A 72,089-nucleotide genomic window follows, 5' to 3' on the forward strand; every position below is an offset into this window, starting at 1 on the left:
TGTGTCATTCAAGCACCAGAATCCAATTAACAATTTTCAGTAAAAAAAAAAATCAATTATGAAAATACCTCAAGGCCTTTAAGATGGAATCATCACCCAACTTCTTAGTAACTTTAGGCCGACATAGGATGCAACTAGTCCTCGTCATCTTCCTCAATAACTGTAATCTTCACACTGTCATCAACCTTTTCAACCTAATCCCCAATTAATCCAAAAAAAGATATCAACAAATTGAAAACCATATGTAAAATCGGAACATCTGATAGTGGATAATAGCTGCTTACTACTGAATTCGAAGCCTTCTTCCTCTTCTTGGTCGGAGGAGAAGCAGACGCCTCGTCCTCTGCAATAGAAACATTGAACTCTTCAAAATACTGAACTTGGAGACAATTCAAGCCTTGATTGAATTTGTAAAGATTCCAGTTATCAAAAAGAGCTCACCACCGTCGTCGTTGTTTGGACCCAAAATGAACATTTTGGCCTGACAAGGCACGTTTTGGAGAAATTGAGCCAATGTCAGTGGCTCAAGCTATATATTGTCGACAAGCTCGAAATATATATTTAGAGGCTAAATAAAGCCTACTATGGAAGCATGGAAGCATGAAAAGTCAACTTTAGCACATTTTCCTACTTCGGCTAGGAGAAACCGAGCTAAACAAGGAAGGAGGGGAGGCAGACTAACCAAATGAAATCTAAATGAGCTAAAAATTTCCAGATTAATACTAGACATCACAAGGATCATTTCTTATGAAGAGTGCCAGAGCTATTTTTGAGTGGAAGGCCTTCAAACAATCAGTCCAATTTTCTACAGAAGCAAAACTGGAAAACTGGACCTGTAAGAGGTCCAGCAGCATTTTCGGCCTAACCGCATGGAATAAAGCTCTGAAAATTTGTCAGGATGATCTACACTCATAGTGGAACATTTTTTATGAAGAAGTCGAAGGTTTATTCTGAAGTCTTGTTGGAGAAATAATTGAAGGAATAAAGGGACAGAAACTGACCTAAAACCAGCTCAATATTCACATGTTCATGTTTCCTACCCACATGAAGAAAGCTAGATGCTTTTCTTTTTTTCCTTGGATATATTTTTCTACTACAATCTATTTAATAGATCATCATCACTTCCATGTTTCTGCACCTTCATGCTTTGCTTTCATTTCATTATTTCTCTATCTTTTCCATATTTTACAAATCACTTTCATACTCCACTTTCATTATTTTTCTTCCACTCATCATTTCACTCTTCTTTTTCTTCCCTATATAAACACCTTCTCCTCTCATTCTAAAACACACATTCACATTCAACAACAACATCTCTAAGATGATCTAAGTTCTCTCTAGAGCAACCTCTCTAAGAGCAACTCCTCTCCTTCTCTTTCTCTTACCGGTGATCACACTCCTAGTCCTAGTCTTCTCAGAAGCCGACTTTCAGTGCCACCACACCCTCTGTCAATGTACTTCGGTCCTAGTCTCCTCGAGAGCCGATTGTAGTACCACGACCAAACACCAACACCAACACATTCACAACATCAAAACATCTCTAAGATGATCTTAGTTCTCTCTAGAGCAACTCCTCTCCTTCTCTTTCTCTTACCGGTGATCACACTCCTAGTCCTAGTCTTCCCAGAAGCCGACTTTCAGTGCCACCAAATCCTCTGTCAACATACTTCGGTCCTAGTCTCCTCGGGAGCCGACGGTAGTGCCGCGACCACAACGGTTACAGAACCAGCCAAGCAAGGGTAACACCCTAGCAACCCAGCCAAGCTAAAGTCACGCTTTAGCAAGTTCTCCTCACTTCCCAGTGGTTCTCGCTCTGCTCGATCTACAACATCGAGTATCGATTGTGATTTTCAAGAAGCTCAGCAAAAGTCCTCGCCACGAGGCACAAAGAATCCCACGACGAGATTGGTGCTCTCCTCGTCCACAATTGCTTGAAAGAAGTCAGGTCAAGGGACACCCCCGACGACCGCACCCGAACAGTGCTAGCACGCCCGCGCAGAAAAGAGACTGTTGACCAGCTGCAACAAAATTGGAGCCAAACAGTCGTCGAGGGAGATGACATTGAGAGGCTGTACACGACTTTAATCGAAAAGGGGTTCAAGTTCTTTGGCAAAATCTGCTTGCAAAATCATAGATCAGATACTGTATGAGAATAGCAAGAAAGAGAAACGAAACCCTTAGGTATATGAGGAGAAGAAGAAGAAGACGGTGACCATTGTGAAAATGGGTGAGAGTGTAGTGAACCGCGCCGGAACACGCCTGAAACACACAGATCGAAGCTATAAACGACTAAAATTGAAGTACGGAAACCGCAATCGCAAATTGAAAAGGTTATGGTTTGAATTTGGGGAAAAACCAAACCTCTTTGACTTTGTTTAGATGGAGTTGGAGATGGAGTGGAGTTGATCCAAGCCAAGATCTCATATCTACCGATGAAGTAAGCCCCGTCCTTCATGTCGATATTCATTGCCATTTTCTGAATTGCTGTGGGATAGAACTTGAGATTTGAGCGAGTTAGAGTCAATTGTATGAAACGACTTTACGGCCTCTCTGAGTTGAGAGAGAGAGAGAGAGAGAGAGGATGAGGTTTTGGTTTTGGGTTTGTATCGAGACAGAGGCGCTGTAGAGAGCGAGGAGTGAGGGTTTGTGTCGAGAGTGAGGCTTAGGGTCGATATGTTTTGTTATTTTATTGTTTAAGTGTTAGGGTTTCAAGTCCATTTGGACATTGCCCTATTAATTTGGACAAAGACTCACACAACTGAAATTCATAACAATGTGGTATGAATGCATCAGTTTTAAATTTGTGGTTTGTCTCCTATCAATATGATTTCCCCCTTTGGAGAGTTGGAGAAAAATGGTGGTGGGAAATCTCCCTCCTTTCTGTCACACTTTTCATCAGACCACAGTCATATTTTTTCTCGTCGTATGATCAATACATGTTGGGCAAAATTTGGGATTTCATATGGGGTTTAGCACCACTTACATGGTGGGAAATTCGGCGCTCAATTTTTTTAGAGTCATACAACAGTTTTTATGTTAAACGTCTTCTGAATTAATTCTTAAGTCTCTATCAGACGACTGGTCCTACAAAAATGACGTCTGAAAAAAAAAATCCAATCACATGACAGATAATTGCATAGCGTCGTTTGAAAAGGTGTCGTCTGATTCGATTTTTGTAGTAGTGCGAGCCGTCTATTTATAGGTGCATTTAGGCGTGAGCTGCAAGTAAACTTGCAGTGCAAGTTTGCAGTGACTTAAGCGGCAAGCCACTATTAAGGCAGTATTCACACTTGCAATGACCACCACTTATTGGCGGCAATAATTGGCACACTAAATGTCACATTAACCATCGCATTTATGGCTACATTAACTGTCGCACTTACTGCTGCCGTTACTTTTCTTTAATTGTCTTGATTGCAATTGACCACCCCCACACCCTCTCTCTTTGGCAACAAGGAGAAAATACTTTAGTACTCTACTATCTCTGAACCCAAGACTTCTGTGATGGAGAGTCCAGCGGACGCCATTATTGAAGAAAGAGATGTCATGGTTTCACCAAATGATGGAGACCCATTTCTGAAAAAAGCCTACTTTCTGAAACCCACTGCCCCTATTTCCTCCATTGATCTTGAACCTCCTTTTGAGCTCCCTCAGTGTTTCTCTTCCCTCCCACCAAAAGAATGGCATTTGAAGGTCAGTTTCCGTCAATGGCGTCTTGAACAAAACGACTGGAGAACTTGGGTTGATCACATGGCTTCTCTCCACCAATCTACCTGGAAGAGAGCTGGTATTCATGAAGCCGTCATCAATTCGATTTTTGAAATCAAAAGGAAAACCAACTTGGTATATGGTCTTTCAAAGAAAAGGTGTTGTGAGACCAACACTTTCGTTTTCCCTTGGGGTGAAGCTAGCATCACGTTGGAGGATATCATGATTTTGGGAGGCTTTTCAGTTTTGGGAGACTCTGTTTTCAGTTCACTTGATAGCAGCATTGAACTGAAAGAAATACCAGAGAAGCTTGAGAAAGAGCGTAGTGAACTTTACAAGAGTGCTACTGAATGCTACTGAACGCTTATGGTTGAAGAAGTTCAGGAAGAGTGGGAGTGAATTGGAGCACCAAGCATTCCTTGCCTTTTGGTTGTCCAGGTATGTTTTTCCTGAGGCTTGTAATGTATTACACAAACGTGTATTTCCAATTGCAATTCTTTTAGCTACAGGTACCCGCATTGCGCTTGCACCGGCTGTTCTTGCCTGCATTTATAGAGATTTGAGTGTGCTGAAAAGGCTATTGTAGCTTCAAATGAATTAAAGGGGAGGAATGATGTTTCAAAACTCAAACTCAAGTCACCATTTCATTTAGTACAGGTTTGGGCATGGGAAAGATTTCTGGAATTTAGGCTAGTACCCAATGTTATTAGTTATGCTGAGCCAAGATTGGCCCTATGGAACAGAGTAGATGGTCTAAAAGTTGTAAATGTGAGGGCCGTTTTAGAATCAGCCGGAGAATCTTTCGTGTGGCGTCCTTATGCCATGCCGATTGAGAATTGGAACTTCCCTAAATTCTATACGGAGAAGGAAAAATGGGTTGGCCCGGGTCTGGAGGATGAATTATTGTCATTTGTCATGTGCTTGAGGGCGACTGAGTTAGCTGGATTGGATACTAGAGAGTAATACCTTCCGCATCGTGTGGCAAGGCAATTTGGATATGATCAAGACTTTCCATCTTCTGTTGCTCGGTCTGGTCACAGTTCTGATGAACCATGTGTAGAAGTAAATTCAGATGGATCCCGGAAAGATTGCATTGAGGAAATGAAGAATGTGAAATTGTATATTCCGTCCAGGATGTCAAAGGCAGATATTAGCACAAGATACCTGAAGTGGTGGAAGGAATCCGTGTCAGTTCTCAAAAACAAAAGCGAGGCTACTATGCCAAAATTAAAGAAAGCAAAGTGCATGGAAGGATCACATCCGAGAGCTAAACAAGTCCCCATACATCATAGTTCTGCCCCAAAGAAAGTTGTAGAGGGTTCTAAGAGAGGTAGGAAGACTAATGGTTTCACCATTCCTTCAGTTTCCTATTCGAAGTTTTCAGAAAAAGTAGAGCTGCCTTCAGAACCAAGGAATCAAGGTACTGATTCCCTTGTTCCTCCAGGATTTCCTCCCAGATGTAGGATGGAAGATGGAGGTTCAATGGATGAAGATAGACTAACTTTATCAGATATATTTGAATGTGATATGAATCACAAAAAAGTTGAAACCAGAACATGTGGTGACAGTGAGAAGTTATCAGATCAAGTTCAAAATCTGGCATCTTCACCTACAGAAACTTCTGTTGATACTATGAAGTCAGAGGGATTGAAAACTGCCGGTCCACTGGATGAAGATCTACTAACTTTGTCAGAACTTTTTAAAAATTATAAGAAACACAAAAATGTTGAAATTAGAACATGCGGTGATAGTGAGAAGTTATCAGGTCAAGTTCAAAATCTGGCATCTTCAACTGCAGAAAGTTCTGTTGATACTATTAAGTCAGAGTGATTGGAGACAGAGGATAAGTTGAATGAAGTTTTGATTGGAGGATGCAAGGCCAAGAGAAACCCAACAAATGTAATTGAGAGTAATGCAACAAGTTCAGATAGTGACACAGCAAGCATTCTGTTGGAGAATCGGGTTTTAGCTCTTAAGAATAGAGTCAGCACGCTTGAAAGTATAGTGGGTATCTTAAAAGTCAATTCTTCTGGGAACGATTTATAGATAAAGCTAATGAAAAAAAGCCCTCCTCTGATTTGGTATTCTAAAATTTGTTAATCTTATTGCTTTTGCTTCCTTGTTCATGAGAAGTACTCTAATTTCTGGCTTCCTTTGTTTTTGTATGACAAATTCTTTACTAAAGTAAATCCTGTCATCCATCTAATGTCCATGCTATATGTGTTCTAGGTTTTTTTTTTTTTTTTATCTGCTTGCTTTTTGAATCTAACTTTTTTCTGAATGAGTAGGTTAAAATGCATAATTTGTTTCATTTTTAATATATGTTTAACAGCCACTTTTTAAGAGGAAATGGTTGAGATATCACATCTTTGTGGGTAAGCAGTTTTAGTCCTTTATGTTTCTTTTTCTTTTATCTACATAATGCTATGATTATGCTCTATGAAGTTAGTAGACTGACAAAAGAAAACTCAATACTTGATACAAGTGTAGATAATATGATCCATCTCATCAGAAATCCATTTATACTATATATAGAATGTAGTTTGAAAATATGATAAACAATTTGTTACTAATGATGAAACGACCTTCTGTGGAAGTAAAGCCACTTGTGCATCTTACTTCATGCTTAAGTTCTTGCTAAGCATGATCTTCTTGATTAGTCAAAAATGGAGGCTTGCTTCATGCTTAAGTTCTTGATAAGCATGGTATTTTTGATAAGTCAAAGATTGTGACTTACTTCATGCTTAAATTGTTGATAGGTCAAAGATTGTGACTTACTTCATACTTAAGTTGTTGATAGGTCAAAGATTGTGGCTTACTTTCCAACATATGATATTTGTAAAGATTGCATTTACAACTCATCTATAGCTAAGTTTCTTAAGCTTTAAGAAGCTAGTTGTAACCTCCTCTATCTAGTATAAATAGAGGTCTTGAGTTATAGAGTTGGAATCCCATGTTGTGGTGAGTGAAAACAAAGAGAGAGAGGGAGTGGAGTTTAGAGAGAAAATGGAGGTTTCTCCTAAAACTCAAGTGTCTTTCCTTTGTTAGTGTGTAGTTCCTCCTGTTATAAGAGAGAGGGTATTCTCAATTGTGCTCTCCTTATTGCAGTAGAGAAATTGTTGTATCCTTTTGCTATAGTGAAATCCTTCTACGATTTGCCTATCAATTGTGCTTCACTCATTTTCATAGTTTCTATTTCAGTTGTAATTGGGTGCCCCGTACCACAACATTCCTAACAGTGGTATCAGAGCTCCAGGTTTATAGCCAGTTTTTGTGCTAAAGTGAGATCCAGTTAGTGGAAAGGAGGAATCTTCAACAATGGCGACGAAGTACGAAATAGAGAAGTTCAATGGGAACAATTTCTCATTGTGGAAAATGAGGATAAAAGCAATCTTGAGAAAAGATAACTGCTTGGCGGCAATTGGAGATAGGCCTGAGGAAATCACTGACGATGGCAAGTGGAACGAGATGGATGGCAATGCGATTGCTAATCTGCATCTAGCACTAGCCGATGAAGTATTATCAAGTGTGGCAGAGAAGAAGACGGCAAAAGAGATATGGGATACACTCACAAAATTGTACGAGGCCAAATCACTACACAACAAAATCTTCTTGAAGAGAAAGCTTTACACCCTTCGGATGATGGAGTCGACGACAATGACCGACCACATCAACACACTCAACACCTTGTTCTCACAGCTCACAGCAATGGGGCATAACATAGAGACGGGTGAACGTGCTGAAATTCTACTTCAAAGTCTACCTAATTCGTATGATCAACTCATCATCAACTTAACCAACAATCTAGAAATACTAGTCATCGATGATATTGCAACTGCGGTTCTTGAAGAAGAAAGTCTGCGCAAGAGCAAAGAAGATAGATTGGGTGGCTCACAGCAAGCCGAAGCTTTAATGATAACGAGAGGGAGATCAACGGAACGTGGCCCCAGTAGGAGTCAAAGTCAGAGTAGATCAAAATCCAGAAGTAAGAAGAATGTCAAGTGTCATCACTGTGGCAAGAAAGGGCACTACAAAAGGGAGTGTTGGTGTCTCAAGAAGAATGAAGAAACCAATGGAAAAGGTCTTGAGTCATCAAGAGCTCAGGGTTGTGTAGCAAGCACCTCAGATGATGGTGAAGTCTTATACAGCGAGGCAACAACAGTTATTGAAGGGAGGAGAAAGTTTGTTGATATTTGGCTTATAGACTCAGGAGCAACATGGCATATGACTCCCCGGAGAGAATAGTTCCACCAATATGAACCTATCTCAAGAGGAACTGTGTTCATGGGAGATGATTATCCCTATGAGATCGCTGGTATTGGTACCATCAAAGTGAAGATGTATGATGGTACAGTTCTCACCATTCAGGAGGTACGGCACGTGAAAGGCCTGAAGAAAAATCTATTGTCTTGGGGACAATTAGATAATAGCGGATACCAAATCCATGGTCAACATGGGATCATGAAAATAGTTAAAGGCGCGCTTGTGGTGATGAAAGCGGAAAAGATAGCTGCAAATCTGTACATGCTTAAAGGAGAAACACAACAAGAAGGAGAAGCATCTATATCGTCAGTAAAATCTTTAGAAGAATCAACGATGATGTGGCACCGTAAGCTTGGCCACATGTCGGAACGAGGTTTGAAGATTCTTGCTGAACAAAAGCTTCTTCTAGGGCTCAAAAAGGTTTCATTACCCTTTTGTGAGCATTGTGTCACTAGTAAGCAGCACAGATTAAAGTTCAGCAGTTCTAATGCTAGAAGCAAAGCTATCTTAGAATTGATCCATTCCAATGTTTGGCAAGCACCAATTCTATCCCTAGGAGGTGCAAGATACTTTGTGTCTTTTATTGATGATTACTCCAAGAGATGTTGGGTGTATCCAATCAAAAGGAAGGCGGACGTGTTTCCAGTTTTCAAAGTATTCAAAGCGTGTGTGGAGCTTGAATCTGAAAAGAAGATCAAGTGTTTGAGGACGGACAATGGAGGAGATTATACCAGTAATGAATTTGATAACTTCTGTAAACAAGAAGGTATCAAGAGGCAGTTCACTGTGGCATACACTCCACAACAAAATGGAGTAGCAGAGCGGATGAACAGAACCTTGTTAGAACGGACAAAAGCGATGTTGAGGACTGCAGAGATGGTCAAGTCATTTTGGGCAGAAGCAGTGAAGACCGCCTGTTATGTGATCAATCGGTCACCATCAACCGCAATTGATCTGAAGACGCCAATGGAGATGTGGACTGGTAAGCCAGCTGATTATTCTCGCTTACATACGTTTGGAAGTCCTGTGTGCGTTATGTACAACGCCCAAGAAACATCAAAACTGGATCCAAAATCCATAAAATGAATTTTCTTAGGGTACCGCCTGTGGGATCCCACTGCCCACAAGGTGATAATCAGCAGAGATGTAGAAGATAAGGTACAAGGAAAAGAAAATGATAGCACTTCAAAAGAGAAACTAGAGACTACAACAGTTCGAGTAGTCCTGGCGATGTGTGCTATATTTGACTTGTGCTTAAAGCAGTTAGATGTGAAAACTGCATTTCTTCATGGAGAACTTGAAGAAGAGATTTACATGCTCCAACCAGATGGATTTGAAGAAAAAGGAAAAGAGAACTTGGTTTGCAGGTTGAACAAATCTCTGTACGGTCTCAAACAGGCGCCGAGATGTTGGTATAAGAGATTTGATTCCTTCATCATGAGCCTTGGATACAACAGACTCAGTCCAGATCCTTGTGCTTACTACAAGAGATTTGGTGATAGTGATTTCATTATTTTGCTGTTGTATGTTGACGACATGTTGGTAGCAGGCCCCAACAAAGATCGTATTAAAGAATTGAAGGCACAGTTGGCTAGGGAGTTTGAAATGAAGGACTTGGGACCAGCAAACAAGATTCTAGGGATGCAAATTTACCGAGACAGAAATAGTAGGAAGATTTGGCTCTCTCAGAAAAACTACTTAAAGAAAATCTTGTGTCGCTTCAACATGCAAGATTGTGAGTCAATCTCTACCCCTCTTCCTATTAATTTCAAGTTATCCTTAAGTATGAGCCCTAGCAACGAAGCAGAGAGGATGGAAATGTCTTGAGTACCGTATGCATCAGCAGTGGGTAGCTTAATATTCGCTATGGTGTGCACAAGACAAGACATTGCACAAGCAGTGGGAGCGGTTAGTCGATACATGGCGAATCCTGGTAGAGAGCATTGGAATGCTGTGAAGAGGATCCTGAGATATGTCAAGGGTACCTCAAATGCTGCATTATGTTATGAAGGATCAGTTTGGTGTCGATCCTCTATTGGCCTAGTAGAAACATAAGCAGTATGGACATGGCAAAGTAGAAAGGATAGAAGAATTGCAAAAGTGACTTTAAGTGGGAGATATGTGGAAGTAAAGCCACTTGTGCATCTTACTTCATGCTTAAGTTCTTGATAAGCATGATCTTCTTGATTAGTCAAAAATGGAGGCTTGCTTCATGCTTAAGTTCTTGATAAGCATGGTATTTTTGATAAGTCAAAGATTGTGACTTACTTCATGCTTAAGTTGTTGATAGGTCAAAGATTGTGACTTACTTCATACTTAAGTTGTTGATAGGTCAAAGATTGTGGCTTACTTTCCAACATATGATATTTGTAAAGATTGCATTTACAACTCATCTATAGCTAAGTTTCTTAAGCTTTAAGAAGCTAGTTGTAACCTCCTCTATCTAGTATAAATAGAGGTCTTGAGTTATAGAGTTGGAATCCCATGTTGTGGTGAGTGAAAACAAAGAGAGAGACGGAGTGGAGTTTAGAGAGAAAATGGAGGTTTCTCCTAAAACTCAAGTGTCTTTCCTTTGTTAGTGTGTATTTCCTCCTGTTATAAGAGAGAGGGTATTCTCAATTGTGCTCTCCTTATTGCAGTAGAGAAATTGTTGTATCCTTTTGCTATAGTGAAATCCTTCTACGATTTGCCTATCAATTGTGCTTCACTCATTTTCATAGTTTCTACTTCAGTTGTAATTGGGTGCCCCGTACCACAACATTCCTAACACCTTCCGAGTATATGAAGACACCTGAGATCATTCAATTTCTACTGTTGGAGGCTTCTCATCATTATAATTCAAACCCGCTATGTCTAAAATCAATGTTTAAAAGTTGCATGTCATACTTTATCACAATTGCTTTTCTTCCTATCTATTAATTTGCTAGTAGACAAATCAAATCACATTGTTAGAGCTCAGCCTTATTTAGTGTTGGATTGCATTTCCATTTTACATCTGCTTTTCAACATTGTATTGACCCTCTGTTTAATGGTTTATTTTATTTGCTATCTGGGAAAAAAGGCGTGCAAGAGTCGAACTTTCTCAAAGCAGAAACTTGGTCTTTTGTAGATATCTTAATGGATTGAAGCAGAATGCAGTTGGAATCTCTTTGTAAATGGTAACTACTCAACCTGTTGATAAAAACCTTGAACCTACATGAGCATATATATAAATATTAACAATTTGTATGCCGACCAAAGAAGTTGCATTTTTAATGGTCGATGTCCATAAAACATTCACATTACCATCTTTAACTGCAGCACACATATCTCTTCTGATGATTATGATAATCTTGAGTCCATATCTTGTAAGTTCAGAACAAAGCTATCAACCTGCACAGTTTTTTGAGCCAACAAGGACTATGGACTAATGCAATGGATACTAAATGTTTACATTCATTTTTTCAGTCACTTGGTATTATTCCTGACACAAAAGAAAACTTTAGATATTGCTGCTTGTTGCATAGTTAGTGTTGACGAATTTCTTTATTGTTTCACATTCAGACAACGAGTAAGTCAAACCCGTGAATTAAGCTGTGTTCTTTGATATTATTGTTTGTTCCAGTGTCCGTTTTGCTCTTCCACAAAAATTTATTGTGATTTTGGCGACCAAAGATCAGAAACCTCCAACCCTGCATTTTTATGTTGACCAATAGCTGGTCTCAATTTAAATCTAGCACTGAACAACATCACCATGACCAGATGCTGTTTAGATTCCTGTAAACCATTTCTCAATGTTACCTCACTTCTTTCAGATGGTACGAGCCATAATATTTCAAGCGTTGTCTTAAGTTCATGTATTTGAGACTTGAGGGTAAGTTCCTTTTATCAGATAACCCCAGAAGTTCATTCTGTTACTTCTAGATTGCCAATACCTTCTCTCCTTTCAGCTTAAATGGAGTTAACCATGGATTGATGTGCATGATTTGGTCCTGTAAACTTTGCATATATAACGACAAAGGTTTGTCATTACAAAACATTTCTGACTTCATGCAAATCTTGAGTTTTTGGCTAGTGTAGTGAAAACTGTAAAATACAAAATTAATAAATAAAGCCATAGGAAGATCTATTAGTACTTGTCAGCGAACTCTGTATACCGTAATGTGACTGTCGTATGAAGTTTGATAAATAAATTATTTTATCAACACCTGCAGTCATGCTGTTTATACTTGCATTCCTTTTGTCATTAATTGCAACTTCAATTGGTCAGTGGATAAAATCAGATCATCTTTTTACCACTGATGTTATATCAACATACATGGTTTGGAATCAATCGTGCTTCCTTTCAGATTTAAGTTCTGTCTTATTTCTGCCATTCAACATGATATGCACCTTTTTCTTGAAAGTTCAAATGTTTTGTTATGCTGTTTTTTCCTCTGATGCAGGGGAAGGGGAGGCCAAGAGTAGAACTCTTCAACTGTCAGGAACTTCTGTCTTCTGTAGATACTCTATTGCTGATGAGGCAGCCATTTCATGAAGCATGGATACGGCAGAAATTTGAGTATGGTGTATCGTATCCGTATCGGATACGGATACGGGTTCGATACGCGTTGGGTGCGTATCCGAGACCCTCCTGGCGTATCCTTGACCATGTAGTGTTTATTGACTATTTCGATACATCATGGATACGCTCTCCCATGATTTGGATACGTTTTCAGGGGTATTTTTTATATTTTGTTATCAACTGAAATGAAACCTAAAACACCACAGCCTTGCTGCTCTCTTCAGTTCTCTCTCTCTTAGGGCTGGGCGTCCGGACCCGAAAGACCGAGGGCCCGACCAGAACCGAGTGAAAAAGCCCGAATCGGTTCGGTTTTAGAATTATAATTTTCGGTTCGGTCTAAAGCCCGACCCGAATTGAAATTTTCGGTTCGGTCTCGGGTTCCATATTTTCAGGGCCCGAAAGCCCGAACCGATCCGAAAGTTTTCCTTACATAAGTTTTCCTTTCTCTTTTCTTTGCAGGATGACTTGTAAAATGTTCCAATGTACAACCTAGAAAGGTTCCCTTGTAGTTTCCATTAGGATAGTTATATTCTTGTGATACTTTACAATTTATATATTACAACACAGTGACACACCTTATATTAGGTTGCCAGAAAGAGACCCATCCAGGGGCCCCGTGGCTGCTGGTGGCCTTTGATTTTGTAGCTAAATGAAATCTTTATCTTGATCACATGTAACATATACAATGATGTGGTGTTGGGCATTAGAAAAGGAAAAAAAAAAGTTTCGTTTTTGTTTTTTGGTGGAAAACTGAAAATAAATGTTTGGGCCCGAAAAAGCCCGAAAACCGAACCGGCCCGAATGGGTTCGGTTTCTGTCGGTTTTCAGTTTACAAAAAGACCGAACCGGCCCGAACCGACATTTTCGGGTTCGGTCTCGGTCTCACTAATTTTCGGGCCCGGCCCGACCCGAGCCCAGCCCTACAGTCTCTCTCTTCGCGTCTCTCTTGCTTTGCTTCTTCGCGGCCAAGACTTGAAGGCTTGAACTCCAGATTGAAGGGCTGAACTCCTTGAAGATTGAAGGTCGATCTGTGCGGCTGTGCCTCTGTGGGTTACTTAAAGCCTTAAAGAGTTGAAGAATTAATTAAAGGTATGTTCACTGCCAGATGTTTGAATCACCTTATATCAATTGTGGGGCTGGTACCAATTGCGTGTTGAAGTAAAAAGACCAAGTCTTCAATTCTTTATAATGGTCAGTTTAGTTGTAAATATTAATTGAATTGTATGAATGATTATTATAATTGTTAGCAACCAGTCAACCACTTGTTTTAATTATAAGTGTTGGACTAGCCTCTTGTGTCCGATTCAATTATAATTGTTATATAAATTAGTTCTCGTATTTATTGTAATTCTTTTTTGTTTAGGAAGATGAGTGATGTAAATGCAATAGCAACAAATTCATGGAAGCGGATTCTATGCACCGTCAGTGTTTTTACACGTACGCATATGTGGCATTATTCTTCTTTAAATAATAACTCATATGTAATCTGAGCCATTCAACTCATCCAGCCGTCCAAATGGCACTAACATCTATACTAACGCCCGTTAACAGAATTGAAACCCAAAAAAGTTTGGTCAACATGGTAGAAACACATGAGATGGGTAAATATTCAAATTTTCTGATTAAACCAGGTATAATTTGGAAGTAGGAAAACCGCAGTATGCCGCTCTCGCAATCGAGCATGAGGTTTTCTGATTATGGGCTTAATCTGATCGGATCGCAAAGGAAAAGGGGAGGAGGGAATTGAGGATTTCGAGTCCTCATTCTCATCTCTACGGCTCCAATCCCCACCTCCTCCGCTGGCGTCTCGTCGGTCGGCACCGCTGCTTCCATTGCCGCCGGAAAATGAAAGGTCGGGCCTTCCTTCCCAAATGAGTTTAGGGCCGAAGCATCTATTTGAAAACTGAGGTATCTGAAGGAGGTCGAAGAAGAACGGAAGAATCGATCCATCACTAGAAGCAAATCTGGGATTAATTTCTAGATTTCTGGGTTCTGATTCCTAACTATAATATAAATAAAGAACCAGTAGACAGCTTAACACCGGCAATGCTTGGAACAGCGGCAAAGGCATAGCCGCATAGGGTTATGATAAGAGTTATGTGGGTTCGACCCCTGCCATTGTGTGTTTTTTTGCGGTTTTTTTTTTACTTTTTGTCTTTTCTTCATTACATCAATAATACTTAAAAAAAAAAAACTGTTCAAGGAAAACCTAATTTGTGTTTAGCCCAAACTCTAGGTTACTTGACCTAGTGGTAATAGGATTTAATTAGAAGGATCTAGAATCCTAATCAATGTAGAATTACTTTCCTTGTATGATTGAGATTCTATGCATTGTAATCCTCTATATAAAGAGGCCCCTATTATCAATGAGAATACACAGCAAATTCCTCTCAAATTCAGTTTCTCTACAACACGTTATCAGCACGAGCCCTAACCCTGAAACCCTAAATTCGTAGCCTTCAAATCCCAGAAACCTCAGCCGCCCAACTCGAAGATCTCAACTCCAGGAGTCCGAAACCGGCGGCCCCATCCCCAGAACCGGCCGGAAAACCACCGAACCGGCCACCGGAAGAAGCAAAAAGTTCCCCTGCCCGGTTCAAAGCCTTCCTCACCACCTCCTGCAGCCATACTTGACCTCCTGCAGAACCTCCAGCCCAGAAACCCGGAACCGGAATAACCTTCACCGGAACTGGCCTAGAATCATCCAAACCGGCCACCAGAAAAGGTTGAAACCGAACCGGCAGAGAGAGAAGAAAAAAAAAAAGGAGGAGGAGCCCAAGCCGCAGCCAGATGCCCAGCAGCCTGAAGCCCAACAACCGGACCCGGCTGACGTCATCCTTGCGTCATCCGCATCCACGTCCGCTGCCACGTCAACCTCCAGTCAGCTGCCACGTCAACAATCTGGTCAACGCCGGTCAACCCTCCGGTCAACCACCGCCGGTGACTTTTCCGGCCACTTTTCCGACCACTTTCCGGTCAGCTACAGTAACTCCGGCAGCTACAGTGAAATTCCGGCAACCACTTTTCCGGCATCTTTTTAAGGTAAACTTTTCTAAAAGTTCCCGTTTTTGTTAAGTTTTTCAATTTCTTCTTCTTTTCTCGGGGACTTCCAAAATCCCTTCTCCTACCCCCCTTTCTCTACATAGGGGAGATCAAAAAGCCGAACTGTGGGGGTTCGTGCTCACTCCAAGCTTGGAGCTTGTAGAGTCCTCCAAACTTAGAGTTTGTTGAGAAGAAAACGATCGACCACATATATCGTTGTTTCGATCTAATCCAAAACCCCTCTTGGAATCGGATTTTCTTGGAAGCGACTACGCTCAGAAAATTCCTAATTTCTTGGAAGCGACTACGCTCAGAAATTTGATAGTTTTTCGTGGTAGCCTTTTCGCTCCGAAACTAACCCTAATCTTGTGTTGTTTTTCAGGATGAGTTACCTGAACAAGTTGAACTTTGTTCCACTCGAGACAACTGGCGCTGGATACCATAGGTAGGTCCGAGATGTGCGCCAACATCTTAAGGCTGATGGACTTCTGGGAGCCATCCAAGAGCCTGGTCAGAACGTGCTCTCCATTGAGCAAGCTACTGCTTTCGAAGCAAAACAAGCTAAAGCCATAATTCTCATGACAAGGCACATGAATGACGCGCTCCAAAATGAATACCTCAATGAGGAAGACCCAAGAAAGCTATGGGTAGAACTTGAGCAGCGATTTGGCAACGTTCGTGACTCCCTGTTTCCTGATTTAGAAGTGCGATGGCATAGCCTCCGCTTTTGTGATTTCAAGTCTGTGCTTGATTATAACTCGGAAGCCCTTCGTATCAAGTCTCTGATGGAGTTTTGTGGCCAAGCCATAACTGATACGATGTTGATCGAGAAGACTCTCTCTACCTTCCCCGTCTCTGCACTGATGATTTCAAAGAATTATCGGATTGATGTAAATGCAGGATGTATCACAAGGTTTCATGAGCTCATTGGAGCCATGAACGTAGCTGAAAAGCACGATAATATCCTTGTGAAGAACTATAATGCTAGACCCGTGGGAACTAAGCCTATTCTGGAGTCTAACTATAGTCGCGCCCTCAATGGAAGATGCAAGGAGCGAAACCCTAAGGATAGGGACAATTCTGGACATTCTGGTCCATATGTTCGCCCTAAAGAGGAAGGAAATCGCCAAGAGAGGCGTGCACGGAACCGTGGAGGTCAACGTGTGAAGAGAGAGAGAGGCGGAGCCTCCGACTATGGTGGTAACGCCACCAAGAGGATAGGTCGTCCAAATCGCGCCCCAATGGCGCCTCGATCAAGGGAGCCTGACCATAATGATGTTTGTTTTCGATGTGGATCAACTGAACATTGGGCCAAAACATGTACCGCACCCCAGAATGTTGCAAACGCATACAAGACGTATCGTGAAGCAAGGGAAGTGAATTACATGGCACAAGAAGATCAAGATGGCGATCTAGATCTAAGGGTGGAAGACTACAAGGATCAAGACCAAGAAATTGGCGATTTTGATTAAGTCTTTTTATTTTCCAAGAGATGTAGGTGATTGCCATATTACTTTTTATTGGATTAGATTTTCTTTGATTATAGAAACAATGATGTACTCCGTTGACTTATGAATAAAATTTCGAGTGCTTTTCATTATGACTCAATTTTGATTATGAGCATATGACTTTATGACTACGATGGCTAGGCCATCAATATTAATTCAAGGACATGGAATAGCCCAAGTTCCACTTACCAAATGGCACCTTGATTACAGTTGTCACAGAAACTCTCTACGCTCTTAGGGCAAATAGTACCCTATGAATAGCCAACGAATTTCATGCGAAAATGCATGTGGAGAACGGAGATGAGTTCCTTTGCATTACCTCTAATGATTGCGAACAAAGACGCATCTTAGAGAAGTTTATGTGTCTCTCTAGTGGACTTTATGTCACTATTCGAGCTATTAAATCCAATAAAGTTATGAGAGAAGATCTCTTGGATTTAGACACATATTGGCTTTGTCATGACAGGATAGATCATCCTAGTCATGATATGATGATCCGTCTACAAAAGACTTCACATGGACATCATTTCTTTCGAGCGAAACGAAGCATGAATCACAAGTTGATTTCTAGACTAAGTGTGACCGACGCTGCTGCCTAGGGCACCGCCTCCGTCCACCACCAGCCTAGGGCTGGCGTAGTCCTTATCCATGACTCCATGGATGGCGTCCATCATGGTGATGGCGCCCTAGGTGATGCTGCAATCACCAACTTGCTTCAAAATAGCGTTTCAGACGCTCAGGCCTAACCAAAATTCTCATTGGTTGCTTCTAAAACCTCTCGCTCGTTTTACTAAAGCCTGTTCCTTAGGGAAATTAGGACTGAGACCGTCCTATGCAAAGGATATGATATTACTCATTCTGTTCTTACAAAGAATCCGTAGGGATTTTGTGGATTGATTCAACCAACTTGCGGACGTTTAAATATCTCATGATGTTGGTTGACACGCAAACACACTGGTCACATGTTGTGCCATTGTCCACTTGTAATGCTGCTTATGCTACACTTCTAGCACATATCATACAACAACAGGCTCACTCCCCGAATCATCCTATTTAGTCAACTGGATTTGACTATGCTAGAGAGTTTACATCGAAGACTTTCGATGGTTATTGCATTGGGACTAATGTTGGACATTATATTCCCATGAACACACCCAAATGGTCTCACGGAAACGACTACGATGGTAGTCTGAACATTGGTAATGTGCACCAATCTTCTTACATCCGCTTGGGGTGATGCAATATCGCATGCAGCTATGCTAATTCGTCTACGACCTAATGCCACTCAATGTACCTCTGCGTTACAGCTAGTGACTGGGTACACGTCTTTTGTACTTACGCACATTTGAGTGAACCATTTTTGTGCCAATTGCGCCGCCACAGTGCTCTATGATGGGTCCTTACAGACGAATGGGCAACTACGTTGGATTTGAGACTCCAACAATCGTCCGCCACTTAATGCCCTTGCAAGGCAATCTCTTTACCGCTAGATTAGCGGGTTGTCACTTTGATGAGACGGTCTTCCCGTCGTTCGGGGGAGATAAGAACACAGATGTTCAACAGGAACGACAGGAATTGTCGTGGCCTGTCCCCACTATGTCTCATCTCGATCCCTGTTAAAGTGACGAGATCACACAAATATGCTGCAAACAAACCTGCAAGGAAGGACGTCCCTACGAGAGGACGTAGCGCCACCGCACACGGAGGTGGGTATGGCGCCAACGCCAAAGAGAGTGGCACTCTGGTGTTACAGGCCATGCCCCAGCTAGGATGCGTGGGAGGCCCGTGGGTTCGAAGGATACTTTGGCACATTCCAATCCTTTGATCATCAAGACTCAAAATTCGTCTCATGAGAATCTTCCGGGTTATGGTTATCGTTGGGGGACGCCTCAACGTCAGAACCTATTCCTGAGAATATAGAGCTCTATGAAAATTACACTAGTGTACATGAGACGTGGGATAGAAACTCCATCATAATTGATGATGTAGTTGTGCATTTCGTTGCGTATGAGTTTGTTGAGTCAGATGACATCGAACCACACTCCGTTGATGAATGAATGCCAACGTAGAGAGTTTTTGGCCTAAATGGAAAGATGCGATCCAGGTTAAGATGAATTCTCTAACGAAGAGGAAGGTTTTCGAGCTAGAGATGCCAACACCTCCTAACATAAAACCTGTTGACTAATGGGTCTTCGTTAGAAAGCGTAGTGAGAAAAAGAGATGGTAATCTCGCCTTATGGTGCAAGGCTTCTCACAAAACGCCCTGGAATCGACTATGATGAGACATATTCTCTCGTAATGGATGTCATTGCATTCCACTACCCTGTCAGTTTGGTAGTTTCCGAATAACTGAACATGCAACTTACAAATATGGTCACTTACGTATCTCTATAGGGATCTAGATACGGAATATACATGAAGGTTCATGGCGAACTTCATTTACCCAAGTCAAGTGGCTCTAGACCATGAAGCGCGTTTACAAAGAGGTTGAAATGCTCACTAAAGTGACTACTTGATTGGGAAGGGATATGCCCACGCGTTTCTATGACAAGTTTCGGATTCTATCGCGGTTCATGTTGGACATGATCTTCATTAGAAGCCCTTAAAGAGTTAAGGGAAACCGCTGAACACTTGAAATCCGATTTTGAGATGAAGGATTATGGGAGGACACGATTATGTCTCGGTTTAAGAACTTGAGCATCGTGTCGATAGATGCTTAGGCATTTTGACAAGGTCAAGCTTTCAAGCACCCCCATGATCGTCTGTAGTCTTGATCCTAAAAAGGATCCTCTTCGTTCGAAGGATGATGACGAAGATGCGCTAGGGGCAGAAATGCCCTAGTTAAGTACAATAGGCGCATTATTGTACCTAGCTCAATGCACAAGATCGGACATCTCATTTACCATGGACTTGTTAGCTAGATATAACTCTGCGCCAACGCGACGCCATTGGATTAGTGTAAAAGATATCTTTCGATACTTGAGATGTATGAATGATATGGGCTTGTTCTATCCCTATAAAGAGATGATGGATTTGGACCCATCACACACCAGAAACGCCGCCAACACTGGCCTGCGTTCTCTATCCCCATCCCAAAACGACATGTGTTTTGGAACGTTTTGCTGATGTTGGGTATCTCTCTGACCCACACAAAGGTCATTCCCAATTCGGTCAAGTGTTCACCATGGGAAAAGACCGTGACATCTTGGAGGTCTACAGAATAGACCCTAGTCGTTGTGGTTTGAAGTCTACCACAGATTAGCCTACAAGCATTTAGGATAATGCTGCTTGTTTTGAACAAATAAGGCAAGGCTACATCAAAAGCGATAACACCAAGCATAATCAGCAACAACAGACTCTCCTCGAGATTAAAGTGAACTAGGTTCAATCTGAGGACAGTGAGGCAGACTTGTTTACTAAGTCATTGCCCAAATCCACGTTCGAGAAACATGTGGCAAGAATTGGCTTGCGGAAATTATCTGAACTCCTATGATCGTAGTCATCAGGGGGAGGCGCAGACATCAGGGGGAGATGTCTACATGTTCACCTCGAATCGTGATAGGTGTGTTGTGCTCTTTTTCCCCTTCGACCGAGGTTATTTTTGTCCCATTGGGTTTTTGTTACTCGGCAAGATTTTTAACGAGACAACGAGAGAAGCCCCGCGTTTGGGCAACACAAGGGGGAGTGTTCAAGGAAAACCTAATTTGTGTTTAGCCCAAACTCTAGGTTACTTGACCTAGTGGTAATATGATTTAATTAGAAGGATCTAGAATCCTAATCAATGTAGAATTACTTTCCTTGTATGATTGAGATTTATGCATTGTAATCCTCTATATAAAGAGGCCCCTATTATCAATGAGAATACACAGCAAATTTCTCTCAAATTCAGTTTCTCTACAACAAAAACAAAATTAGCACATATTTTGGTTATAGAAGGTTGAAGAAAATATCTTCGTAGACATTTTATTTAATTTTGAATATCATTTTCGCTCGTTTTATAATAGGTTTTTGTTAATAAATTACATTATTTATGTTAAATATTATTTTTTATTTTAATCTATACAATTAATTTTTTTTAAGGGAATTTATACTATTATTAAAAGAAGAGGGTTTAGGGTGCGGCTATTGCCACCCTACTATTTTCTTAGTTCACCCTACAAACATTTGAATTATTGAAAGACTATATTACCCAGTGCAAAATGACTAATAAGTACACTAATTTTCTAAAATCCAAATATGTAAGAAAAAAATAAATATATAAGTAATTAGTTAAATACAAAGACTACTTAATTTCTCATTGAATAACATTAAGAGTGTTTCTATTGAGACCTCCAAATCTGCTCAATTGACCTCACTCTATTATGAATTATTAAATTACATATATAACCTACTATAAAATGACTAATAAGGACAATAATTATACCAAAAAAATATTATATTTATTTTATGTAAACTTTCCAGTTCAATAATATTAGATTGTATTCTTTATTATTTCCCATATCTATTTTCATTTTTCAATTCGCTACATACTCATTAAAGCATTTATTTAATAAGAATTAAAAATATGATTAAGATAATGTGACATAAAAATGTATGATATATTGATATATATGTTGAACACATATTGGTGAGGGAAAACAAAATAAATCCTATTATAATTTATGACCTGAATATAAGTCTATCCATTATATTTGCAACAACAACAAAAAAGTAGCAGTTATAAAAAAAAATATATATTTTAATAATTAATCATGAGGTACAAAAAGTAGAGAAAATAAATAAAGATTAAGAAAAAATGATTTCTTCAGTGTCTTTAACAGCTAAAATAGAAAGAAAGAAAGAAAAACCCACAGAATAGTTCATGTTATTTTCTTATTGATTAGAAATTAATTTTAAAAATAAATACCTTGTGTGTTGATTTATTTTATTTTATTGGAAAAGCGATTTATGCATGTTGTTTGATTAAGGTATGTATATGTAGTTAAGATTTATAGAGTAATTAAATCATTTAAATGACTAAGTTTTTTATTGTAAAGATAATAATTTATTTATGAGTAAGGTTATTTGAGGAACTTTAGTGAGGTTTAGTGAGTAAATTTAGTATTTAAAAATTTGATAGGAGGTGTAAAAAGCATAGAGGTCAAGTGAGTAAATTTGGAGGTTCCAATAGAAAAACTCTAACATTAATCTTTATCTTCTCAACCCAAATTTGAATTTATTACTATTTTTCTTTTCTTTTTGTTGCCTCCTCATCGTTAATTCGTTATTCAATTCAAAAAACCATTACCTTTAACTTCATCAAAATCTTTGCAATATTCTTTATGAACGCCGAAAGTAAAAATTTAAAACACGAAGAAAAAAATCAATCTCTTCTTCATTGATCATAGTTGTAAATTTACTAATCTTTTTACATAGATTGAAATAGAGGACATTAAAATTCCGCATAAAAAAAAAATAAAAAAAGAACATTGAAATCGAAAGAAATTTTTTTTTAAATGGCAGTAAATTAGATTGTGATTTTATTAGGAAACTTTAATAAATTTTAATTTTTTTATGAGGATAAATTAAATGAGAGATTTTTGTTAAAAATATTTATTTTCTAATTGGATATGTCATATAAGGATATTCTTGGAAAGAGAAATATGTTAAATAAGTAAATTTAATAATTGAAATTAAAATGTAGGGTGTAATGAGTAAGTATGGTGAACAGAGAAAATGGTAGGGTGGCAATAGCCACTTAGCCAACACCAAACATTTTGACATAAAATGACCCTAAGAGATTAAAAAACTTTGAGAATAAATTAAATAATAAGGGTGAATATGACAATTAGAATATAGGTTTTTATTAAAAAAAAAATCTCACAACCCACTTTTCTCTCCCACTATATTCTTCTAATAATTGTTTTATTCCATTCATTTTCTTTTTCATTGTCAAAAAAAAAATGTCACACATGCAGAGTATGCATGGAGAAATGCTAGTTATTAATAAAAAATAACTACACTAAAAAAGGCTAGACCTAGTTTTTTTTTTTTTTTTTTTTTCTTTAGAAACCTATATTACTTACATATAATTTTGATTACGAGCATTTGAGTTTAATAAAATATAATTGATCATGTGGATCAAGACTTAAACGAATACTAATAGGGTAAATGTTTCAGCATAGCTATTTTAGCCCGCAATGATCACGTCCAACAATCAAATTAGCAAATTGCCTTTTCCTCCACATTGTAGGTATCGGAAGATATACGTTTGTATATAGCCAATTGAAAAGTTTGACCACACTAGTAGGAATGTAGAGATTTCGTGCATTTTGAGACATCAATAATGATAAATAAAGGATTCGACATTGCTTGTACATTTACTCCATAGTAATATGAACCGTGTGAAAAAAATTAGCCTTGTCTATGATTGTTTAGGCCTTGGTCAAGACAGACAACCGTTAATTACAACTGTCTACAAAATAACTTATTTTCTAAAACGATATTAATGAATCACTCAAACAGTTTGTGAGCACATGCTTTAATGCTCAAGCTTCAACTATTATTGTATAAATTTTTCAACTTAGGAGCTCTTCTTAATTAAATTGCTCTTTGAGAATTTTAATGAACAAATACGAAGGAATAATATATATATTTGGTTGACCACGTGGATCAAAGACGGATGTGGCTAAATTTTTTACTATATGCATATAGTATTATGATCATCACATGTAACGGTCGATCTGACCAATTTATTTTTGGTCAGCCACGTTGATATTGAAATGTAGGCCTCATCAACAAACCCGCAAATCAAGTGGGCTGATGGAGGCCCGCAAGACCAAAAGCCCGGCCCAGTCCTTCAAAAAGCCAGAAAATACCCGGCCCGTCTGCCAAAAACCCTCTAGGCCCTGCCCGTAAACTATTATATTTGTGTTATATATATCTATATCTATATCTATATATATTTATAAACACACACACAGATATATATATATATATATATATATATATATATATCTCCCTCTCTTGATCTCGACTACTATTCTTTCAATCTCCCTAAACTATATAATAACCAAATGACGTACTGGAGACATGGACTTCATCTCCAAGAATTATTTTTTTCTTGCATGGTTTGATTGATTCTGGTTTTGTATTTGTTCTTCAATCATATATATATATGGCCCTACTAAGGGATCCCTTTTTTAGGTATTTTCTTAGGTATTTTATAGGGATAGGGCATTAAACCAATTTTTTTATTTTTTATTTTTTTTTATCACATTTTGGCATCTCAACCGTTCAGTTTTTAGATCCTAATGTGTAGATCACTTTTGCACATTTTCAGCCAAACTGTGATCGTTAAGATATCAAACTAGATTAAATCAATGGATGAACCAAATTTGTCAAACCTGAACCGTTCATACTTATAATCTTAAATCACTATTTTGAATGCCTTAATGATAATTAATTTGGCTGAAATTTTGCATAAGTGATCTACACATTATGACCTAAAAACTGAATGGTTGAGATGCTAAAATATGATTGAAAAGTTAGCCTAATGCCTTATCCCTATATATATATATATATATATATAGGAATATGTGTGTGTGTGTTTATATATATATATATATATATATATATATATATGCGTGTGTGTGTGTTTATATATATGTGTGGAAGTTCTCATATTTTTATATAGAATATGTGCATATATATTCTACATATCATGACGACGGTTGACCAATTTGATCGGATTAGAAAATATGGTGAAATTGGCTGGATTTTTTTACCACACTCATAATTTATTATAATAATCTCATCCAACGGTCGGTTTTTCCATTTTCTTTGAATTAATAGGGGTTGCTCTTTGGAATAAATATAGGTTTATAAAAGTAACTAAGTTTGACCTAGTTGATCGAATTTGAAACAAGAACCAAATTGGCTGGATTTTTTACAACCACCATAAAACATTACAATCTCTCCATCAAGCGGTTGGTTTCTCTAAATTTATTTTTCACTTCATGGTTGCTTTAGAATGAACCTCAACAATTTAAATGCAATGTACAAGTCATACAACTTTATGAGGCTAATTGGTATAGGCCAACGTCTTTGTAATTAAAATTGAAAATTTTATCTTATGTACACGCACATCCATCGATTGGATATTTAAAGGCGTAATGTAAAAAAATAAGCACGTTTCGCGGTCGTCACACCATCGGTCAACCAAGAAGACATACAAGTGACAACGGTTGACCAATTCGATCGGATTCAAAAAAATGGTGAAATTGGCTAAGTTTTTTTTACCACACTCATAATTTATTGTAATAATCACATCCAACAGTCGGTTTTCCCATTTTCTTTGAATTGATAGAGGTTGCTCTTTAGAGTGTATAATATATAAATATATGTTTATAAAAAAATTAGTATCTTTAAAGATTATTATTGTTATTATTATTATTATTATTATTTTGAAACGTAGTATCTTTAAAGATTTATTTGTAAATAAAGTCCGGCTCGAAAAAGCCCGCAAGTCCCGCTTTATATGGATGGGCTTGGATCATTCGATTTACAATTAAGCCCGGCCCGGCCCAAGCCAGCCACGAATGGGCCGAGCCGGGTTGATGAGGCCTATTGAAATGTATACATTTCTATATAACCAATGAAGAAGTTAGACAATCTCATTAGGCATATCCAAAATTTCTATAGATCCGAGAAATAAAAAATGAAAAATGGTTAACTCAACCTTATAAGTGTGTTTACCACATAATATGCTTAGTGTGAAAAAATTGGCCTTGTACGTAGGTCATCATTATGGCCTTGATCTTTAACTTGATTACAAATATACAAGTCTGCTCATCTAAGGAACAGTTTTAAGAGACTGTGAGGGACAAATGCATCTAAACCACATGTATGAAATAAAAAAGCAGAAATTATAACAACTTAAAACTATCCATTTATTTTCAGCCATCAGATTCATTTGTCCCTCATAGTCCCTTAAAAACTGTCAGTTAGGTGAGCAGACCTTTCCTCTAAAACGTTGATAATGGCTTTGTCACGACTCTAGCTTTCAAGAGGTTCGTCACTTCACTCTCACATGGCCTATCTCCATCTACCCGCTACTGCACTCTCAATTAAATTGTTCTTCAAAAATTGTCATGAATAAATATAGGAGTATAAATGTGAATAAATTTTTATCGTATGCATATAACATCTAAAATATCGCATCCAATGGTCGGGTTTTGACCATATATATTCATTATCATTGACTGTGTCCATATTTAATGGTATACTTTTATCTATAACCAATGAATAACTTAGACAAAGTTAGTAGACACATCTTTATTTTGTGATTTTGCAAAAATTCAAAATTATAAATAGTAGATTCGACCCCATTTATGTATTAGTCGCATAGTAATATGTATTGTGAAAAAAATTAGCCTCGTTTATCGTCAATTAAGACAATTACTAAAATGTATTTCTCATTAAAACGATTATACATAACATTTAGAATTTAAAATTTTGAGATTTTTAGAATTTAGAATTGACACAAAAATTTTACTCGAAAGTTTGTCACGAGATGTTAAGTTTAGGGTTGCCTCCTTGGCTCCTTAGGATTGGAATATTAGGCGGGATATTCAAATTTTTATTTTTTTGGGGGGCCATTTCAATTTTTTAAAAATACCAAGGTTAGGGATGGAACGGCATCGTTTGAGAGGATATTCTACATATACTAAATGTGGATCCACTGTTCAACACTGTTCATGTAACGGTGGAATGACAGTTTTGCCCCCAAGTTTTAACAAAAATTCCAATCTGTCTTTTTTTTTTTTTTTACAATTTTGCCATATCTTTTCAGTTTTTTATTTTTATTTTTATTTTTTTATGGGAGAACAATTTTGTTTTGTATTTGTAAATTTCTACAAATGATACCTAAAGTAGGTTTTTTTTTTTTAATCTTAAAAATGAAAGAGTTTCATTAATCATATTTCTGTAATTGGAGTTCTCACAAATGTGTAATCTGTTCAAGCAGCTTATTAAAACTTGCATTATAGAGACTTTGTTTATGAATCGGCCATAATCTGCTTAAGCTACAATCTAAATTTGTACTTCTCAAACTTATGTAATTATGATCTATTACATTTTTTATCAGAATTACAAAAAGAATTGTTTAACACTACATAAAAAATTGTTAAAAACTAACAAATCCAATTCCCGCAGCATCACACGGTTGCCTTTTCTAGTATTTACTATATACCAAAGATGAGTTACTGTTCCTAAGCACTGTTCCTAAGGGTCCGATTTAAAGTGACGGTTTTGCCCTCATTCGAGATTTTATTTGCGGTTCTGCCACTGAGCTGTATTAGAATTTAGAATCAGTTTCTTCTTTCTTCTACGGCCATCCGATTCTTCTCTCTTCCTCCCTTCTGCCCGCCCCTAGGTTCATCAAGCTATCGCCATCGAAGAAGTACAGCAACACTGCAGCCACACATGTAACAACCCAACAATCTCGCTGTTCCTTGATTTTCATTAGTGAATCACGAACCTTAGGATTCCCATTTGACTTTGATCTGTGTCTGTCCTATGTAGTTTCGTAGCAGGAGATAGTTTCTCTGTACGAGAGGTTCTGTCAGCTCGATCGCAGCGGCGGAGGTTTCATCTTCGCCGACGAGTTTTCTGTCCGTACCGGAATTCGCAGTCAATCCTCTCTCTCAGGTAAGCCTATGCCTAAATAAAAGTTAAAGCTTTCGTTTTCGTGATCTGAGGGTAGTAAAATTTCGAAGATTGAGGCTTTTATTGAATGGTTGTTTTTGCTTCATATTTTTTTGCTTCTCCACTTCGTTGTTATTGGATAGGTTGAATTCTCATACAATACAATTTATAAGGGTTTCACTTATATATCAGTTTTGCATTTCTCAGTTTTGGCTGGGTGGACGTAGATACTGGGGGAGAGGGATTGGAGCAAGACCATATAAGCAAGATCTTCACTTCTCTTTCGTTTCCAGGACCCTCTATCAATATCAGCACTTCTGTTCGCCGACATCAGAAACATCCATCAACATCAATACCTATCACGGCCTGGTAAGATTCTTAATTCCATACAATCAGGACAACATGAATAAAGATTAATCTTTTTGTTAAATACCTATAATGATTTAGTTCACTGATTTGTATTTGTATTTTTGTTTTTTGAACAGCTCCCAATCTGAGAGAGACGACGATTTGACTAAAATCAAATAGAAAAGGTTTCATCTATGAACATACTTCTTTTCTTATTTCTTTTTCTTTCTTTAGCTATCCTTTCATTTTAATGAAATTTATAGGAACTTACTGATTCGGCGAAGCACAAGAGAATGGCTTTGAGTCTGAGTTTATTTGAGGGTCTTTACTTACAGAGGTTGCTCTCTAGGTTAGTCAAGTAATTAAATCTATGTTTTAGTTGAATTTGTGATCTTCTTTCTGAGTTCTAATAAATTTCCTTTCTAACATTCAATCATTTTCAGAGACAAGTTTTTCTTTTCTTTGTTTCTGGTATCTCTAAATGTATACTTTCTAATATTTTGCATGAACTTGCATATACGATTATTTGAAAAAGAAAAAATAAGAAGAACAAAAATAACAAGATGACAAAGTTGTAGTAGGTGATTTAAGTCTTTGTTTTGATTCTATTATTTTTATTAATTTGATAGTTTGATTTGTTATTACTTATTATATGCTCCGGTTCATAATTTGGGACTTTGTTTACTAATAAATCTTTAATTCAATTTGGTTTTCTCTTATTAGATATTTGATTTTCTGTTTTGTTTTTTTATCTTATTAGTCAGTTGGTTTTCTGTATTTCATGGGAGCCAAATAGAAAATGCATCAAAAATCCATGACTAATAAGTATAGAAATTGATTACTGTTCTTGCTGTTTTCACAATTTGCAATAGTATCATTTTTTTTGTACAATCTGGTTTTTCAGTAGTTCTAACTAAAATAACTGTACAGATATTTCTAATACATAACTTACTTTATATATGCTCTTAATGTTTGCAATCAAAAACAGCATCTTATATTGTTTAGTTTTTATTGTGTGTATTGATTTATTTCTTGCTGAGTTCTTTGGTTTGGCATGTGAAAAATTTTCTTTGGTTTCTGATTAGATTAACCTTTGTGTTTTGTGCAGTAGAAGGGACTGTGGTGTTCTGATTTCTGCTTTCTGCTTTTGATGGATTTGGCGAGAGTGAGGATCGCAGGTTTGGCCATTTTGTTGTACTTTTTTTTTTTGTTAGCTTAGTTTTTAGTCGTTGTTGTGTCCTCATGAATTGCATGCAGTTTCTTAGCTCAAAGTCTAGACAGGCTTGAAGTTGAACAAGACAATATAACCAAAAATATCCATGTTGTTTATTGTAATATTCAGAAAACTGTGAACAACACTTACTGCATAACCACACATTGCTTTATTGGACACAAAGTATTTTCAAAAGATTTCTTCTGCTGTAAGTACTCAACAAATAACTGAAGCATGTAATTTTCTTTTCTGCACTTTCAAAAATCATATAAAATAAATACCAACCAAGAATTATTGTTTCATGACTGATGCATTGGTTTTTGACATTATTGATCTATTGAATTTACTAGATAATAAGCAGCAGTTTTTGTTTTGTTGGTTTTTTTTTCTTTCCCTTAATTAGTAATCTATTAGTTTTAGCTATTTTGGGGCGGCTATTTGGGATTAAATTTGGGTTTAATTGACTTCTCCCTTCGGTATACAGCTTTTAAAAATTCCCTGCCTTCAGTTCTTTTATACGTCTGCCATTTAGAATATCATCTACCCTCATGCTCTATGGCTGTTCTCTTTAATGTTGCTACATCTCTAAGTTGAGTTGATTTCATGATTTCCTGTTCCAGACTCCACCCCTGTAACTATATCTAAGACGGTCCAACTCTCATATACGAAGCTTATTATAGGGTGGCTTAACTACTACACGATGGTTGAGAAATTTGATTCATCAAGGGGGTTCAAAATCTCTACTTATGTTTACTGATGGATACGTCAGGTGAGACCACTCTTTTCAATTTAAATGGTCAACAACTTGGTGAGTAGTAATATATATCATTTATCATGAGAGATTGATTCTTTGGCAAGGCTAAAACTGGTATACATGTTCTTTGCATTCCAGGGTGTTTCAAGAGCACTGGTTGAAAATTCCAGAACCTTACTACTGCCTACACATTTGCATGAGAGGTTAGGGTTAATCAAAAATGCAAAAGTTAGATTGGAAGAGAAACGAATAACTCCATCTATCGATGGAAGTTTTTTTTTGGTTATCATCAGAAAGCAATTACTTTGTCAACTAAAGTATATATGAATATGCTGATGCCAGCAATGTTTATTTCTTTAATTACACTTTGTTTTCAGAGGATTGCAGAAAGCCTGAATATGTCCAAAAAGAAAGTTAGGAAGTTACTCATGTACTAAATGTTTTATTTCTTCTGTTTCATGGCATTCCTCTGTTGTCCTCTTATACTCCATACAAGTTCATAATGTTCAGGCAATCAGTAAGGTTTTTTTTCCACTCGATAGAGATGCATTCCCCTCTTTGAAACCGCATGCAATTGGTTTTACTTTGTTTTCAGAGCTGAATTCATGATGTTGAAAACATGTTGGAACTTCTAAAATTAAAAGCTGTCATGTGTCTTCTAGAATTATACTATGTACTATGAAACTGATTTGAAAGCAAAACATCTTCCCTTTCTTAAATGTGCATGACTACTATTAAGAGAAATGAGGCAGCGCTGAACTCTGTCTTGCTATAGATCAAGAAATCTATTTGTATGAACTAAGAAGATGACAAATAATTGTTCTGTTCAGAGTGTCTCATTTGCTCCCTACCCATGAAGAACTCTGGCTCAGAGTTCTTATAATTAATGTTTGAGCTGATTAGTTTGCCTTTTGGTTACTCTTATAATTTACAGAACGAATTACAGCGTCAAGCACGAACCACACTTGCATCATGATAAATCCACGCATTCCACAGGCGCAACAATATAAAACTGAGTAAGTTCTTTTACAATAACAAAATTTCTCTCCTTTTGTTCCCACAATGTTAATGTACTGCTCATATGATTCATTTCTAACTTACTATGTCATCTGTTGGCTGATTCTTCTTTTGGTATTCTTTTTTTCTTTCTTTACTATGTTATCTATTGGCTGATCATATTGTTCGTTTGATATGCTGCTGATTGGTATCAAGTGCTCGACAAACCAAGAGAGGCCAACACCTTATGAAATGAATATCTAAAAGCATCAAAAGTGCATTCTACCTGCAACCAGTTTTTATAAAATCCTTCAATGTAGACCCTCTTTTGAGTCTCTTTAGCTGGAGACCCAAACACAAGACACAGCTAAAGAATAGTTTATCCCTTCCTTGGTAAGTTTTCTCTGCAAGCTATTTTATCACTATGATTGATAAAAGTATATTCTCTACTACTTCTCTACTCTGTTCATATTAAAAAAATACGATCATCAGAGTCTTTATATTGATTCTTTATTATTTCCTATTTTCAACATGAAATTGATGATTTACTCCAAAGTTACTTTTGATTAAAAGTAAATTGTATCAATCTTCATATAATGTATACTAGATTTCATTTCAGTTCAATCTTGATATAATGTATACTTTTAAACTTATTTTCTCTCCCAACATTTGCTCTCTGCATTCATTATGGTTTTCCTTTCTCCTTACTATTTCTTTTTTCTTTATCTAACTTTAGCCACTGAAAATCTGATCCATTGTAAATATTAGCACTTAATTGATTCAGTAGCGTGTGTTTTTGATTAATGTTGACACTATTTTTGCAAGTTTGTTGACCACTCAACATTTTATGATTTATGACCATGGTTTCTACTCTCTTTGACAGAGTCAAAAAATGGGACAGTGCCTTGGTTGTATCTGAGCAGACCAGTCTACTATTGCAATCAGAAAAACTTTTGGAAAGTTTGATGATGTGCTTGAATCCGGTTGTCATTGTTTGCCTTGCTGTTGAGGTAGTGCAGTAGCTGCTCATGTCTTTCTACAACTGCAGCAATTAGATGTTTCACTGATACACAGATTTGGAAGCTTAAGAAATTGTGCTCCAAGGTTAGCATAATCACTAACTATGTTGATTTTGTGAAATCAGCACATTCCCCAAACAATGCTGACTTTTTAAAATGAGCAATAGCCCTTCATTCTTAATAAAATTTATCAAATGTACATTGCAGGGGCCGAACCATAATCTGCATCAATGTTCAATCAAATTGGTGGAACTTCAGAATAAGAACAAGGCACAAAACCTGTAATTTTCTAGCCAACATCCATCAAACAGTTCTCATTATTGTCTTTCATCTATTGCTTTATTAAACGATACATACCAAGTTTGATTTGAAGTTATTGATTCCGGTGGAGAAATTCGTGTAGCATGTTCAACAGAAACATTCTGCTATGCAATGTTATCCCAGTAACATATAACATTAATTCCCGCAGCAAAGCGCGGGCACTCTTCCTAGTAAACAAAATTTAGCAGTAGGGCTTTGTCTGGGATCCATTTCATTTCCTCTTGCTGGTGTTGTACGTCCCCGACTGCCGACCTAGAAATTTCAGTTCAGAAACCCAATCTCTGTTTCTTTTGCCTCTCTTCTGTGATGAGAATCAAACACATTCGCACCTCTCTGTGTGCTGAGAGAGACTAGATGCTGATCAAAACGCTGCGTTTCGTCGGCGATCGTCGAAATCCGTATCGGAATGCAATCCAACGTATCTTCAACGACCTCAGGTTTGCAAACCCCATATTCAATATGCTCAAATTCAGTTCTGAGAATCATAAATTTTTTTTTTTTTTTTTAAATTAAGTTGATGTTAATGGCTAATTAGAGCAGTCGGGCTATTGGGTTTGCTACATATTTGCTTCGATTGAGTTGATTGTACTGATACGGTGTAGTCAATTTAGATTAGAGAATCCAAATTATGGAGCAAAGTGGATTCCTTTTTGCATTGTTGATGGTTTTTGAGGACATAGAATCCTATCGGGACATTTCAATTTTTTTCATATACCGAGGGCATAGTCTATGCTCTGTTTGTTCATTGGTGCAAAAAGGATTGCATAATTACATCTCTGTATTCCAATGATTTTGATTTCCTGTTCCAACTCTCCTCATTTCGTCTTGTTTTTTATTACATAGACTGTAACCAAAGATTTCTACTGGTTGTGGCAATTTCCTCATGTTTAGCACAATAGAGTAAATGGTCACTTGGAGTAGTTTACATGCATAATATACTCTAGACTCTAGAAATCATCTAAAATATGGCTTCTGGATAGAGATGAGTTTTGTATTGAAAGTGCTATTTTCTTGGGCAGGGAACTTATGTTGAATGAATCAAAGCGGAAGTTGTGTAGTCTCCTGCTCGTGCTCTTTCCTTGATAGCAACCGTACAGGGTATAGAAACTTTTATCTACACCTTTTAGTTTATCTATATATTATTTTGCCTTTTTGTTTCTCACTTTGGTTCTATCTAAAAGTTTTCTGGAAGAGTGTGGGCAGTGGGTGCTCTTTGTTGCTGGGAGAACTTGTGTCTAAAGAGAGAAGAAAATTAGACTTTTCTCGTGTGGTGATGAGGGATCTTTTGAGCTAGTATGGTGTGAGAAAGAGACAACTTGAGAGTTTGGTTTGACTATTGACGAGAGGAAGAAGATTGGGTTTTTATTGGAGTTCTAAGGTCGATTTCTTTCAATCTAATTTCTTTTCCTTATTTCCTTTTGGGAGGATCAGAACTATGCTGACATTCATTTCCGGGTTCCGTTAGTTTAATTTCTGAGTTGGTTAAATCCCTATTAAGTACCTTTCGACATACCCTTTAAGTTGTTTGAGAATTGTTTTTGAAAGAATTTCTATTGTGCAGATCCTTAGGATGCAGCGTATGGAATGAGTGCAGAGTTCATAGAGTTTTAATTTTGCTACTCTTCCTTTCTTTTTGTTTCTGCGTTACTATTTACTAACCTACTATCTTCTTTTGGGTTTGATCCCTTGTCACGCCCCGAATTTTGAATAATAATTCAAATCCGAAACATGAATTAAACAATTTAAATCAAATAAACGTACTGAATTTTTTTCTCAGAAATAAACACACCTCGCCTCACTCACTAATACATAAACCAAATCCTCAAGAGTTTAATATTACAACACACTCTCTCCAAATTTAAATGTAAGCTCAAATGAGCATAACAACCTCACAATAAAGCTGTAACTCAAATACCACTACTCTAAGCAGCCTGATCACCTTCTCGATTCTCCTGACCTGTAGGATTTTCCGCTACACAATTTGAATAGTGTACCGGGATTGCAACAACACCAAACCCGGTAAGCTTTTGACAGCTCGTATGAGTAAACAAGAATAAACTGTTGATTTATTAAAATACATTTCCTTTAACTCAAGTGTAGAAATGTAGAAACATCACAATCACAACGACCACCACAAAACCACTTCACTTTCTCACTCTCATATATATATATATATATATATATATATATATATATATATATATATATATATATATATATATATACCCTTATGAGTCACTCCCTGTTACCCTCATAAGGTCACTCAACATTTGGCAGACAGACTAGAGCTCTAACTGATCGTAACCATCGGCCCGGCGCGAGAGCGTGGTTCACGATTTAATACTATTAGTAACCACCGACCCGGTACAAGAGCGCGATTCACTAATAGATGCCATGGTCACCCCGTGACCTATTGATCTCCACAGATCAATATATCTCAACCAATCAATAATTTATTGTTTCTCAAACAATAAAACTCAACACCTCACTATATGGTTTCCTCAACAAAAATCCATCAATACATATATATTTTTCATGTAAATAATATATGTACATAGACATTCACACAGGAATGCCTATTAATACCAACTATAGATCTCGTACAATAAAACAATAAATTCCTTTTTATACACAAAATCATTTTCACATAATTACGACCAAAAATAAAGTAATTAAATTTATTCGGTTCGTAATATGAACCACGTGAGATTTACTCACCTCTTATCCAGCTGCGTCTTCTAAGCAGTTCAAAATACGATTCACAATCGTCCACCAACTCATACCGTCAGTCACCTAATCAGATACGATCTTATCTTAGCAAATCAATCATAAACCACACAAATAATACAATCCAACGGTCGGATTCTAAATTAAACGATGATCCAACGGTCGGATCGAAATTAAACGATGATCCAACGGTCGGATCTTCGCCCGTGACCACACAGAGTCATCGGGACAGTCATACAATCAACATATTAAAATCACAAGTCCATCCGACGGTCTGATCTTCACAGATCACAAATCGAACGATCGAAAGCGATCGAAATCGTCAAATTCATGACTAAATCATACGATATCCAAAAATTGCGTATAATATATCGAAATGATCGTATTGAAAATTAGAATCTAAAAATGTAAAGAAATCACATTTTTGACCCCCGGAGGTGGCCGGAAATGGCCGCCGGAGTTAGGGGCAGAGCCGCCGCCGACCACCGCCAATGGCGTCGGGGCCAGGCTTCTCCTCTTCATCTCATCAAATCTAACCATTTTCCTAACTATCATGAAGTCTGAAAATGACTGGAAGGGATAGAAATTACCTCGAACCAGTCGGGTTGGCCGGAAAATTTCCAGAATCCGGCGAGAATTTGCAGAACCGGCGAGCTATGATTTCGACGTAAAAACTTCAATTTCAGGCCTCAATCCCTTCTGGAGAGTTGTTAATAACATCAATTCGAACTCACGGGTTCAAGAATCACTCAAAACGAAGCTCTACAGCTCGAGATATCTTGATCGAAAGCTTCGGTGGCCGGAAAATTTCCAGAATCCGGCGAGCTTGAGTTCCGACGTAAAAACTTCAACAAATCGCTTCGATCCCTTCATGAAAGTTGTTCAGAACTTCAATCTGAGTTCACCAGCTCAAGAATCACAAGAAATGATGGTCTGTAGCTCGAGATATCCGGATCGATTGCTCAGTTTTTCGATTTTGATCGGGGCTGGCTTCCAGCTGCCACCACGCGCAGCGCCTCCGTGAAAGGACACTTCTGGGAGTTTCAGGAGGTTGAGGTGAGCTCGAGGATGAAGTTTGGTGAGGATTGGTGACCGGTAGCTTGAGATATCAAGCTTGGAACCAAAACGAGCTCAAACCGGGCGGAGCTTCCCGCCGCCGCTGGTGGCCGTGTCGCGGTTCAAGGCTGCCTCTAGCAGCTGCGCAAGGTATAGGTGAAGGCGTGGAACGTGGTCTGGGGTCGATCGATGGCCTATGGAGCGAGAACTGCAGTTCCTTCCACCGACGCTCCTCACAAGCTTGGAGAATAATTGCTCTGTTTCTTGGATGGTTTCGGACGAGAGAGAGAGAGAGTGAGAACTGCAGTTCCTTCCACCGACGCTCCTCACAAGCTTGGAAAATAATTGCTCTGTTTCTTGGATGGTTTCGGACGAGAGAGAGAGAGAGTGAGAACTGCAGTTCCTTCCACCGACGCTCCTCACTATAGCACCCAGCTTTTCCCTTTGTTGCTCAAAACACGGAAACATGCTCCACTTTTCTTTTATCAACAGTAAACCCACTAAACATGCTGCCAAAACAGGTTATTACATCCCTTCGGTGCAAGGGATTTGTGAATGTGTTCTTTTGAAATCTGTATCTTCTATATTTGTATGGTAGAAACATACTAGACTTTTGAAAGAAGTAATAGTTTGGTTCCAACTTCCAAATTGAATTTCTATAAATGCAGGTTTTTTTTTCTTTTCTTCTGCTTTTCCTTTTCTGTGTAGTTCTCTATGTCATAATGTTGGGATTGGGGAGTGACAAGCTACACATACATATAGGGTGTTTAAACCTTAACATTGTTTGGGTTCATATCTTCAATGTTCGATTATGTTTGTAATTTAAATCAATTTACTTTCAGTCATAATTTATTATATTTTTCTACAGGTTGCTTTCCAAAGTTTAGGAAATGGTTCGGTCAGGATTGACAAGTGGTCAGGGATCAGTTTCTGAAAAATCTGTAATCATCAGTTGTTTTGGTGGACACACGTTACTGTTCCAGTAACTGAACAATATGGATGTGTAGTTCTAGGATAGTTTCTATCAAGGACAATGGGTTTTATGGAAATATTATTGGCCTTTTGAATTAACTGTTGTATCATGTTACCTCTTGGGTGTGCATTGATTAGTAGCCTTTCTATTCAAAACTGCATACTAATGAAATCTTGTGGACAATGGATTTTATGTTTGCATTGGTACTAATGTTCTTGTGCTTGTGATTTATAATTGCCATGTTTGCAGTCATATATCGATCTACTTGTGGTTTATTAAATTGGTCTTATCATTTTGGCTTTTTACTCTGTCAAATCGATCCCACTAAATATTAGCTTCTCATTTCCTCCCTCAATTCCATACATCTTGCACATTCCATGGCATATTTAGACTTCTTTGTTTACTTCAACTAGAAGAATACTTCACAAATTTTGTTTTACTGCTTGTGTTGCTCCTGGTGATCAGTGTGCATTTGAGAACTAGTAATCTTCCACCTGGTGATCACTGTGTATTTATGAAAGCCTTTGATAGAACGTTTGACATGTATAAATTCTACAGTTGACCTAGCTATTAACAAAAAGACCTCTGATTGGCCTCGCCAAACTCCTACTTCTCGTTGGCTTTAATCTAAATCAAAATTAAGTCCTCATTTTCCCTTAGTACAGTACTTGTTTTGCTTTAACTCCAACTTTATCTAGTTTTTGTTTACATTTGCTGTGAGGTCACCCTTCTGTGAAATTTTAAAGACTAGGGTGGCATTCAGGAAATCATAGTAGAAAGGGAAAACAATGTACACTGAGAGTGAGGTTAAGCTAATCAAATACATGTCACAAACTTTAAAAGAGCATCTGGCTTAGTACAAAAACAAATTAAAGGACTCGATACTGTTGTTGCCTAATCATTTAGCGTTTTATGACACATACAATAGGAGCATCATGCCTATGTTGAATCATGTGATCTCCGCGCAGCAACTTCCGGCGTATTCACCCTAGTATGCCCATAAGTCTATCATACAATACTGCTGAGGAGATTGGGTAAACTTCTTCCTCTCTGGCCGCGGGCAATGACTCCATTAATCAGCACCATGAGATTGCTCAGAAGCAAAAGCCATACTGAAGGAAACACCTGAAAGTTGGGAATGAGGCATAGCCTCTAAACCATATCAACAACAGCAAGGCTAATCCTAAGCAGGAATTCAACTCAAAAGGTCAGTAGTTGAGCACTGTTAAGGTCACAGCCTCAACCACAGATAGAGGATAACGAAAAGAAAGAAGAAAAGAAATAACAAACTGAATTTTTCATAGATAGCCCGCAACGATTACATCAGGGGAATATATATATCCCTCATACTGCTCACATGTGATGGACACGTGATAGCCACCAACAAGAGATGGCAGATTAAACTCTAATGATAGTTAATTAACTCTAACCACTAATTACCCAGCTTAACAGATAATAGCTAACAACTATATCTTAGTCGGCTTAGGAAACTGATACAAGGATCAATTTCATAACAGTCCATCCCTCTAGAAATCAAGCTTGCCTTCAAGCTTGAAAATCTGGAAAACGTTGTAGCAAATCTTCAGCCTCTTCCCACGTGGCTTCTTCTACAGAAGAACCAAGCCACTGGATCAACCATTTGGTTACTGCAACATTACCTTTTTTAAACATCCTTCTCTCAAGAACCTTGGCAGGGTACCATCTCAGATTGTGAGGATCCACATGAGGTGGGAGGTGAGCCGAAACCACAGCCGCATCCCCAATTTTCTTTTTTAACAGAGATACATGAAACACTGGGTGCACCTTGGCTGAATTTGGAAGTCTAAGCTTGTAGGCCACTGTTCCCACTCTTTTTTCTACCTGATAAGGTCCATAATATCTAGGGGCCAGCTTGTGCACCAATCTTTTTTCTACTGATTGCTGCCTGTATGGTTGGAGTTTCAAGTAGACCCAATCCCCTTCAACAAACTCCCTCTCAGTATGCTTCTTGTCATAAAATTGTTTCATCCTAACCTGAGCAATCTGCAGATTTCGCTTAAGGAGTGCCAGCAACTCATCTCTTGTTCGGAGTTGGTGATCTACTGCATCCACAGCTGTAGAACCAGGTGTATATAGGGTAATGGCAGGAGGTTCATACCCATACAAAGCTTGAAATGGTGTCATGCCTATAGCGGAGTGGTAAGCTGTGTTATACCACCATTCCGCCCAGGGTAGAGCCTCCACCCACGAATGAGGTTTTTCACCAACTACACACCTCAAATACTGTTCCAGAGTCCTATTGAGATTCTCAGTTTGTCCATCAGTCTGGGGATGGTAAGCGGAGCTTTTGGTGAGTGCAGTACCTTGAACCTTGAAAAATGCCTCCCAAAAATTGCTTAAGAAAATGGGATCCCTATCAGAGATAATAGACTCAGGTATGCCATGTAGCTTGAAGATGTTGTTGACAAACTGTTGAACCACCATAGAAGCTGTATACGGGTGAGCCAATGCAATGAAGTGACCATACTTGGTCAATCTATCAACAACCACCAGTATGACCGTTTTTCCAGAAGAGCTAGGTAAGCCTTCAATGAAATCCATGGAGATATTGGTCCAGGCTTTATCCGGAATGGCGTTAGGTTGCAAAAGACCAGGTGGATGTATGGTCTCATAGTGATTTTGCTGGCAAACGTGACAAGCAGCCACAAACCTCTTGATGTCTTGGTGCATGCCTGGCCAAGCAAAAGACCTCGAAACTCTTTTAAGTGTCCTGTGCCTACCAGCATGGCCCCCACTTAACCCACCATGGAGCTCCTGTAGGATTTTATCTCTCCAACTATCATGCTTTGGGACAAAAATCTTGTTCCTGTATAGTAGTTGGGAATTTAGGACAGAATATTGAGGATGAGAGTGAGGGTCTTGTGTAACTTGCTGCAAAATGAGATTAACTTCAGGATCACGCAAACAAGCAGCTTGAATGTCTTTAATGAACCCATTGATGGGTGAAGAGACACCAATGATAGAGTTTAAAGCTCCAAACTTAGATATGACCTCAGTATCCAAGTTGGTTAACTCCTCCTTCCTAGATAGCACGTCAGGAGCAACATTAGCCTTACCAGCTTTATAGTGTATGGAATAATCATAACCAGCTAGCTTGAGTAGCCATTTTTGTTGTGTAGGAGTAGAAATTTTTTGATCCAAAAAGTATTGGATAGTCCTGTGGTCCGTATAGATCTTGAAATGCTTCCCCAACAAATAAGGCCTCCAATGGTGCACTGCAAAAACTACGGCCAACATCTCTTTATCATAAACTGAAAGTGTAGCATGCCTAGGTGCCAAGGCTTTGCTAAGAAAAGCGATAGGGTGCCCTTCCTGTGATAAGACAGCCCCTATGCCAATACCTGAAGCATCACACTCAAGAATGAATTCTTTTGTAAAGTCTGGAAATGCCAATACAGGTGTACTCATAAGAGCATGCTTGAGAGCTTCAAATGCTGCCTCAGACTGGTGAGTCCACTGAAAACCTCCACTTTTCAACATATCCGTCAAAGGCTTAGCAATTAAACCAAAATTTCTCACATACTTCCTGTAATAGCCAGCTAGCCCCAAAAAACCTCTCAACCCTTTGACCGTCTTAGGTTTGCTCCAACTCTTAATACACTCAATTTTTGCAGGGTCCACGGCTACACCATCTGCACTGATCACATGTCCTAAGTACTCAACACTTGGGACTCCAAAGCTACACTTGCTCTTCTTTACTTTCAGAGAGTGTTGTTGCAGTTTCACAAAGACTTTTTCCAAGTGCTCTAAATGAGATTCAATAGAGGAACTGTAAACCAAGATGTCACCAAAAAACACTAAAGCAAACTTTCTTAGATAGTCCCTCAAAACATCATTCATCACCAACTGAAATGTAGAAGGGGCATTGGTGAGTCCAAATGGCATGACCAAAAATTCATAATGGCGATTGTGTGTCCTGAAGGCCGTCTTGCTCACATCAGCAGCATTCATTCTAATTTGATGGTATCCCGATCTTAAGTCAAGTTTTGTGAAAATGGTGGAACCATGAACTTCATCCAGTAGCTCATCCACCACAGGAATTGGATATTTATCCTTGACTGTAACAGCATTCAAGGATCGATAATCTACACACATTCTCCATGTACCATCTTTTTTTTTAACTAAAAGCACAGGTGAGGAAAAGGGACTGACACTAGGCTTAATTACTCCATTGTCAAGCAGTTCTTGAACAATCTTTTCTATTTCAGCCTTTTGAAAATGAGGGTACCTGTAAGGTCTCACACTTACTGGAGGTGTGTTTGGGAGCAATTCAATCTTGTGATCCTGTTTCCTGCTTGGTGGGAGCGTTGTGGGTGTGCTAAATAATTCTTCATACTTGCTGATTAAGCTCTGAATCTGAGCATTTTCAGTGGCAACAGTTTGATGCGTCAAGGTTGCTTGTACCTGGATCAGCAGGGCCTCCTTCTCCTTCTTGAGAAGTTTGGTCATAGCCTTGCAGCTGATGACAGATGGAGCAGCAGATGTCTCACCTTGAAGTTGGTGCTCTGACCCGTGTACACAAAACCGCATTTTCATTGTCTCAAAATTCCACACTATATCTCCCAAAGACCTGAGCCAACCTGCACCTAGAACCATTTCACAGCCAGTCATAGGTAAAATATAAAAGTCATCAGAAAAAGTGTAATGCTGAAGTTGTAGATCAATCTTGACTTCCCCTCTAGTTTTCATTTTAGCACCACTAGCTAAAATGACATTTAAGGGAGAGAGTTGATGAATCGGAGTCTTGGTTCCTTTCAACAATTGCGGGTGAATAAAATTGTGAGTAGCCCCGGAATCAATGAGCACATGTACCAACTTTTTATTGAACACACCCTTCAATTGCATGGTGGCTGGATTGGAATCGCTGTCATTCATAACTTGCAACCTAATCAAGGGTTCTTCAATGTCAATGATAGGAGGAACCTCCTCCTCCACCATTTCTAGTACATTGATAAGCTCACTCTCATCTTGAACTACTTCCATGATCATCAACTGTCCTTTCCTGCAATTGTGGCCTGGTTTAAATGTTTCTTCGCAAAAAAAACATTGATTTTTGGCCCTTCTTTCTTGATATTCAGCCTGGGATAACCGCTTGTTCCCCATATTTGGATGCGACCCTTTAATCCCTGGAGCATTTCTGGGTGAGAAAGGTACTGGAGCCCTAGCACTACCACCATGGGAAGTGAGCTTTGGTGTTGAAGTGAAGTGAGTCCTAGCCTGGCCAGAATGTCTTGCATAGCTCCTGTAACTTTCACTTCTAGTTTCATAAACCCTTGCTAATTCACACGCCTCATAAAGGGATCGAGGTTTTTGTGCTTGCACATCCACTCGAATATCTTCCTTCAAGCCACCAATGAAGCAAGAGAGTAGTACCTCAGGGGGAAAGCCAGGAGCCCTCCGTGATAGTTTGGTGAATTGTTCCATGTAATGTTCAACACTGGTAGTTTGAGACATCCTTGCCAAAGCAGCTTGATACTCCGATCTATTATAGCTACTAAACTCCCTCATCAATAAATCGGCAAGACCTTGCCAAGTGTGGGGAAATTCATGCCGAAACATGTACCATCGATCAGAGGCTTTGTCTGAAAGGTGCATAGTGGCTAGAGAGAGTTTCCTATCCTCTGGGATCTGGTAAAACTCAAAATATTGCTCAGCTTTATTAAGCCATTCCACAGGATCACCTCCACTGAAAACACTAAACTCAAGTCTCATCTGCTTCATGGTTGGAAGATTGGGATCAACATAAGGTGTGTGGAATAGATGCTGAGGCATATAAGGTACTGGGCCGATGTTGGAGTGAAACGATGGGTATTGGATGTGCTGGGATGTCAATGGAAAGCTGGAATTAGGTGGTGTCACACTGGTAGTGGTAGTGGTGGCCAATATTGGAGGTACAGCGTGCCCCTGAGCAGTGCTCCTAGCCTGTGAGTAAGTGGGTACAGCAATTGATATCGAAGGCTGGACCGTATAAGGACCAGAATAGGTCATGGCCAATGAGTCATGTTCCCCTATAAGATAGCTAGAGTGAGGACCCAAGGAAAATGGTTGTGAACCTCCAGTAGGAAAAGTTGTTCCCATAAAAGTAGCGAAGGGTTGTGATCCATACTGTGAGGGATGAAAATACTGAGGGTGAGGCTGTGCGCCTCCCCCATGCCCCAACGGAAGCGGAGAACTAGTAGAGCCACTACTTAAGGAACCTATAGAGCTACCAATACTAGCGGGAAGGGGCTGAGACCCAGCAAGAGTCATACCCTCGGAAGGTTTAGGCAAATGATCCATATTAACAAGCTGAGAAGCAACAGATGTCACATGTTTTGGACTAGTAACAGTCTCACTAATAAATCCGAGCAACACATCATCATTACCCAGATTCAAAATAGGAGAGTGAGACATATTACCCTCAGATCTGGCCAGTGTAGACGAAGAACCCACCAAAGCAGGTGGAAAGTGTGGTGGAGGGGAGATCGATCCAAATCGGACCGAGCCATCCGGGTGAGGAACGGCGGTGTCGCCTGGTTTGGGGAGACGGAGCTGCTGCAGATCCGCCAAGAGCACCTCCTTGAAACCGGCAAGAGAAGTGGCTATGGAAGCCTGAAAGGAAGCTTGCAGAGTGGCCTGCATCTCGGCCAAGCGAGCATTGGTCTCATCACGGTGGATCTGAAGCTCAAACTCCATGTGAGAAAGCTCACCGGAGACGGGCGGCGGAGAAGGCGGTTTCGACCCTGTGCCCTTAAGCTTGTGGCTGGCTCTGGATACCAATTGTTAAGGTCACAGCCTCAACCACAGATAGAGGATAACGAAAAGAAAGAAGAAAAGAAATAACAAACTGAATTTTTCATAGATAGCCCGCAACGATTACATCAGGGGAATATATATATCCCTCATACTGCTCACATGTGATGGACACGTGATAGCCACCAACAAGAGATGGCAGATTAAACTCTAATGATAGTTAATTAACTCTAACCACTAATTACCCAGCTTAACAGATAATAGCTAACAACTATATCTTAGTCGGCTTAGGAAACTGATACAAGGATCAATTTCATAACAAGCACCCACCTAAGATGAAGGCATAACTTAAAATCCCCTAGAGAGACAGCATACTAAACAAACAAATTCCATCAAAGAGAAATCTAACAACCTTGACAACGAAAATTCAGAGCATGTAATCCCAATGCAGATGAATTTAGTGCCACAAAAGATGAAGATAAAGGGACTCAACCAACACATTGACAAAATTGAGACTGTAGACATCATAATCCAGATTCAAAATAAACATTGATCAAGTCAAGAACTTATCCGGGATGGGATTAAAACCACCTAATTCTATAGCCGAATAACCGCATATGTCTGTAAAAGGGAAAATTTGTATGCCAAACAATAGCGCATCATCAGAAAATCAAAACCCCCTGCCAAAACCCATATGTAATATCCCACAATGCGCAGGAAAGAAAATCTATATTAAATACCAAGGATTTAACAAAAAAAAGATTAAAGTTTTCCTTTAAAATGGTTCTCATAAAAATAAAAACTGGATATAACAACCTACCTAAGCAAATTCAAAGTGAGAGTAAGTTAATCAAAATCCACAACTAACCAATATGGATATATATCATGATGCATTGATTCAATTAACTTGATAGGATATATATCATCAACTGTTGGAGAAGTAAGGTAATAAAATCTGAGATGGGAGATGAACATCAGAACTCAGAGACTCCAAGAAAATACGAGTAAATAAAATCACAACAAAAAATTCAGAAAATTGAGGCGTCCTCCTGCAATATCTCCGCCTGTGAATACAAACAAACCCATAACTGCTTTTGGTTAACTAATTCGTTACCTACAAACTGCCGCAATGAATTGGGTTTCGATGATTTTCAACTTCCTAGTGTTACTCAAATTGGGATCCCATATCAGAACAAACTTGGGCCGCCCGACTATGAACGATCAATTAACGGTGCTGACAATTCAAATACATGCTGCAATTCAAAATATTCTTCTCTCGTCTCAGATTTGAGAAAACCGGAGTCGGCGGCAACCTTGGAGGCTTTGGGACTCCCACGAGCACCGCGTGTGGGGACGGTAAAATTTTCATCTTACTGCCTTTCACCTATTTTTGTGGTCAGACTTCAGTTCTTGACTAACCAACTCTAAACTAACGGAGGCTTTTAAAACGTTAGGCACGTGGTCACGTGCTGTCAGTGCCCAAACACTCTAGGTGCACTGGATACACTCCCATGAGAATGTGACGTTTCTGCTCTCTTCACCACAATGCTTGGATGATGTGGCATTGTATCAACATTTCTTTTATGTTTTCCATGAATAATGTGTCGATTTCTCAACTTTGATTGTTTTTCAACAGTTTTAACGGATTTTTATCGTAGAAATTCCGTTGAAAAAAGAGAGCAGGAGAATAGCAGAAAACAAAAAAATAAAATGAAAAAAAAGGTATGAACCGTAGATTCATGATGTCAAACTATCAACACAAATTAAGCATAAGCAGAGTAAGAGAGATGATTTTCACTTTGTAGTGAAAAAGAGAAAGAGAGTTTTAGGAGAAAATGAAAAGAGGGTTTTGTCCTTTTGTTGGGGTTTAAGGGATTGGGGCAATGCAAACAAGGCCAAAGTTTTGGACAAAGTTAGGTATTTCAGTTTTTTTCTTTGGAGGCATCATAACAAAGTAAGATGGTTTTTTTTGTTTTTTGGAGATTAATGAAACTTCATTAATAATTACATATGAGAGTAAACCCAATGGGAGTTGCCCAAAACAAGGCCCAAGTACAAATAATCCCAATAAGGAAAAGTGTAACCCTAAAAATTAAATAAAACATCAACTCCTACAATACTAACACAGCCTCCGCCGCTGTCAGAAGCCAAGAAGCCAAGAGGATGTGAGAAGTGCTGAATTGAAGTGATGAGTACCAAAGAAAAATCCCAAAAAGCAGATCTAGTCAAAACCAAAGTTAAAGGGGATGAGAGAAAGGAACCAATACCACACACCAACTTTCTTTTCTCTACCAAAGAGACTCAAACCAGGAAGGAAACAAAGCCACTAAAATGGGACAGAAGCTAATAGCAAAGAAAAAAACCAATGATGAATGGGGGTGAAACACCCATGTGTGAGCACCCATAACCCTCTAGGTAAGTGATTCTCACTTTTAAGAGGTAGCCCAAAAATCCTTCATGTAGCAGGTCTTTGGTAGATGGAGGGAAGCTGGTGTGAGGTAAGGGGTAAAGGGAATCATGGAGTTTTTTGGATGTGAAATTTTTTTGTGATGATCAGCAAAGAAAGGAGGAACAAGGTCCAAGGAGGAACAACGTCCTCTAGAACTGAACATACGCTAGCAAAATCACCACAAGGGGTGTGAGAGAAGCAAGGGGAAAAGATGAAGAACAGAGGAACTGAGAAAAAGAGAGACCAAACGAGAAAGGCCACCCCCAACTCTCTCTCAAGCCTTTGATCTAGATTCGGAGGGATCAAGTTCCGGGCAAGAGAGAAAGGGGGAGGGAGATTGGTTTTCTCAAATCTGTTTTCTCTCTCTAGGTTTTAGAGAGAGACGCTCTGACATCCCTCCAATCTTAAAACTTGATGTTTTTGGTTTGGATGGTTGAAAGTAAGATGGTTTAGCTATGAGAAATTGAGAAGAAAGAAGATGTTGAGTCGTAGAGACCTAGTCATGTGGCCCTCAAAGATGGATGCAGAACATTACTCTAATTCTCTTTTTTCTTATTCTTTTTCCCTCATTTTTTTCATATTCTAAACAATTTTTCCCTCACAGACCCAAAAACAGAAAAGATCAATTTTTTTTCTTCAGATTTTTTGCACCAACAGTTTCTGAAGAATTAGGTGACTGACAATATGATACCTGAACTTACAAAGTTATCAACGTAATACCCAGACTCAATTTTTCATATCAACATCGTACCTGCAATCATTTTCAGTCACAACGCCATCAATTTGACTATGTGCGACGCACGTGATTGGTTAAATGAGGCAAAAAAGACTGATTTGCCCTTACTTCGTTAAATTTCTCTCTTATTCATCATCCTCTTTCTTGAAACAGATCAAATCCAAAACCCAATTACACATTCATCATTCTCTCCGCCGCACCTGCAAATTTGTGCAAATTTCCCCGCCCCATAAAACTCCTCACTAGTTTGGGATCCTCACACGACAGCACAACACCCAGTTTAATCCCATAAATCTTAGCCTCCTTCCTTGTCAAAACAGCAGCCGTCTGGAGGTGGAGACTTGAGCCTAACTTGAGCTGGATCGAGATCCACAGCCATGGCTGTAATATCTCAGCTCGATGAAACTCCTCCTCAAAATCAACAGATCTCTCACTCTCTCTATTAAACAAACTCCTTGAGCATTGGATAAACCTGCCGAGGTAGAGGAAGTTCTCGGTGGTTCAGTTGGGTGGGTACTCAAGAAACAAGCTTTATGAGGAAGCAATTGGTACCTTTATTTTTTTTTTCTTTTTTTTAAAGAGGATCAAAGGGCTTCACTCCTGTCCCCATAGTAACTCGAACTCATGACTTCGTACATAGGTAGTGGGTGCTCTAACCACTAAGCTAACACCACTGAGCAATTGGTACCTTTATTAAGTTGATAAGCATCGCAGAGTTTAAATCCGATAATTTTACAATGCCTTGTGTGATCAAGGCCTATGGTGGGCTTTTGGATGTGGGTTTGGGGCAAGGGGTACATGGGATGGTTGTGAAAATGGGTTTGGTTTCGGATGTGAAATTTGGGGAATGTATTGATTGCGATGTATGGAAAATTTGGGTTTGTTGGAGATTCAGTTAAGGTGTTTGAGAAAATGAGTGAGAGGAACTTGGTGCCTTAGAATTTGAAGATTGGGCTGTCAGTTCTGGAGAGCTTGTTGTCGGCCGCAGTGGGATTGAGCTTCAGGTGCTGGCTATAGAGTAAAAATGCAGCGGCGGAGGTGATGATAAGTGCAGCGGTGACGGAGACCAAGACGCCGATGGGGATGATGAGGCGGTGGGGGAGGAGAGGAAGATGGTGATTGGGTTTGAGGGTTTGATTCAACTGGGAAGAAGGGCTGGTGAAGTAGGTGGTAGTGGTGCATTATGCTCACTGTGCTCACCCATATGCGCATTGATTGCTAGCGGTAAGAGTCACCCCCATGCTCACTGTGCTCGCCATGTCGAAATCGCTCTAGCTAGAAGTAGTTTCAGTGATAGAGCCAAATGCTTGGCTTTGATGGGTGATTGCCGAAAACACCAACGTTGGAGGGAGTGGTTGTGTCATCACTGTCGTGGAATGCCATGGTGGTGGAGCAAGAAAGGTGGCTAATCTGAATTTGGAGATAGAGTTTTGGGAAGAGAGAGATTACCATAGTTTAGTGGATATCCAAATCAAATTCATTTAGAATTAGCTTTGATATATTCCTGAACAACCCAAATCCAAATTCTAAAAGATAAAGAAGATCATAATAAATAGGTTTCTTTGAATTTCATGGTCAGAGAAGTTTTAATGGGGATGATATCCAATCATGATGATTGGATTGAGATTTTTATTTTTATTTTTATTTTTTGAGAATGTATTGGATTGAGATCTTTGGAGTGAAAAAGTCCTTTTTGCCCTCATTTTTTTAACTCACGTGCGTCGCATGTGGTCAGGATTGATGGCGCCGTGACGGAAAAATGACATAGGTACAACGTTGATATGAAAAATTGAGTCTGGGTACTACTTTGATAACTTTGTAAGTTCGGATATCATATTGTCAGTCACTCAAGTCTCCAGACAATGTTGGTGCAAAAAATCCATTTTTTTCCCTCTTTCCTATCCCACTTTCATAAAATTGATATTGATATTTGATTTTACTATAAAAATCCATCAGCTCAATCAAAACTTTGTTAGTCGTGGTACAGAAAAATATGAACTATTTCGGCAAGACCAACTAAAAATTAACAATTTGGTGTGTATTAATTCAAATTCAAATTTTAATTCAATTAAAAACCATGGAATTTTATGCTCATCCCTCACAAGCCATAAGTTATGATTAATTAATGAAGCCACTTAAAATTGTTCAACAATTAGGTGTGCTCCTTCAGATAGGTGGTCGGGAGTGTGGTGAGAGCGTAGAAGTAAACAAGAGATGCATCTAAAGATTTGCTTTTGAATTTGAACTTATCATAGTGAAAACCTATCAAATTTACTTGGTGATGAATATATAATCTTGAACTATTTACCGTTTATATAACTTGAGACAATAGGTCTCACACATCGTTTATTCTAATACATTATGGATTATATGGTTGTGTCCATTTTTGTCCTGAACTATTCCTGAATTGATAAGAGCTCTAAAGAACCAAGTCATATCATTCTCGTAGAAGCGACATTAGATGAGAAATATTCTGTTACATTTCTCTTGTTAACAAGATCTTTGTATCATTAGATGAGATAAAAACGCTAACCACGGTTGCATACAATACTCATTATTATAGGAATGGAGTTAGATTTGTTTTCAACTAATTGAACCATACTGAACTAGTTTGCGAATTGCACCAAGACCATAGGATCTCCAAATCAACTAGGTTAAGTTTTTGTCGAGCTAATTAATTCGTTAAAGATTGGCTTTATTAGCTAATTCTCATCAATGTAATACTCTCTGTAGTCCTATCTTTAAATAATTAACTATAAGCCTACAAAAGCAGATTCCACTTGAGAGTAGCAGCTTACCTTCAGTTTGACATGTATGTCAAGGCTTACAAGCCGTTCCAATTATAAACACTATACTAGACACCCCACCTTTTAGAAGTAAACATTTTTCAATAGGTTATTGAAGTGCAATTTAGATACTAAGGCATGGTATATACATTACAGTCCTCCTTAAAATAGCAAAATGCTTTTCTGAATAAATAAAAGGCGCATTTCTACTTTTCAGTAATAGAATGTGATGGATGGTCAATTAGTCAATTATATTACACATGCGGTTTCAATTATCTCCTCGTCAAATTTATTGTAGATCATATCTGAATAACAAACTTGTAGATGCAGTTGTTCTGTGATCAATTTGATGGATGTCTCTCTCTTGTCATACTAACAAGTTACAACATTTGTTTGCTGCTAAATTACACCTTGGAAACTAAGATTAACTATCAAATGGAGGGGTTGAGTTTGAGTTTGCTAGTAAGTGTGGTTGAACCACGAACACATTAGTGATTAGGATCCTTCCTTCTCATTGAGCAGGTCTTGTAAAACTATCCATGTCTAACTCATGGTGTCTTTTTAAAAAACTAGGATTATCCGCGTACAGTCATATTTCTCTTTTACACGACAAAATTTTCTCTGAACTAAATTTTATCTCTAAAACTCTGAAGTACAGGGTTTAGACTGCCAAATTCAAGAAAGAGTTTAGACTGCCAACTCAGAGAAAGTACCGTTTGATTAACTATCAATGAGTCCACTCCTCCCAAAAGTATTTGCTTGTAACAACTGAACCACCTTTACAAGCCTGAACCACCATTAAGCTCTGAAACTTGGTTTTCAAATGAAAGGCTGCTGCTGCCATCTTCCTGTTTCTCAAATAAGGAGCTGGTTCTTGCCTTGCTTCTCATTACATTTTTCATTTTCCTCTTACCCTTACCTCTCCAGATCAAAGCTTTGATCAATGCAACATCTTTCTCCAATCTTTCAGACTTCATAGTATTAACAAACGTACCTTCATCTGCAATTGAAGGGCTGATCGATGCTTGCACATCCCAGTTTCGCAAATAAAGAGCCGCCGCTATTACATTCCTGTTTCTCAAGTAATGAACTGCTGCTAGCACATTCCCGTTTCTTAAATGATGACACATGCTGCTACCACATTCCAGTTAATCGGATAAAGAAGTCCTGCTAGGACATTTATTGCCAACGATGCTCAACATGTCATTACTTGGACTTCTTTCCTTACTCATGATTACCTTGTCCAGTTTCCTCTGATTTTTACTTCCCCAAGTAACCACTTCACTACTCAACACAACTTCTTTCTCCAGTATTTTTGACTTCATAATATTCATAGAACTTTCATCTGCCGATGAAGATGCAAAGATTTGATCGGGTCATGATAAATTCGCACTGTCAGTACTTTTTCTAGTTTCAACAGTCTTAAGCTTCTTCCCAAGTTTCAAAGCCTCTGATATAGTTAGTTCATCTTCGTCCGTAGGATCTCCAGCTTCCATTCTATTCCTTTTGAGAGGAAATCCTGGTGGACCAAGGGAATATTCACCTTCATTCCTTCCTGCTGAAACATGCACAAATTCTTCTGAATTCTTTGGAGAACAAATAAAAGGAATGGTGGCATCATCTATCAAGTCTACAGTTTTCTTAACTTTCTTTTTTGGTGGTATATGTCTCTGTTCGAGGCCTGACACTGATTCCTTCAACCAATTCAAGTATCTTCAGCATTATCATAATTGTGGCTGTGTCCAGAAACAGAACATGGAAGGTCTTGATCAAATCCAAATTGCCTAGCAACTCGATGTGGAAGGTATTGCTGAATAGTATCAAATCCAACTAATTCAGCCACCCTCAAGCACGTCGCAAATGACAATAGACAATAGTTCGTCAACCAAGCCTGCACCAACCAATACCCACTCTTCCTTTTCAACATAGTTTCTAGGAAAATTCCAGTTCTTAATGGCCATGGAATTAAAACCTTCACCTGCTGAGTCTAAAACCCTCCTCATATTTCCAACATTCAGACAATCACTCACCATAGCATATAACTTTGGGCTTTGGCCTAAGTTCCAGAAATCGTTCCCATACCCAAACCTGAACTAATTAAAACTGTGACTTGATTATGATTTTACAAAAGCATTCTTGGCATTTAATTCATCTGAAGATACAATTGTCCTTTTGAGCAAGAATAACTGATGCAAGCGCGACTCGGATCCCCCTAGCTAGACGAATTGCAATGGAGAAAACAGCCTTATTGACTGCATTGAGAGAAATATGGAAAACATACCTGGACAGCCAGAACACAAGGAATGCTTCGTGCTTTAATTCACTCCCATTCTTCATGAACTTCTTCGTCCATAGGTATGTGTAAGCAACTCTAAACCCACCCTTGCGATTGTAAAGTCCCATTCGCTCAACCTCAAGTTTGTCTTGTAATGCTTTCAGTTCTCTGCTTTCAATAGGATTGAAAATGGAGTCTCCCAAAACCAAAAGTCCTCCTAAAACCATGACATCCTCCAATGTGATTATTGCTTCACATGAAGGTGTTGGTCTCGGAAGACCATCTCTCTGCAAACCCGCAAACCAAATCTTTTTTCTTTTTGATTTCGTACATGGAATTGAAGATGGCTTCATAAATACCAGCTTTCTTCCCCTGTCAATTGGTGCTTAGAAGCCAAGTGGAGATCTTGGTGGTCGAAACGCCATCCACGGAATTGAAGCTCCAACTTTTCTGGGTCAAAACGGGGTGGGAGGGAGGAGAAACACTGAAACAGTGAGGGAGCTTGAAAGCAGTTTCATAAATGGAGGAATTAGGGAGAATGGGTTTGAGAAAATAGGCATTTTTGCGAAATGGGTCTCTACCAGTTGGTGAAACCATGACCATTTCTCAGTCTTCAATCATGGTGTCAAGACGAGACAAAAGAGTATGGAAGATGATTGTTGCTCTCTAGCAAATAACAGAGAGGGTCTTAGACAAAGAGAGATTTGGAATAAAGCCGGTCTTTCTTTTGTTTATGAGGGATCATAAGTTCATAACACTGATGTTTAGCCATAAAAGGAAATAAGACTCAGACCTGGTTTGCTGGTCATACGACTCATAAAGGCTAACCCCCAACAAGGCTTCACCCCGTTTCTCTCTCCCCCTACCTCCACTATATTTTTAATATAAGAAAAATCCAACTTAATCTAACATAATCTTAACCCAATTTAATTCTTACGCTCATCAATTCTCCTATTTTTTACTTGGGAATAGATACTTGATTTCTACTGTGAAGATCCATCCGACCCGTTCCAAAGCAATTGAAAAGTTGAGTAAGTAATTTCTTGTTATCTCATTATGCAAATAAGTAAAAGGTTGATGTAATGTTTCACCATCCGAACATGGACATTTTTTCATATGGGAGCCGAGAGATATTAACAGTCTAAATGTGAGAGTGAAAAAGATATTAGCTCATCTCACAGCCTACACCTAACCCTAATACTCAAACATTAAGACTTAGGTGAATTTCCAAGAGAAGTTTTCAGGTTTTACCCCACCCTCGCCAAACCACACCAAAAAACAAATTCTCATATTAGAATAATGTGAATTTATCTTACGACTCAAATAAGTGATGGACTCTCTCCCAAGCTCTCACCATGTTGCCTTTCCTATATCTATATTGGTTTCAGGTCCAACCCCAATCGTGAAACAAACAATCAAATCCAATTTGTAAAAAGTTTGATGTCCGCTTTTTATGATCACACTTTAGTTCTAACTCTGTATGGCTAAGGAAAATATAATAACTTTATTTCCGGCATACCTAGCAGACTTCAAGCTCCAAGTTTTGGGGGTCAAAATTTGATGTGAGAGAGGAAAAACAGTGGGAGAGCTTGAAAGGAGGTTCATCAATGGCATTAGGGACAGTGTGTTTGAGAAAGTAGGCTATTTTCTGAAAATGGGTGTGCACGAGTTGGTGAAACCATGAACATTTCTTTCTCTTCAATCACGGTGTCAAAGTATGGGAATTGGGAAATGATTTTCACTTTGTAGCAAACTAAAAGAGGGGTCTTATTAGGACAAGAAGAAAGAGAGAGGGTTTTGTCCTTTTAGAATTTTAGGGATTGGAGCAAGGCAAAAGTTTTTGAAAACTAACGTGTTCAGATTTTCCGTGCCAATTTTTTCTTTTTTTTTACATGAAAACACAGTTGATGTTGACGAGACACAGTAGATATGTTTAGCTATAAGAAGAAAGAAGACTTTTTTTTTTTGGTCTGAAAGAAGAAAGAAAGAAGACGTTGAGTCATAAATGGACCCTTTTCTTTGGTCATGTGAGATTGTGAGTCATAGAGACTGGCCTAAGGATGATTATGAGGAGGGCTTTACCATATTAATTATCCTACGGTTCTTAACCCTTTTTGTTCATTTTATTATTTGTTCTTCTACTATTTTTTTTTCCAATGGAATTTCCACTATAAAAATCCATTCAAGCTGTTGAAAAGCAATAAAAGTTGTGAAAATGACACATTATTTCATGAAGAAAATAGATGAAATGTTGATATAATGTAAAATAAATGAAATGTTGATTTAATGTCACATCATCCAAATCTCACTAACACAGGGTTCCTCCATCATTAAAGTGTGAACTCGGAGACAAAAATCGTTAGTGTTGATGCTTTGGTTTAGTGTTGATCCGTTACCATGATAAAAATCATTAACAAAATGGTATTATTGTAAGTTTGAGTTTCTCTATCTAATATATATTAGAAACCCCTTATGCAGCTCTCTAAATTATCGTAACAGCTGTCTCAATTTTTATGATAAGAAATTGAAATCTCAACTTCTAAAAAGTAAAAGATATCCTGATTGTATATGATTTATGTGCGCTTGTTATATTATTCTAAGTTTATATGATATCGTAAGTTAAAATTTAGTTTTTTTTTTTTTAACGAGTCTTAATGGGTTTAAACAGTTAACATGAAACTTAATGGTTTGGTTCTGATTTTAGCATCCTTTACATGTTAACTTAATGGTTTGTTATCATGCTCCATAATAAATATATGACATGGACACGACACGACATGATATGGTGTTTTGCCAAGTCTAGTTTTAAGCTTAGATTTAGGCTGTGAGATGAGTTTTGTGTCAAAATTAGATAGTAATCAAAAACTTACAACAAGGGAGACATCGATGACAATTTTAAAAATTACTATGCAATTGAAGGAAACTTTTTGTTCATAGCTCACAGGCAATTGCTAATTTCAAAAAAATTAGAGGGTAAGTTGCTACTATGCATTATTTTTAAATTAACTTAAAATTTTTTACTTTCTACAACTTCTCTTGGTCCCACTATTTGTGGCAAATCATTTTGTTTTTTTGTCATGGTGAGAAGTAATTTATTTATTCTTAAAGCCTTGATTATTCATAATTTTGTTTCGAATGACTGTTGAATTTCATTCTATTTTTACCAATGTTCAAATTTGGAAATTTTTCATAACAACTTTTTTTGTCAAGATAAATCATATTTCCAAGTATTAGTCGGCCAAATCAAACACAAAGATCATTCTTATTCACAAGCAGCTAGCCTCTACAAAACTTCACTTGGCTTTCAATCAATATTAGATGGACAATAAAATCTTAGATCATATCATATTCACACTCACAATTTAAACAAACAATTCCTCCCTCCAAATTCAAATATCAATGCACAAGCTAATATCTTTTTCAATCTCTCCGATTGGAGTGTAACACCTCTCGGCTTCATATAAAAAAATATCAACATCTGATTAATTTAATATTTTATCAACCTTTGATTTATTTGCATCATGAAATAATGAGTTACTTTCTCAACTTTTCGATAATTTTTGAGGGGTTAAATAGATTTTTATATTAATTATACATTTTGAAGTAAAAAATACGAGAAAAACCAAGCGGGTGAGTTTAAAAATTGTGTTAAGATCATGTTAAAAAGTCTTTCCCCCTTCGTAAACAAGTTTGGCAAAAGATTTTACTTGATCCTAATAACTTTTAAATTCTAAAATAATGATTTATAATAATTTTTGTTGCAAAATATATATGAAAGAGAAAACATTAAAAAAAAAACACACTAACTGAGCAAAAAACACTAACTACTACATGCAAGTATCAAATTCAATTAATTAAACCATTTGAAGTCCGGGTCCCTCCACTAAAACACTTCCCTCCTAAAACCCTTTCTTTCTTCTCATTACTGTGCAGCAGGAGAGAGAAACCTTTTTTTCTTCATTACAGTGCAGAGAGAGAGACCGAGAGAGAGAGAGAGTCACAGAGTCAAAATCTAGGGTTTCATATTTTTTTATTATTAGGCCGCTGAGCTTAGTGAGACAAGGTGTGTTATTACCAATCAAAACGATACGCAAACCCTCTGCAGAAACCCAGAAATAGTGCTGGAAATGGAAAATCTGCTTTTTTATCTTTTCAGCTAGCTTTTCATCATTTTAGCCTTGGTATTTATTAATGAAGCCTCTTATTTGTTTATTTTTCTTGCCTATAGCAGTAGAGTTTTCATCTTCGTCTTCACTTTTCAGGAAGCATCCGAATCGGAATCAGAGTGATATCTCCATTAAAGGCTTGGTCGTTGATACGATCGGTAAAAAGGTTTGTGTGGGTTGAAACATTTTTATCTGGATTTCTTACGGTAACAGAGCCAACCATTCTATAAACGACTGAAGAAACGATCGTTAACTGATTTTGTATTTCCTTAATTTTTATTTTTATTTTTCTTGAAGGATTTGAGCACTGACATTGCTGAGGCTGAGGCTGCTTCCGACAAGGTGAACTATTTTCAAGGCTCCAAGGAGAAGGTGAACGATTCTCAAGGCTCCAAGGAGAAGGTGACAGAGGGAGGCTTCGGCCATGGGCCGTTCAATGCCGCCGTTAGAGCTGCTTCAGATCTTCAGAGCAACCGGTGGTGCGGACAAGAAGAAGGTGATGACGTCATCACTCATTCGTGAAGCTCGGGTGAGCCTCCGTTGCGTGCTCTATTCTATTTGGAAACTTCTTTTACTGTTTAGAAATATATGGAACAATTTTTCGAGTGTTAAAAATCTCCTCTTGGTACATTTGCAATCCATTTTTTTCGTGATTACGATGTTCCAATTGGATTATAGGCATCGCTAGTTGCATCTGGTTCTCTATCTCTTTTGTGTTTGGGATTGGGTCTTTGTGACTTATTTTTCTGGCCTAATGTGGTGGTGGGCCTTGGTGTTTTCTTCATTAATTCCCCTTGCGGTTTTCTTGCTTTCTCCTTTTCTGTTCTTTTTTTCCAATGAAAGAAAGAAAATCAAAATGTCTTGATGATGGGTTTTCTTGCGTTTTCTTAATGGGTGTTATGTATTGTCCCATTAATTCCATAATGTCTCTGAAAATGGAAACATTTTGCAACTCGGTCAGAACTAAGGATTACATTACTCTGCAAAATGTAGCATAAGGAAATCAAAATGTATTCAATAGTAATGGAATTATGTGTGCACATTGCACCATATATTATAGCATTCTGACTTGTGGTGATGACTGACAAAACCCCTCAAGTCCTCTACTTATTCTGTATCCCCGATGCATACTTGTTGATCCATAGTGGTACATCTGAAGACAATGCAGCCACATGAAAATATGCATATTAGTTGCATCAAACCAAATTTATAATTGAAGACCTCTGTGTTCATATTGAGTGAGCAATTATCACACACTTACACAGTATACTTAGAATTAATCAATGTAGTGTTTGGGAATCATATTATGATATTTGACCATAAATCGATGAAATTTGGATAGGCGGGAGATGAAGCCCTAATTCAGCTGCTTCCGAAGACAAATATAGATGTCAATGATGCTGAAATGTACAGCTGCTATTTTCATGACCAGACACACACAGATGGAAATTCTGCTCTTGATCAGATCCTTCAATTGTCGAGATTGTGGTGTCCACAACAGATCAACAGATTGTGCTTTTATGCAGATTGTGAGGAGTCCGCGAAAGCGAACGAGGGAGAACATCAGAGTCATGTCTCTGCTGCTCAACGACTCAAGCGCAAACTCTTTATAGGAGGACTTCCTCCTTCAGTGGACTCTGGTATGTAATATCTACCTATGAATCAAGGAGACATTTAAGTTGTATTGCTTTTGATGGTCAAGGAAGATTGATTTAAATCATTTAATTGACAGACGTATACAAGAGGATTGTTTTTTTGGCTAATATAGTTCTCTGTTTTACTGCGTGTGGCAGAATTTTTGGGCAAGCTCTTTGAACAGTTTGGATCAGTAGAAAATGCTGTAGTCATTGTATCTCAAGCAGCAGAAAACAAGATCAAATCTCAAGGCTTTGGCTTCGTCCTTTTTAAAGAGGAGAAATCTGTTTTGGTAGCTGTCCAAAGTCTTGAAGCTGTTTTCAAGGGTAAATTTGAAATAAAAGTGGATCATGCATCTAAGGGATACTCTAAGCTCAGTGACTTAATGGAATCTTTCTCCAATTTATGCCCCATTAAGACTCTTCCCGTAGGCAAATGTGGACCTCCTGCTGACATGCTCCTGCCAAATGTTCGACCCACGCTTCAACATCGACTTATTCATACACTCGCAACATCTGACACTTGCTCCTTTTCTGCATCCATGGAGAGTTGTGGTCATTTCAAGCGTCTTGAGAACCATTTTTGTCTTCAGGACCTTTCTGTTTCTGATTCTGGTGATACAAAGTGCATTTTGGACCTTTCCATTTGCAATGCTGCTGAACAATTTGATTCTAGTGTCACTAACTATGATTATCCTGAAGTGTCCTCGGCAAAGAATAAATCATACTGTGAGCATCCAAGGTTCCTTCAATTCTTCAAGTCAGATCCTCAACTTCGAAGTCAAGAAGAACTTGGTGTGCTTGTAACAGAGTTTACTAATGAAAAAAGACAGCGCAGCATATGGGATAGAGCAAAAGGTACAACAAACATTGCTGTACGTTTGGAAAAAGAGGCAGTTCTTGGTTGGGACTCGAGAATTACGTATGCGGGGCTGCGCAGAGGTAAATTTGTTATTGTTTGTTAGTGTTTATCTTCATTAGTTTGTTAACTTCTCATTTTCTTAACGTTGTTTATTTTATACTTCCATGATCAGACACGGAAACAAAATTTGCAAAGATAACTTCAAAAATTCTGGCAACAATGGCGGGAAATGTTGGTGAGTGCAAGAAAACATGGAAGCAAATGAAAGAGTACGTGTCTGAAAATGTTCTAGAAGGAGAAGAGCCTACATCTATTCAAGAAATAGCAAATGTTGGCTATAACATGGAGAGGAGCAAGGATGATGGACCATGTGAATGTTTTATCGTTGGTGTCCAGAATGAGGTAACTATCAATCTTCAAAATCAAAATATTTATTTGTTAATGCTTGATACCTTATACTTTATGAATTGACCTCTTAATTTAAATGTAGAATCCAGAAATTCATTATCTTCTAGATGAGTATGATGCAAGATTGAAAAAACGAGGAAAAGTATTGAAGGAGATTAAGAGATTTGCTGCCATTGGCTCTGGTGGCATACATGCTTATGAGAAATTGGAAAAGAAATTGAACAATCCGGAATGTAAACTCAGCTTAGAGGAAGCAATTGAATTGGTTAAATACGGACTTCTTCGAGCAGCATTGCTTGATATATATACTGGTGGACCGTTATGGGGTAAATTTTTGATTTCCCTAGCCTAAAAGATTTTTATTTTTATTTTTTTTGTATGAAGACATTTTTTTAATTATTTGTTTATTAATGTTAGCAGTGGTACATGTTAACTCAGAAGGAATTACGATAAAGTCTGAGAACAATGTTGTTGGCCTGTATGTGAGGTTCTATGATCAATTCAGAGAAATCGAAGAGACATCAATCTTCCTCTTTTACATACCAGAAATTAATAGAAAGTCACTCACCAAAAAACTTGGGTATGCATGTATTTCTCTCACTCTCTTTTATATATATATATTGTACATTTCTCTAAAATTATTATTTATTTAATTTTTTTTTTTTGAAATTGGTAGAGAAAAGGGAAAAGTAATTGACAATGGGCATCCATTGACACAATTAAAGGGCAGGTACTACATACACCGTGTCGTCTTTAAGAATGAGGCAGCTGCAAACCTTCTACTTGAGGAGGCAAAAAGAGTTTCTAGATCAAATATGCCTCCGTTTACTGATTGGCCACAGTTGAAGGTGATGAATATAGGCAAGAAGATATTTCTTGCTAAGCAATCAAGAGAATTGTTGTTGACCTTGAGACTTGCAACGAGTGATGAGGAGGCTCCAGAATCTCTTCCCAACCCAGAGGCGTCTGGCCACTAGTCCTACATACACATGGTTTAGGTGTTTCCAGCGGAATACAAAAGTTTAATCACTGTAATTAATTTTAACCTCCTGAATTCAGTAGTTTGGATGACAAGTTATTGCTTATTTGCTTTATATCCATTTTGATATGTCAAGGATAATTCGAATGGCTATTTGGATCATGAAAGGAAGGGTGACCATATGTTGAGACTTGAGAGACTTGATTTCAGTATGTCATGATGAGACTCTGGAGTCTGGAATGTGTTTTCTTAAACTTTCTGTAGTTGTGGTTGCGTTCTCTCGTTGCCTTTTATTAAAGCACTAATTACCTTAAAGAATAACTTGACTGTTCTTTAAATATGTAAAAGAAAAAAACAAGGAAGAGGAAAAGTATAAGACTTCCACCATATTAGCTTCACATGCAGACTAATGTTTACTCACTGTTGATTGTTGCTGTACTTTAAGTACTATCTGTGGCATTGCTATCTCTATTAGCAGTTTTTGTGCTTTTTGACATCCTTGGGTATTCAAGTAGTGTCTTATCTTCACTGCTCCTTGTCCTTCCCCTTTTCTGTTAATATGAACTCTATTTTGTCTTCATCTGTCACTTTTGCTGGCAAGAGTTATATTATCACCTCATGATGCCAATTGAGGAACATGTAGTGTTTTTTTTTTTTTTTTTTTTCAAAATCAAATGTGACGAACTTATTTTCCTGAATTATTGTAACTTGGGAGGTTGCTGTGTAGATACATTCCCTGAATTTTATGAACTTTACTATGTAGGTTGGAGGCTATGAGAATGGAAATTTTGTCATGTGGTCCAATCTTTTCATACGTGGTCAGTTATATTTTCATACTTTACATCCAATCTTTTTCATCTGGTCCATAATTATTGAACTTAATGTAGGCAAACATGAGGGCTTGGTCTTACTACAGATATTATTTACCACTGCAATCTGATTCTCAAGTATTCAGAAGGAACTAACAGGACCTGGGTTCGTTTACTCTTTACATAGTCACCATAATTTTACTTTACTTGTACTTTTAATTTATGTTAAAGTAGCCTCTGATTGCTAACTAGTCTAGTCCTTTCCTGTATTGCAGTATAATGCACACTTTAAAGTTTTTTGAACCATTACAGTACAAGTTTAATGTTTGTGAGGCAGTCTTATTGTGGGAGCAGGTGTGGATGTTTTTGGTGACAATATATCATCGCATTTCACATTATTGTCTTATTCAGTAAAAGAATACATGAATTAATGCAATGAAGCTAGGATCAAATGGTGGTGGAATCTAGTCCAACTACACAAATTGGGTAGACTTAGTCTGAACATTGGACCGGGGGTAGTTTTAGAGACATTCTTTAGTACATGCATGTTTGGCATTTGTTATTTGTCAATTTATTTCACTATGGGATTGTAGTTAGTCAAGCGAGTATCCATTTTTTTCTGTTCAAGGATCTTATTATATCATTAATTAAGGAAGCAATGTATAAAGAATGAGCAGAACTAGAATGTTAGTAGCTTACAATTGATGCGTTTTTAGCAAGCGCATAATTTAACCCTGAAAATATCGTTAGTAGTATAAGCAAATAGGGATCGTTCTATTCCGGGGATTGAGGGTACACCTGTCATTGTGAAACAAATAAAGAAAAGTATTATTTACAAAAATAAAATAAAGAATAAATATATACAAGTAACAAAATAAAAAGGGGGGGGGGTTTAAGAATTATAGAATTGAAAATTAAGATAAATAAAATAAAGAAAATGTAAAAACATATATACAAGGGTGGAACGCAAGGAACAAAGATCAAAATCAATTCCATGTAATCAAATTCGATTCAAACCCTATAATTGTTCTTCCAAGTCATGAGAAAGGAGTTGATCATGTGAAACATTCGAAAGCAAATGATTTCCCATATTTTACTTTTCAATGCTAATTAACCTAAGCGAAAGCACCTAGATTAATCCTATCAAACATGCAATCAAGCCCTAGAAAGCTAGTCAATCATGACATGTTCAACGCATTAGACATAGAGAAAGGCTATCAACTCAAGTGTACAACTTAGTTATGGAAAAGTCCACCTAATTGCAATCCTCTTCAATTAAATTCGATTCTTGTCCAGAACCTTTACTACTTTTGATTCAAGTTACACAAAACGAAAAGTCGATTTCATGTTCTTAAACCTAGCACCAATTACATGCAAATCCTATAAGTGTCGACCCAAATAAGATAAACATATAAAAGTTTTCTGTAAAGCAAATTTAATCGAACAAACTCACATAAGCAACTTAGAATCACAATTATAGAATTCGAAAACTTTATTTAAACATAGAAATTGGGCTTAAACTTTGCCCTAAACATTATTGTTAACTAGAAACAAGTTCATACGAAATCAAACAAGGAAACCAAAAAGGTTACAAGGAAAAGGAACGAATTACACCGTGAGTGGAGATGGAGATGGAGAGCTAGATGGTTGAATCTTGAATCTTGGAAGCAAGCCTTCAAGGTGGATGATGGAGGATATGATCTTCACGGCTCCTTCTTCTTCTTCCTCTCCTTGCTTGAAAACGCAGAACTTTGCAACTAGAGAATGGAGAAGGAAAATGGAAAGGAAATGGAGAGACAAAGAAGATGAAATGGATGAAGGAATTGGTGTTTGAGAGTGAGAGGAGAAGGTGTTTAAATAGGGAAGAAAAAGAAGAGTGAAATGATGAGATGAAGAAAAATAATGAAAGTGGAGTATGAGAGTGGTTTGTAAAATATGTAAAAGATGAGGTAATGATGAAAGCAAAGCATGAAGGTGAAGAAATGTGGAAGTGATGATGATCTTTTAGAGTAGAAAAATGTATCCAAGGAAAAAAAAATGCTTTCTTCATGTGGGTGGGAAACATGAATATGTGGTGTTGAGCTGTTTTCAGGTCAGTTTCTGCCCTTTTATTCCTTCAATTATTTCTCCATCAAAACTTCATATTGGGCCTCCGATTTCTTCATATCAAATGTTCCTTTATGAGTGTAGATCATCCTGACAAATTTTCAGAGCTTCAATCCATGTGGTTGGGCCGGAAATGCTGCTGGACCTCTTACAGGTTCAGTTTTCCGGTTTTGCTTCTGTAGAAAATTTGGCTGATTGTTTGAAGGCCTTCCACTCATATTTTGCTCTGGCACTCTTCATAAGAAATGATCCTTTGGGTGTCTAGAATGAATCTGGAAGGTTTCAGCTCATTTGAAGTTCATTTGGTCAGGCGGCCGCTCCTTCTTCTTTGCTTGGCTTGGTTTCTCCTAGCCGGAGTAGGAATATGTGTAAAATTGATCTTTTAGTACATTTCCATTTTTCTCCATCATTTCCAGGTAATTATGGACCTAACGCTCATTTCACCTTCATCTACTCCAATGTACCTAAAAATAGAAATTGAATTAAAAATCGATTCAGTTAAGGAATTAACTAAGCAAAATGTGAGGAATTAACTATTAAAATATCACATTAAAATGCTCCTATCAACAATGCACTTCAATTCTCGAAAGAATTCATCAGACCTATGATAATTGCTATACCATGGAGCAGTGGTTATCATTGCTCAATCTTGAGTTTGATAAATTCTATGTCATCACTCAGTTTTTATAGTAAACGTTCTTGTTGGGAAATAATGTTCTCAGCTGTGCCTTGTTTATGTAAAATTCCATTACAGCTTCTGCATGAGTTGGAAAAAGGGTTCCTATGGATAACTGTCTTATAAAACCTTTGTTTTCTTCTTGAGTATGATGAAGAAAGAAGATTTCATGGTATATAATTGTATTATTAGTGACCAAAGTTGAATTTGTATGCTAGTCATTGCTTTTTGCTTTGATATCTAGTCTTTTTGGCAGAAGAAGCATACCTGTTCGAATGTGAGTCTTTAATCAGGCCCTACTTTATATTGAAACCTTAATAGTGCTATATCAATGTTTAAAAGGGAACGCAACAAGAAAGGAGGGAGCTCTGTTCAATGGAAGAACATGGCAGTAAGTGTTCGACATAGTTATTTCCTTTTGAATAATGATTCAGTCAATAATTAGTAGTATATGTATGTTGTTGATTGATGGTGCGCACTATCTATTTTTTAGGGTATTCCATCACAGCCAAACGACAAACAGTGCGGCTATTTTGTGATGAGATATATGAGAGATATCATCCATGATACAAACTTGTCATTTGCAGATAAGGTAACTGAAACTTCTTAATTTGGATGTTTGCTGTTAGTTTTTCAAAATAGTTTTGTTTTAGTTTATCATATGGCATTTCTTTCATTGTTATTTTCAAACTATTACAGTGGGCTAGGAGAGCCGACCATGTTTATGGTCAAGTGGAAATTGATGAAGTGCGTAATGAGCTCGTGAGTTATGTGTTGAAGAACATCCTCAAGCTGTAAAGTATGTAGTTGCTCATGCCCTAGAAGCTCTGAAGTGAAATAGGCTAGAAATGTGTTTTTGTGCTCCAAAGTGACAATTTAAAGTACATTTCTTCACTTATTTTGCTAGTGGAGTAGTATAGATGTGCTCCATATTTTGGTGTTGGAGTAGTATAGTGCTCCTTTTTGGCAATATTATCTAATACATTTCAATACAATTATGTGGATTATAACAATATTAGATGTATATTGGTAATTACTATTCATTTGGTGATTTTTGATTTCATTTTCTGTTGTTCATACACAATGTTCACAACAGCCATACAATAAAAACTGTTGTGTGAGAGTAATACAGATCACGGATGCTATCAATATTTTAGTTGTATGAATAACAGTCACACAACAGTTATAAAAAAAAAATGACTTCTGAATCACAATCGCACAACGGGTTCCTAAGTTGCCCGTTGTTTGAGTGACGTTCACACGACAGTTAATGATGTCGACAAGCTATCGATAGCCTGTCGACATGGATGCCGAGTTCTTCAGACGGCAGTTCTCTAAATCATGTTTCATCAGACGGCAGCGAGATATACGACAGTCATCTCTGCATCAGACGACGGTTTTTAGCCGTCATCTGATTCAATTTTTGTACTAGTGTATATACATATATGAAATAAGATAACTAGAAAACCTTTTCTTTTTTTTTGAGGGCAACGGAAGACTAATCCATTGATCGAAATCATGACGACCTCACTCGGTCAAACATGAAGGGTACAAGAATCCCTCATATTACAATGCAAGCTTACGAAGAGTATTAAATCCAAAAGAAATCCATACTTGAAAACTAAAATCCTAAAGGAACTGCTGAAAAAGAAAATGCAGAATTGAAAAACCTCCCTAATCCTACACTGCCCGAAAATGGAACCAATGTCCTAAACATCTTGATGCCTAAGACCCTTTTGGTGTACCTCGCGATAGTCAACACACCCATAGCAACATTCTAGGAACAGATGCAGGACAGACCACCCCAAAATGCCTAAATCCGACCTAAGTGTGAGAAAAATAGGGGAATTGGGCTATAGACCCAATTCTCTAAACTGCATCCCTAAAGCCCAGAAAGGCAGAGGCTCAAGGCCCACTACCCACACCCTACGCGCCTCATACCCAGCCACCAAATCTGGCCCTTTCAAGAAGCGGCCCGCCACCACCAAATCAGTCCGGCGGCCTCCCCAGGCAGGAGACCTTGGCAACCATCTCGCCACCCACCAGCCTGTGCTAGCGACTTGTTGCACTAACCGCCGATCCAAACGCAGATCTCTAGCAGGAAAGCTCCAACCTCGCTCCTCCTCTAGTCCTGAAACTGCGACCGATCTCCTCCTCGTCAAACTCGATGCCACCAAAGTAAAACTCTAGTCACTTTTGCAAACCCACACCAAGGTCTGTGCTTCACCTCACCAATCCAGAACCCGACGTCTACACCCGTGCGTCAAAGCTCTACCTCTGAGCCACAACCTTGGCCTCTCCACCACAAATTGACGGGAGAAGTCTTCCCCGCCTGCTTTACCGAACCGAGAAGGCGATGCCGAGCGTCAACATCAAGCGAACGAAGCCGCCGCCCTACTACAAAAATTGGGTGTATATTAAAATTCCCTTTGATTTTTCTTTAGAGAGCGAAGTTTTTCCTTGCTGAATTAAGGTTACTTAAAAGCAAATTTAGCTCACAACCCTAATTTAATCTCTCTACTTGCGAAAAAATGCCTAGCAGCCCTCTACTAGAGTTGGGAGGTCGTCAGCGCCTCTGCACCATTCACCATCCCCGATGGTGTACTGTCCCAACATCTTCTTCGATGTTTGGTAAATCAAGGTCGGCTTATGTCATATCCTCTTCTTTGCAGAGTTTCTCTGAGTTTTGGTGGCTGGAGACCGGTAATTTCCGATTGTGGCTAGTGACTTTTGGGGCAATTTCGGTGTCTCAAGGTGATGGGAAGGCAGAAGCTCATGGCGAAGGCTGGTGGACTCCGGTTTGGCTAGGTGGACCTTCTGTCTTTGAAGGCAACTGGCTAGGGTTTGGATCGGTTTTAGCCATCGTGGGTGGTAGTGGGAAGGGCGCTGGCCTCTCTTAGCGGGAGTTTTCTGGTTCATGGGTTGCTGTGTCAAGAAGGTTGTCGGTGCAAGAAGAGTGGTTTCGTCTGCACTTCCTCGGGGTGGCTGGTGGACACCGGATCTGGTATGGTCTATGCTGGATCAGAGTTTCAAAGATAACGGCAGTAGTAATGGAGGTGGAAATGGAAGTGGTAATAGTGTCTAGTCAGGCGGCATAACGGCTTCTCTTTCTCCTCCGTTGGAAATTTTGATGGATTGGACCTCATGGGCCTTGAAGTGGTTTGTGGGCCTCATTTATGGCCTCATTGAATTCGGTTTTCACAAGGCTTGGACTATCCCTTTATTGGGGGTTGGATGGATTGGGCCTCTATGGCCCAGGGTACTGTTTAAATTCTTGTTAGGTCGCAAAGATCACATTATCTGAGGATTCATTTTACTATTTGCTTTGGAGGATATTGATATTTGTTTGAAATAAAGGTGCGTTATTTTCCTTAAAAGGTGGGTGTACTCGAGGCGGCCTGGGGCTTGTTCTTGTCATAGAATAGGTGTTTAGGGTTCCTTAAGGAACGATTCTTTCTGTCGACCCCATAGGGGTGTTTCATTTTTGTATTACTTGCTGAATATATATAATGGGCTGACCTCTTTTCATCGAAAAATGTTTCTTAAAAGCGAGCATCTCTTCAGACCATATTTAAGTGTATGTAAACTTGAGTATTGATTTTAATGATATTAATATTTTGTTAAAAAAAAAATTCTCACAAAAAATTTTAGTCTTAAATCTAAAGTATGAAAATATCACCCACAAGTCTGCGCGCGAGAAGTTTTATATACACATCTCCAGTTACTTAATGCACACCCACTATATTTTTTTGTCATCAAATTTTCATCTATACCCTCCTTTTTGAAAGGATTTGATGTTATTAGATATCAAAGCCATAAAAACAAAGGCTTGAGTCCAGAATGTCTATAAACTTGGAGGACTTAAAAAAGCGCGAGTCCCTTCCCCATAGGGTTGGAACCAGCACCTTCTACAGTCTCCTCAGTAGCCAACAACCTCGGCATCAGGTTGCTCCTCGGGCTCTCGTTGGGGATCTGCAGTAAATAGCCCCCATTTTCATATTTGAGCCAAAAAAGCCCAATTGCTACCTTCGGCCCAGTCATTGCCCTAGGCCCAATCACATATGGCCCAGAAAACAGTCCAATCAAACCGGTAATAAAAAAATAATAATAATAAGAATTAAATGCTTATTCATAAATAATCTATACTCTCCTTATTAATAAATAAAAAAGAAGAAGAATCCACAAAAATAAAATAAGAATTAAATGCTTTATATATCAAAACATTAATAAAATATTTCCGTATAGGTTATATTTTCTCATCCTCATGATACAATCAATATTTCTTCAAGATCATATGTGAACGTCATTAACAAATGAAATAATTGCAGTCCACGTGAAGAACTAGCAAGCAACCATATTAGTTGAAACATATTGAAAGATGTTATAAAACCATCAAATATATCTTGCATACATGAATACATCATCATCAATCACTACGTTTGCAAAACAACCACCATAGCTCATTCTTTTCCGATTTTAATATTGACCATGACTATATGGATTACGAAGATATTGACATATATTGAATCTTTTAAAATCTTAGAGATATCAACTTGAAGAACAACAAAGGTAAGAAAGTTAAGAAAACAAGACCGCACTTGACAAGATAAGGTTAAAAATGCTTCTCCACTAAAAAGACCTAGCCGTTCTGCTAGGGTTTGCTCGTAGGCCTCCCGTCTTCGATAAAATTCTCAAACTTATGGCTAACGCCATAGATGACTTTGGTGTTGCTTTTGTCTTCTCCGCTGCATGCATCTCCTGCTGGTGTAGGGTGCGCCGGTTATGCTGCAAGGCGGGCCGGTTTTCGCTTCTTCTGATGTTTACGGTGCTCAACCTCGGCGAAAATGGGATTGTTCCGGGCTTGGATCTAGATCGGGTATGTAGGGATCTAACAAGTGAGACGGGTGATACAGTATAGTTTGCTGCAGAGAAGTTGATAGGGTCGAGAGTTCTGGATGTTTTGCTGGACAGTGAGTGTGATGCCCCGGAAATTTGTATTTATTTTCTGCGGAATTTCCGGAATCTAATTTATGGTTGTTGGACGGTTTCGTGGCTCGTGAACGCTCGAAGTGTTTCGGACGAATTAATTATTTGGAAAGTATGACTTTAGGAGGGGTTCAAAAGGTTGACTTTTTATTCATTGGGATTCTCTATAAACTTCCTTCAAAAAAGTTGTAGAGCGCATCGATACGAGTTCGTTGACATGTGGAACGCAAGAATCTGAGTTCGTATGAGAATATTATGGCCATTGGAAGGAATTTCCATTTTGGTTTAAATAGAAGTTTCCCGAGTTGGAAACTTACTATTTTCATTATTTCCCTTTCCGGAAGCCCAATTCTCTTCCTCTCTCTTCTCTCTCGGCTGCACCTTCAGAAATGAAATAATCCGACTGACCCGACTCGGACTCGGCCGACCCGACCCGGCTTTTCCGGCAAACTGAGGCGGTCTCGGGCGGCGAAACTTTCCAGATTGGATTGTCTCCTCCGTCTGGTCGTCCCTGTGGTGTCCTCTAGCACCGATTCTCGGTGGTGGCGGCGGTAGAAGGCAGTGCAGTTTGAGGATTTCGGACCCGGTCGAAAATCCTTGTTCCGACGTCGGCGAGGCTTCAAGTCTTCTTAGTTGAGCTCAGAGCAGCCTCCTTGATCGATCCTTGGTGGTTGTTTGGATCGATTCAAGTAAAACTTGGTTCAACTCAGATTGGATTACAGTTCACGGCTTGTGAGGTAGTTTTCGACCCTTTATGCTTGTTTTCTGACTTTGAGCTAGTTTTGAGAATTCACAAGCATGCTTAGATGAAGCTTTTTGATGTTGGGAGTTTTGTGAAATATTGAGTTTTGGCCTGCGGCGGTGCACCACCGTCTGTGGTGGCATTCCGGCGGTGTTCCAGCCACTTAAGTAACTGTTTTTGGTATTATATATGTTCTACTCGTTGATACGAGCGTTTCGATATATAATATGCAAATTTTGGAGTTCGTATGGAATTGTTATGATTTTTGCAATTTCATACCGATCGATTTATTCGATCCTTGAGGATTTGAGCATCCGATCGACTTGTGATTTTGACATATCGATCGTATAAGTGTTCCGAAGACATTGGGTTGTCTCGGATGTGGTTTCGCCTCTTTTGGTGTCACTTTGGGAATTTTGGTTCGATTTAGGGTTTTGAACGTTATTCCTTGTGTTTCATTGACTGAATCAGAGCTGTAATTCCTTAGGTACGTAACGTAGTACTCCTTGGACGGCTATTTTGTAGATTGGCTGCCTTGTTCTGTATTGAAGACGCAGCGGGAGTTTCGAGGTGAGTAATCTCACAAGGTTCATTAATGAACGGATTACCTTTATCGTTTGGTGAGTAAATCTCACGATATTTGTTATGAGCAGGATAGATATTTGTTATGAGCATAATCGATATTTGTTATGAGCGAGATTATCCTATTTTCTTGGAGTTATTAGGTTAACTATGACTATAGTTGGTATTAGTGGCATTTCTGAGTGGATGACTATGTGTGTGTATATATATATTATGTGATATATATATATATATATACATATATATATATATATATTTATGTATTAGTTATGCGCATGATTGATGACATCAGTATGATGAATCTTTGTGATGATTGCCATGTGAAACTTGTGTAGGAATATCTGTGTAATGAATCGATGACATCAGTATGATGAATCTTTGTGATGATTGCCATGTGAAACTTGTGTAGGAATATTAGTAGGATGATTGATATCGGTGTGATGACTAGCCATGAATCTATGTGATGATCGCTATCTGTGTGATGACTGGCGATATCTGTGTGAATCTATGTCACTACAAAAAAAAATTCAATTGGCCACGGCGCAAGGCCGTCGCCGAAAGCCAAATTGCCGTCGCCAATGACCAACGGCGACGGCTAGATGACGGCAATGCCGCCGATGTCGTTGGTGGCGTCGCCATTGCTATTTGCGACGGCAATTTGGCCGTCGCATGAACTTTGGCGACGGTATTTACGCCGTCGCAAATAGCAATGGCGACGCCACCAACGACATCGGCGACATTGCCGTCGCCTAGCCGTCGCAAATTGGTCATTGGCGACGGCAACAGTGCCGTCGCAAAGTGCATATCATTGATTAAAAAAAAACCTGGCATGCAATTTTGCATACCAGATTTTTATTTCTGGAGCAAAAGAAGCCTAGTAATAAATTTTATATAAAATGCACCAAAACATGAATACCAGATTCAAATACATACATAGCTGATAACCCTGTTTGATCAATTGAACAACACTTGTCATCAACCAGAGAACAAAAGAAAATAGGGAATGCTTTCTAAGTACTTGGCAAAACACAGTACAACACCTTCTCTAATATTAGTGATGATTTCTGCACATTTCCAATGAGAGATATTATTAATCGGTACGGTGCTGAAGATTGACAACAACAATTTTCTCCAGTTCTTCCACAACATGGTCAAGTTCCTGCCAACGTGCTTTACCAATGGTTGTAGCTGTCAAGTCACTACCATCTCTACCCAGCGTGGTCACTGCACATGATCTCCACCCCTGCAATCAGAAAAATTAAGGGTGGCGTTAACAACTAGACCCTTTTTAGGAAGAAAATACATGTAAAATTTGGTCTGTTTCAGAAAGACCTTGATCAGATCCATGACCTCTAGGATAATAGAATCAGCCCTGATCCAAAATATGAGATCAAGAACTATGACTACAAGATAGCAAAAAGAAGGCTGAAAGAAAGAAAAGAAAAGGAAGTCAAAGAAACTCATTTTGAAACTAACATTACTTTCTATGAAAGTTCAAGTACTTTTCTAATTACAAATATACAAGATCTAGCTGTTGACATGTTGCCAAATATACAAAATCTAATTACAAATATACGTTTCTAATTCAAGTAAGTTCAACTACACAAGCTGTTGACCTGTTGCCAAATGAGTATTTAGAAAGAAAGACAAGCTTATAACAACCTGGTGGCACAAAATCTGGCCTTTGAAAGCATGTGTATATGGATACACACAGATATTCACTTCCTAAATTGCTACCCAATTCCCCAAACTTCAGCCTCATACATGACACATCTAATCAAAATATCACAAATTATCACTACCAAAAACAAAACTGAAGCTTACCCAACCAAATTTTCTTCCAGTTGCACAATTTTGTTCCCATACAAAATAAATCACCACATATTCATACAGATTCAACCATATAATTAAGCGTTGGAGAATTAAATTGGAAGAGGGACTTACCAAAGCAGCGGATGCAGGTCA

At 38.3% G+C, this 72,089-nt stretch overlaps 8 long non-coding RNA genes across 18 annotated transcripts in view; 5 read left to right on the plus strand and 3 right to left on the minus strand.

The window, feature by feature from the left end:
• The first annotated feature begins 27,623 nt into the window (after positions 1 to 27,623).
• On the plus strand, positions 27,624 to 28,660 carry LOC112166330. Its single transcript, XR_002923193.2, has 3 exons — positions 27,624 to 27,753; positions 27,958 to 28,119; positions 28,236 to 28,660. It is a non-coding gene; the product is annotated as an uncharacterized LOC112166330 (long non-coding RNA).
• Positions 28,661 to 29,223: 563 nt separating this feature from the next.
• On the plus strand, positions 29,224 to 30,333 carry LOC112166332. The gene is made up of 3 exons (XR_002923195.1): positions 29,224 to 29,276; positions 29,932 to 30,080; positions 30,204 to 30,333. It is a non-coding gene; the product is annotated as an uncharacterized LOC112166332 (long non-coding RNA).
• Positions 30,334 to 31,322: 989 nt separating this feature from the next.
• Positions 31,323 to 32,540, plus strand: LOC112166331. Its single transcript, XR_002923194.2, has 3 exons — positions 31,323 to 31,454; positions 31,945 to 32,165; positions 32,288 to 32,540. It is a non-coding gene; the product is annotated as an uncharacterized LOC112166331 (long non-coding RNA).
• Positions 32,541 to 32,688: 148 nt separating this feature from the next.
• LOC112166580 lies at positions 32,689 to 37,271 on the plus strand. 2 transcript variants are annotated; one of them, XR_005799219.1, is made up of 4 exons: positions 32,689 to 32,838; positions 33,421 to 33,499; positions 33,583 to 33,779; positions 37,053 to 37,271. It is a non-coding gene; the product is annotated as an uncharacterized LOC112166580 (long non-coding RNA). The 2 variants fall into 2 exon arrangements; XR_002923328.2 differs by lacking the exon at positions 33,583 to 33,779.
• LOC112166581 lies at positions 34,164 to 36,863 on the minus strand. Its single transcript, XR_002923329.2, has 3 exons — positions 35,719 to 36,863; positions 35,120 to 35,194; positions 34,164 to 34,373 (listed from the first exon to the last, which is right to left on the minus strand). It is a non-coding gene; the product is annotated as an uncharacterized LOC112166581 (long non-coding RNA).
• Positions 37,272 to 51,565: 14,294 nt separating the features above from the next.
• Positions 51,566 to 52,768, minus strand: LOC121049513. The gene is made up of 2 exons (XR_005800543.1): positions 52,181 to 52,768; positions 51,566 to 51,877 (listed from the first exon to the last, which is right to left on the minus strand). It is a non-coding gene; the product is annotated as an uncharacterized LOC121049513 (long non-coding RNA).
• An 11,419-nt stretch (positions 52,769 to 64,187) lies between these two features.
• LOC121049092 lies at positions 64,188 to 64,618 on the plus strand. The gene is made up of 3 exons (XR_005799300.1): positions 64,188 to 64,205; positions 64,308 to 64,406; positions 64,514 to 64,618. It is a non-coding gene; the product is annotated as an uncharacterized LOC121049092 (long non-coding RNA).
• Positions 64,619 to 70,983: 6,365 nt separating this feature from the next.
• Positions 70,984 to 72,089, minus strand: part of LOC112167700 — a 5,187-nt gene continuing 4,081 nt past the window's right edge. For all 10 annotated transcript variants that reach the window (XR_005800341.1, XR_005800340.1, XR_002923901.2 and 7 more), the window contains 2 exons: positions 72,069 to 72,089; positions 70,984 to 71,367 (listed from right to left, as the gene is read on the minus strand). The exon at positions 72,069 to 72,089 is cut by the window's right edge and continues 226 nt beyond it. This is a non-coding gene — a long non-coding RNA (uncharacterized LOC112167700). The remainder of the gene's footprint in view (positions 71,368 to 72,068) is intronic.

This window comes from Rosa chinensis, chromosome 5 (genome assembly GCF_002994745.2).
Source record: "Rosa chinensis cultivar Old Blush chromosome 5, RchiOBHm-V2, whole genome shotgun sequence".
Taxonomy (NCBI): Eukaryota; Viridiplantae; Streptophyta; class Magnoliopsida; order Rosales; family Rosaceae; genus Rosa; species Rosa chinensis.